At 42.3% G+C, this 70,047-nt stretch overlaps 7 protein-coding genes across 10 annotated transcripts; 3 read left to right on the forward strand and 4 right to left on the reverse strand.

Moving 5' to 3' along the window:
• Positions 1 to 7,346: 7,346 nt before the first annotated feature.
• Positions 7,347 to 11,263, reverse strand: elovl8a (ELOVL fatty acid elongase 8a). The gene is made up of 8 exons (XM_028976849.1): positions 11,127 to 11,263; positions 10,971 to 11,037; positions 10,500 to 10,687; positions 10,145 to 10,225; positions 9,794 to 9,850; positions 9,602 to 9,716; positions 9,071 to 9,198; positions 7,347 to 8,148 (listed from the first exon to the last, which is right to left on the reverse strand). Exons 1-8 carry the CDS (start codon positions 11,136 to 11,138, stop codon positions 7,981 to 7,983), a joined length of 816 nt encoding a protein of 271 aa, XP_028832682.1. The 5' UTR covers positions 11,139 to 11,263; the 3' UTR covers positions 7,347 to 7,980.
• A 752-nt stretch (positions 11,264 to 12,015) lies between these two features.
• selenop2 (selenoprotein P2) lies at positions 12,016 to 14,084 on the reverse strand. The gene is made up of 4 exons (XM_028978038.1): positions 13,351 to 14,084; positions 12,894 to 13,106; positions 12,699 to 12,810; positions 12,016 to 12,609 (listed from the first exon to the last, which is right to left on the reverse strand). The coding sequence occupies exons 1-4, from the start codon at positions 13,572 to 13,574 to the stop codon at positions 12,328 to 12,330; spliced, it is 831 nt and encodes a 276-aa protein (XP_028833871.1). The 5' UTR covers positions 13,575 to 14,084; the 3' UTR covers positions 12,016 to 12,327.
• Positions 14,085 to 14,286: 202 nt separating this feature from the next.
• LOC114788376 (THAP domain-containing protein 1) lies at positions 14,287 to 16,318 on the reverse strand. The gene is made up of 4 exons (XM_028976889.1): positions 15,877 to 16,318; positions 15,564 to 15,717; positions 15,153 to 15,325; positions 14,287 to 15,049 (listed from the first exon to the last, which is right to left on the reverse strand). The coding sequence occupies exons 1-4, from the start codon at positions 16,024 to 16,026 to the stop codon at positions 14,678 to 14,680; spliced, it is 849 nt and encodes a 282-aa protein (XP_028832722.1). The 5' UTR covers positions 16,027 to 16,318; the 3' UTR covers positions 14,287 to 14,677.
• Positions 15,682 to 19,337, forward strand: toe1 (target of EGR1, exonuclease). 3 transcript variants are annotated; one of them, XM_028976887.1, is made up of 8 exons: positions 15,682 to 15,731; positions 16,697 to 16,815; positions 16,915 to 16,955; positions 17,125 to 17,221; positions 17,312 to 17,470; positions 17,559 to 17,818; positions 17,947 to 18,109; positions 18,631 to 19,337. In XM_028976887.1, coding segments are annotated over exons 1-8 (1,458 nt in total). In that variant the 5' UTR covers positions 15,682 to 15,730; the 3' UTR covers positions 19,249 to 19,337. The 3 variants fall into 3 exon arrangements, with proteins under 3 accessions (XP_028832720.1, XP_028832719.1, XP_028832721.1); XM_028976886.1 differs by having other exon boundaries at positions 15,721 to 15,819; XM_028976888.1 differs by lacking the exon at positions 15,682 to 15,731 and having other exon boundaries at positions 16,322 to 16,815.
• Positions 19,338 to 19,493: 156 nt separating this feature from the next.
• On the reverse strand, positions 19,494 to 40,638 carry tesk2 (testis associated actin remodelling kinase 2). The gene is made up of 11 exons (XM_028976885.1): positions 40,102 to 40,638; positions 37,533 to 37,828; positions 33,891 to 34,012; positions 31,508 to 31,556; positions 28,172 to 28,318; positions 27,050 to 27,132; positions 26,609 to 26,693; positions 26,434 to 26,517; positions 26,213 to 26,299; positions 25,903 to 26,041; positions 19,494 to 22,158 (listed from the first exon to the last, which is right to left on the reverse strand). The coding sequence occupies exons 2-11, from the start codon at positions 37,794 to 37,796 to the stop codon at positions 21,209 to 21,211; spliced, it is 2,010 nt and encodes a 669-aa protein (XP_028832718.1). The 5' UTR covers positions 37,797 to 37,828; positions 40,102 to 40,638; the 3' UTR covers positions 19,494 to 21,208.
• An 832-nt stretch (positions 40,639 to 41,470) lies between these two features.
• tmx3a (thioredoxin related transmembrane protein 3a) lies at positions 41,471 to 46,727 on the forward strand. 2 transcript variants are annotated; one of them, XM_028976857.1, is made up of 16 exons: positions 41,471 to 41,566; positions 41,659 to 41,716; positions 41,788 to 41,827; positions 41,908 to 42,031; positions 42,580 to 42,625; positions 42,784 to 42,864; positions 42,990 to 43,089; positions 43,200 to 43,277; positions 43,364 to 43,430; positions 44,265 to 44,363; positions 44,598 to 44,655; positions 44,740 to 44,793; positions 44,942 to 44,998; positions 45,421 to 45,550; positions 45,835 to 45,903; positions 46,225 to 46,727. In XM_028976857.1, the coding sequence occupies exons 1-16, from the start codon at positions 41,473 to 41,475 to the stop codon at positions 46,438 to 46,440; spliced, it is 1,371 nt and encodes a 456-aa protein (XP_028832690.1). In that variant the 5' UTR covers positions 41,471 to 41,472; the 3' UTR covers positions 46,441 to 46,727. The 2 variants fall into 2 exon arrangements, with proteins under 2 accessions (XP_028832690.1, XP_028832691.1); XM_028976858.1 differs by having other exon boundaries at positions 46,207 to 46,330.
• A 637-nt stretch (positions 46,728 to 47,364) lies between these two features.
• dsela (dermatan sulfate epimerase like a) lies at positions 47,365 to 52,576 on the forward strand. Its single transcript, XM_028977155.1, has one exon. It carries the CDS (start codon positions 47,872 to 47,874, stop codon positions 51,508 to 51,510), a length of 3,639 nt encoding a protein of 1,212 aa, XP_028832988.1. The 5' UTR covers positions 47,365 to 47,871; the 3' UTR covers positions 51,511 to 52,576.
• Positions 52,577 to 70,047: the final 17,471 nt, after the last annotated feature.

A 70,047-nucleotide genomic window follows, 5' to 3' on the forward strand; every position in this document is an offset into this window, starting at 1 on the left:
GTGACAGAAAATACATTGTATCTCAGATGCAGAGCTGTCAGGGTACCCATGCTGTCCTGTGTCCACCACCAAAAGCTCCTACAATGGATCAGAAATGGCAATGGAAAAAAGTGTCCTGTCAGATGAATAACATTTTCTTTTTGTGTCATTTGCAATGGTCAGGTGCATTTGTGTCACCTACCAGGGGAAGATGTATGACCAGGAAGAAATATTTGAGGGTCAAATATATGAGAAGGCCAGCTGGTGGTGGCGGTGTGTGTTGTTGACCAAACAATAGCCCTTAAAGGAAATAGTATTCAGTCTTATGTGATCTGACACTCTGCAAACATTTTTTTTCCAAGAATGGTTTAATAAATTTGAGGTCTCAATCCAATTGAGCATCTGTGGGACGTGTAGGAAAAAAACATGTCTGATCCATACGCCACAGGCTTTTCACAGGACTATAGTCTACTATAGTCTATAGTCTACCTATCTGGCACCAAGTAGACTATAGCGTTTTCTATAGTCTACTTGGTGCCAGATAACATGGCCTTCTGAAGTCTATTGGAGTCTATTGGAGTGCATGCTTCAGTTGGCAAAATGGTGACCTACTGTTAGGTGGCTAATGGAAATAAAATTACATGAGCAACATTTTATAAGACAAGATAATACTTAAAAATAGCCCATATTCAGTATAGGAGTACTATCAATCTCTGCTCTGTTTTCTCTTCAAGTCTGAGTCATTGAGGTCAGACTCTATACAGACTGTTCTGGGGTTATCAATAGTCAGATGACTTAAACATAGTGAAAAACACTGGGCTGACACGTCTGAGGCAGAAAGTCAGAGAGATTTTCAAGACATTTTCAGACACTGAGTCACTGAGGGTCTGTACATTATGCCCACACCTTCAGGCTTGGTCACCAGTTCAAGCTTTGGTAACTCCTGCATAACACAAAGAGCAAAGATATAAAGAGCCATTTGTATTCAGTGACGCTATGAGAGTCATGTCAACATTGTTGCATAAAAACATGTCAGCTCAAACCCTAAATTATTCTACCCATTTCATTTAAGATTCCAAAACCTCATCATAACTAAGGCCCCGACCCCAGTGGCAGCATAATAAGAACACCAACTAAACATGTACAATATTGCATATTGTCTTAAACTGTCTTAAAAAAACATGAAACATAATTCCAACATCATGCACATGACCCTGCAGGACCACGTCCTATAGTAAATAAATTCAACATAAACCGGCAGCCCGATACACGCGGAGCGCGTATAAAAATTTCTCCCTGTACTTGTACAAGCACAGTTAATCTATCTTGAAGTATACAATAATGTTTTATTATTACAGAATTGAAATTGCTGGCTACTGAATAGATACATTTTACTTAATGTATTTTCTTACAAAATGTTTTTTTGTCATTCATTCTACAGGGATGATGATGAGAAGGAGGACTATGGGCCTCCAAATCCATCTACATTAAAAAAATTATTTCCTTCAAAAGATCTTCTGGATAAGAGCATATGACAAATGCTGTAAATGATAAAGCAAAGGCCAACTGCACAGTCACAAACACAGCCAGGGCCATCATCATCCACCCCACCTACCAGAAATGTGTGGAAGGCTGCTCAAGCAGAAGACCTTCAGAACATTTACATTTAAGGCATTATCCAGAGTGACTTACAATGTGAGTTGTACAGTCTACATCTGGCCTACGCCCACAGACGAAGGCAGGGCCATCAATACCTACTCCTCCTTTCTGCCAAGCACTGACAGCATACTGCAGGATTCTGGCATCCATAGGGTGAAAACACCCATACACAGCAGAAAGTACCGCTGTGCCTCACTACCAAAAATATCTGATTCAAGGAATGGCATGATGCACAATAATGTACTGTAGATATAGTTAATTTATTTCATTGATTGTTGGAATTGTATACAATTTTTTTTGTATACATGTATACATGTTATACATGTATAATTGTATACATGTTTTTATTTTTATACAGCTGTTCTTTTTCATTTGAGTTTTTCATAATTTCATTTTTCATAGGGCTGTCACAATTAACATGTATTAACGTATATTGTTAACGTGTATTGATCAATCATCAGGATTAATCTTATAAAAAAATTATGCAATTAATCCATCTGTATCATAAAATCTCTGAAATGTCTCTTAGTCAGTTACCTTCGCACATGCGCTAAGGTACAGTAGATCTGGTTGTGACAGGCAGAAGCTCAATATGGAAGATAATAAACAGCACATTGGTCCTCTCAATGGGAAATTTGAGTAAAAAAACAAGACGGAACAATCATATTCACCAACATAAAGGATTATGCACATGGTGCAGAGAGGAATTTCCGTTTTATCGAAGCACCATCTAAAAATATGAACGTAAAGCATGCGGTAGTCAGGGTGCTGCTAACCCTTTTAATGCGTCGCCCAGTTTGCGACAAATCACTGTCACATGGCGTCGGGGTCCCAGTAAGACTACCTTGGACAAACTGACTGTCACAACTGCCAAGTGTATTGCTGCAAATTGCAGATCTGTTAATACCATCGTTGATAAATGTTAAGAGAGAGTTTTTGTTAACATCTGTTTGCTCATACAAAATTAAATTAATTAAAAATGAATTTTAATCTAAATTACCCATGGCGACACTGTGATTAATCTGATAAAAAATTGTAAATGCTTGACATCAATATTATATATGCTTGACTATTATATATTATTTAAGTGTGTGTGTGTGTATATATATATATATATATACACACACACACATACACACACACATCTAGTCACACATCTAGTCAACACATCTACTAGTGATTAGTATATTATACTATTATATATATATATATATATATATATATATATATATATATATATATATATATATATATATATATGTATGTATGTATGTATGTATGTATGTATGTATGTATGTATGTATGTTTTCCAAACAGTCCCAAAGCATCTGTAATTAGTTGTAAAGTAAAAAAAGTTGTAAAAAAGAAAAAAAAAAGGAAGGAAAAGGAAAAAATGAAAAAAATAAATTATTCTTTGTTTTCTGAGAAATCTCCAATGGCAGAAATGGTATCCAAAACATCACAAACTTGCCCAAATGCATAGGTTAGAGTTTCCATTTGGAAATTTCTTTACTAATGCTCCCTGTTTACCTTTACAGGGAGTGCAGAATTATTAGGCAAGTTGTTTTTTTGAGGAATAATTTTATTATTGAACAACAACCATGTTCTCAATGAACCCAAAAAACTCATTAATATCAAAGCTGAATGTTTTTGGAAGTAGTTTTTAGTTTGTTTTTATTTTTAGCTATTTTAGGGTGATATCTGTGTGTGCAGGTGACTATTACTGTGCATAATTATTAGGCAACTTAACAAAAAACAAATATATACCCATCTCAATTATTTATTTTTACCAGTGAAACCAATATAACATCTCCACATTCACAAATATACATTTCTGACATTCAAAAACAAAACAAAAACAAATCAGCGACCAATATAGCCACCTTTCTTTGCAAGGACATTCAAAAGACTACCATCCATGGATTCTGTCAGTGTTTTGATCTGTTCAACATTGCGTGCATCAGCAACCACAGCCTCCCAGACACTGTTCAGAGAGGTGTACTGTTTTCCCTCCTTGTAAATCTCACATTTGATGATGGACCACAGGTTCTCAATGGGGTTCAGATCAGGTGAACAAGGAGGCCATGTCATTAGTTTTTCTTCTTTTATACCATTTCTTGCCAGTCACGCTGTGGAGTACTTGGATGCGTGTGACGCGTGTGTCCTGCATGAAAATCATGTTTTTCTTGAAGGATGCAGACTTCTTCCTGTACCACTGCTTGAAGAAGGTGTCTTCCAGAAACTGGCAGTAGGACTGGGAGTTGAGCTTGACTCCATCCTCAACCCGAAAAGGCCCCATAAGCTCATCTTTGATGATACCAGCCCAAACCAGTACTCCACCTCCACCTTGCTGGCGTCTGAGTCGGACTGGAGCTCTCTGCCCTTTACCAATCCAGCCACGGGCCCATCCATCTGGCCCATCAAGACTCACTCTCATTTCATCACTCCATAAAACCTTAGAAAAATCAGTCTTGGCAGTTGCACGCTTGACTTTTCTCAGTTCATGGGCAGTTATTTTGCGCCTTGGTTTTTCCACACGCTTCTTGCGACCCTGTTGACTATTTTGAATGAAACGCTTGATTGTTTGATGATCACGCTTCAGAAGCTTTGCAATTTTAAGAGTGCTGCATCCCTCTGAAAGATATCTCACTATTTTTGACTTTTCTGAGCCTGTCAAGTCCGTCTTTTGACCTATTTTGCCTAAGGAAAGGAAGTTGCCTAATAATTATGCACACCTGATATAGGGTGTGGATGTCATTAGACCACACCCCTTCTCATTACAGAGATGCACATCACCTAATATGCTTAATTGGTAGTAGGCTTTCGAGCCTATACAGCTTGGAGTAAGACAACATTCATTAAGAGGATAGTGTGGACAAAATACTCATTTGCCTAATAATTCTGCACTCCCTGTATAGCAATATGTTTTGATGCTGGTTTATTATTAGGGTTATGTCCAGTGTATGTACCATGAATGTGCTATATGTGTTTTATGTACCACTGGACTCCAGAGTTTCCACTGTGGCTCATAAATACACTATAGATGATAATAATGTTAATCTGAATTTAATGGTCATAGACCAGGAAGCAGGTTTTACTTGACACTTACCCCCAACCCCCTGACCGATGTTTCTTCAGACTGATGCTAGTGCAGTGTGTCGAGATGCTAACCCGCCAGTTAACCCTCATTGTGTAGGAACAGCCGTTCATTTGAAGCACCATCGCCAGCGCCAAGCTCACACCTCTCCTGGCCGACTCTGTGATTATTGTCAGCCCTTGCAGAGGAGGGTACGGACCCTCTGAGTGATTACAAATTACAGTGTGCTTCTGCTCTTAGGCTGAGAGGGCGAAGTGGGGAAGTAGGGTGTGATGTGGGGGTGGAACACTGGGAGTCTGAGCCAACAATGTGTGGAGAAGGATTCCATTTCTCTTCATCAGGGGAGTATGTCATGTCACCTTTAGTCACCACGTCTGAGAGCTGGTGACAAGCTCGCATATTCATATTCTGTTTGTTCTTCTGTATACAGATGAAATAATTATGCAATTTCTGCTGCATACAAATGGAAACTGTAGGTATTTGTGCATGTGAGACCAAACAATCCTTATTTCTGCTTCTCTCCAACTTGATAGCAACGTCAATTCTCCATTCAATCTCCTCTCTTCTTATCAAACAGGAACAGCAGAAGCAGGCACTGATACTTAAAGTGACAGTGGCATTAAAGGATGGCCTTCATCTGACGGAAAGTGACATTTAAATGACTCGCCCTAAAACTGTCATCTGTTTACCTTAAAAATAATCCAAAGACGATGAAGGGGCTACTCAGATAAAGCACCAATTGTAAATCTCTTCTCAGGGGGAACATTTAAACAGGTAAAAAATGGCCCGGCAAGTTCTGTCAAATGGCTGTCAGACTGACAAAGCAGCCCTGGGCCTCTCATTAGAATGGAACGCAGCAGAGTGTTTCCAGGCATTCAGCTTTTCTCAACCAAACATCAAGCCATTCAAATTGACCCAAGGATTTCTATATGCACCCATAAACAAAGATAAATGCCCTTTGAATCCTGAGACGGGGATTAAACTTTTTTTCTGGTCACTATGAGACACACGTATTTCTTGGCTGACCCCTCTATATCTATTGCTAATGGTTTTCAATGTCTTCCCAGTCCTCCTATCAAAAACGAGTGAACAAAAAGACCACAAAGTGCCAGGTTCAAACCCCGCTCACTACCATTGCAAGCAAGACACTAAACCTTGAGTGTCTCCAGAGGGACTGTCCCTGTAACTACTGATTGTAAGTCGCTCTGGATAAGGGCATCTGATTAAAAAATTATTATGTCATTGGTTCCTAGGGAGACTTCATGGAGATTCTCCAAAGAAATTTAGTTTAGTGAGATTTAGTTTAATATCAAACACAATGTAGGGTGGTATGTAGCCTAGTGGGTAACACACTCGCCTATGAACCAGAAGACCCGGGTTCAAATCCCACTTACTACCATTGTCTTCCTGAGCAAGACACTTAACCCTAAGTTGCTCCGGGGGGGGGGGACTGTCCCTACTGACTGTAAGTCAGTAAGACTGTAAGACGCTCTGGATAAGGGCGTCTGATAAATGCTGTAAATGTAAATGTAAACAATGTAGACTGGTGTAGATATAAGTCTGGTGAGTAATTTGGTTTCATTCATGACCTATCTATGCTGAACTTGAGATATTGGGCATCTCGTAACTGTGCAGCAGGCAACATAAGTATATTTCTTCACTTTTGCCCTCATTATTATCCAGGAGATTTTCATTTCTGATGGGTTGTCATGATCTGATACATGCTGCAGAGGCCAGGAGAGATATTTCTGTCTGACTGCTCTCAAACTGCAGCCACGACTCACAGACTGGCACAAAAGACTGGTGATCAACAGGCAGTACAGGAGCTCAAGCCAAGTGTCAAAATTAAAAGAAGTTTTCCTGGCATTGATGATAGCATGACACAGTTTCAGAGACAGCGGAGAAAAGGGGCCAACCTTGGGATCTTCGACATGTAAAATGCCAGTCTGGTTTTGGCAGTCTGATAAGTACTTGGCAAGCTCGGACCGGTACATTTCCAAGCCATCTGTGCACCTCTGAGCAGCTTTCAATGAATCTGAAAACAGCAGCGCTTCCCAAGCCGGCTTCCTCCGCATCTGAGCCAAAATATTTTCATTGCGTCCTTAACGTAATTAGACCCAGGTGATCATTACCGCACTAATGATGTGCCGAGGCTGAAATATTCTGGCCGCGATGATACACACCATTACACCCTTTGTCAAAAAAGCAAAGCTACTGCTCGTCCGTGCCACAGAAGGGCTCTGCTGTAATGCAGTGCATCTGAAGGCACAGGCTGGGGAGGACCTATCGCATGACGGGGCAGGGTGGGGGCGGGTCGCGCACTTGGCCACGCCCCGGCTGAAATCTGATTGGCGCACTGTGCTCCAGCGGATTCCTGTGACAGATGAAGTGTCAGGGCGGCAGATGAGATAAATAAGGAGGGAGAGGGGTGGAGAAGCCGGGTGGGTTTATTTCAATTTGGCCCGATCGGCGGAGCGCATCCACCACTCCATCCCTAATGACCAGCGGGGGATGGGCTGGGGATGCTGCCTGTGTGTGTCTGGGAGATAGAGTGCTGCAGATGAGGGGGTGTGTACTTCCACATGTTATTAAAGGATGCAAAAGCAAGAAACACTAGAAATGATGCTGGTGTTTTATTTCTGGAAAGTAAAGAATGAAAAACAGATTTACAATAAGACAGATCTGTTGTATTATTATCTGAAATACCACTTATTAACATAACAATGAGGGGGGGAAAATTAACAAAATAGATTTGACCAAAGTGCTGACCTTAACCATAGGTTGACTGCTGACATCCTTTATGTTTGGCTGACATAGAGATTATTAGAAACATAATGGCAGCTCCTGTAGGTGCTTCTGCACAGTAATTGCATAGAAACCTTTCCTTCTGTTTCTCTGGTTGCAGTACCTCCACCTTTCAGACAACTGGCTGTGGTAATGTTCCTCTCCACTTGTCAACCATTGTGTGTGAGAAATAATGGGCCTGCAGTCTTTTAGCCGCCACCAACACCTAATTCAGAGTCTCGGTGATGAGTTGTTTCATTCCATCAATCATGTTAATGATGGCCGGAGCACAGTAACATAGATGCTACATTACAGAATTTAGTACAATTATAATCAATAACATTTTTGTATCTATACAACTTCTGCGTAAATGAATGAGACCCATCAATTCAAGCCCTTATCTACATTCTATGCAGTTTTCATATGGCTAATATCTAGATGTCCTTTAGTAGCTGTGTCGATCATATCTTCTTTGCTGCCTTTGCAATATAGTTTAGGTAGTAGAATCTGCTGAAGAGTGCGATGAGACTGAGGGCATAGGCAAACACCACCGCATTCATTGAGTCAGGGAAGTCGCACTCAGTGAAGAGGTTGTTACCGGTGTGGAGAACCACAATGAAAAACTGCAGCTGTTGGTGACAGAGACATCATTGTTAATTAGGGCCCAAAAAAGATGCTTTCATAAGTTTAAAATAGGTGGAACCAATGGGGATGATTGACAGGTCTCACAGACCCAATATTTTTACAAATCTGAACAATGTTAACCCTATTCTGTCAGTTCTTTACGAACACAAGATCCCATCTCCTCTTGACAAACATGATCTCTGTTAAAGCCATCAAAGTCTACTACCATACCAAACATGCAGCTAGGTTATTGGCACTTTAATTCAAGCATTATAATTATAAAAACTTTTAATGTGACATTCACAAGCATCCCCACATACTCAAATACAGCGCATTCATATTTTTCCTTAAAATGAAGAACACATTGTTAAACCCATGTTCACCTTTAAGCTATACAAAATTTATGCCACTTTAGCCTTACTGAGATTTGCCTAACAACAACAGGCCAGTTGTTGTTAGTTTCTACTGTCAGGTGTACATAGACGGGCACGCTGTTTCACTTGAGATCTGTAGTTGAGGCATAAGGGATATTTACCTGAACCGTCTAAAGCCCTCTGAAGCTTCTATGAAGCATTTATGTGCCTAGACATGCTGGGTCAGAGACTGCTGATAACGGATCAGCGTGGATTCAAACCCCTGGCCACACAAACTGAATTGCTTTACCATTGCATTACTCAGCAAATGCGGACTATCTATGGCATTTTAAAGCTATGGTATGGTAAAAATAACAAGAATAATGAGTCAACAATTCAGGCTCAGAATTTTAAACAGTGCAGTGCAGACGGCCAGATCAAATCGTCTTTTTTATTAGTGTTTCTATTAATGTGCTCTAAATCCAGTGTTCAGTCATGTACTCATGTCTAAAATACCATACATATTGTCCTACGAAAAGGGAGTAGACTTAAAAGTACAGTTTGGCAGACCCACCAGTTGTAAGGAAGTGAGGTAGCGCTTCCACGTAAGGTATCGCTGCATGTGAGGGCCCAGTGCAGCCAAACCATAATACAGGTACATCACCACATGGACCAGAGAATTAATGAGGCCTATCAGGAACGCTGAGGGGGAACACATAGCACATGAAAGGACGCGCTGGGCTAAATGTCTCCTTGAGATAAAGAGGTATGTTTCCAACTACTGATGAAATATGGAACCGCAGCAACACTAGCATTGGGTGTAGTGGGGTCTGAGGGACAAGATAAATACTCTTTTAACAACGGTACAGCGGTTTGCACAATCTCCATGGGTTCCTCTGGTGAACTATTTCCTCCGAAATTACAAAAACAAACACTGAAAGCGAACATGCCAAACTAGCCCTGATGTGCATTGTGTATATACATCCTCTAACACACCTACCTATTATAAATATAATATATATATATAATATATAATAGGTGACTGACATATATAAAATGCTAAAATAACAAAAACTTTAATGATGTATCCTCAAAAACAACTTACACTGTCCCCCTGGCACATATTTGACCCCTGCCCACCAGTTAAAGATCATAGTCGCATGATGGTAGACATGCAGAAAAGTCAGCTGGTTGTTTTTTTTCCTTAATATGAAGAAGACCTGTGGAATGAGAAAAGGTCAGGAATGGAAATCGCTGAAGCCGTGTTCACCTCTACGCTGGACAAACTTGGTCTTACCGTATCAAACAGCTCTATGACTTTGGAAAAGTAGAACCACCAACATACTTTAGCCATCTGTTCCCCATAACAAGAGAAAAACATGAAGATACAACCAATGTAATATCTCGCAACTCACGTTTAATGCAATAGAATTCTATTCTATTAATTCTAATAGAATAAAATTTAGTAAATTCTGAATCGAATGTTGCTCATTATAAATTTTGTAATATAATTGGCATACTGACATATCAGCAAGCTGTTGCAATGACTTTGCATTTCATCTACTGATCTCCATTTTTAATAATATGTATCTCATTTGGTAGAGCAGATTAACCAGCCATTTTAAATATGGACACAAACTGCTTTTACCCGTATTCCTAGAGGACTGTGGCTGTAATCCACTGGTTGACAAAGCAAACTGTAATTTGCCAACCAAGATGTCACAGTGAACTGAATGGAAAAAAGGAAAAAATAAAGGAAAATGTCAGACAAATAATCCATGTGGCCAAGCTAAAGGTCATCATGAGGTAAAAAAGCATCCACAGGTATAAGAGAAAATGACACCACTCATCAAAAAAAGTTTCTATATATGCCTTTTAGTTTAAAAACCATTGTAAACATGATATCCATGAAAGCCACTCACTGCCCAGGAGTAGCTGCTCAATGAGCCTCAATCATAGACTGCATAATTGCAGCAATTGTAATCTCACTGCACACAGAGTACCTCGTGGAACATGTAAGCGGAGAGGGACACCATGGAAAAGTTGTAAAGGATCAGGACGCCTTTGATGTTGACAGGCTGCCTGTGTGCCATCAGTCTGGGACCAAGCCAAACCATTATGAGGTAACACAGGAAAATGCAGGTGATGGGAGCAGGGGAGTACACAAGCAGCCACTCATTGGTCCTTTCATCTGGGACACACATGCACATGTAAATTCTGTGTTATCAGCACGTCATAAACCTTAATTGTTCTTAATGTACTGTACAGGTAAAAAGAAATACAATGAAGGACAATACAATGAATGACAATTATTATTGTTCACTTTAAATGAATGGAATCCATTATATACTTCCATTTCATGGACAAAATTGCTTAAAATGACATTATATAACTCAAGTACATCTTGCTTGTACAATGTTATTATTATTAGTAGTATTATAAGTCTAAGTATTGCTAGAATGGATCAACATTACCTCCATTTTCTAAAATCCACTTATAGAAGAGTTGAATGCTCTGCCACACGGAAGTCATTTTATAGTCCTGTATATTAAAATCAAGACATTAATTGATTAAACATCAGCCGTTCTGATTGAGATTAAAACCCATAAAAAAGGCCCTAAATGACTCACCATGACAGCCATAGCTTGGAAATATCGCCATCTATCGACCCCTGCCTCACTGAAATGAAATGAAGTGATGCTTTGCAGATTAGTTACATTTAATCATTTGTTTTGCTCGCGGAGCGACCGCGGTCACCAGTCGGGCTCTGAAGGTAAGCGGTTTGCGCATGCGCAACGCGATTAACCAAATCTCCTAAAGCTACTTTTATTCTGCTGCTATTTTTGGACCATGCCAATTTACTCTATTTACGTTCAAATTCACGTGACAAAAGTAAAAATAAATAAATAAACAACAAACAAACAAACATATATATATATATATATATATATATATATATATATATATATATATATATATATATATATATATATATATAAAACAGTATTACAGTCTGTATAATACAGCATTTTGTCTCAACTGCTGAAAAAAGAAACAGAAAACAACAGGATCCTAAAGGTTTTTTCAGTACAATATTCTCAAAATTGTATTACTGTTTATTACATTTTAAGACTGTTTCAGTACAAATGAAGGGCTGATATTTAAGATATATCAGGGTATTTTAATGAGCAATTTGTTCATTTAATCACTCTTGAAGCAGGTATGACAGGAGGAGGAGTTGGACATGGTCAGAGCTGTGTGGATCATCTGTCTCCTCACTTCATAGCATCCATATGCAAATACCCGGCCAGGTTTCCAGTGCACACTTCATTACATGCAGTGAAAAGACACAAAATGATCTCACAACAACCCACAATGCACCTCCCCCATGTCTACACAGGTCCATAAATTGAAACAATGATCAATACAAAGCCTATATCGGTTTAAGGAAAACAATCAGAATAGAAAAAAGGACAAGAAGGGTCTGAGTAAAACATATTAGACATGCAATGGGGCAATAAGCTGCTAAACTAGTGTTCCATCTTCAGTTGTGGTAGACCCAATTCTCCCATAGGGGCTCACACTGCAGTACATTCCCATGAAGCAGTATCTATAGGTTTAAACTGATCATTGTTCACAATATTGATATACAACAGACAACTTATAAGGTAATCTACCTAATCGTGGGATTTTCCACAATTTAGTAACATGTCCTCTCTTTTAAGGACGTAGATGTTCATGTTGGATGCGTCATGCAGAGTGGACCCAGTGGGGTTTTTAGTTAGAGGTATTTTGGGGATACATTTATAACAGTTGGATGATAGACTTTGTTCATTTCTGAGTATGCCGATGTATGTCAGTCTTCACTTTGCTCACACTTTGGTGAACATGCACGTCATGAGGCATATGATGTGTGTGTGTGGCATCTCCAGCTTCTTCCTTTTTGTTGTGAGGTTGTGCATCCGTGCTGATTTTAGATGCCGTTGCATTTTTCATGCTGGATTCTGCAGTGGATTCAGTGCTGTTGGTCACGTTTCCACCAAGAGCTTCCTGCAGGGTGGCATTATGCTGACCGTATTTAAAATGCAATGGGATGGTGTTGTTGGCATACAACTGAAGGAAAAAGAATACATGGGTTATGATCAAATTCTACTGTTTTTAGCAAAAATGGCTAAGGTTACAAAAATAATGTCAATACGTACTGAACAATTCCCACAGATATCCTTAAAATATGTAGCCAGTATAGCAGCCTCCACGTAAGGAAAGTGAAGGTAACTATATGGCAGGACAATGTGGAATGTCAGTCGCCCGCATCTGCATGTGTAATACAATGTGGGAAAAAGGATCAGTGGTTACCCAGTCACCCATGCAAATTAACATTAACGGTTGCGCTGTACCGGTCATAAACCAGAAAATCATCTTTGTCTCCCTCCAGTGCCTCCCAGACGTCCTCCTGCATTGGGGACTGCTGGTAGACTGGGATTGCGGCTGCTGTTCTCCTCTTCAGCTCCCAGTACATGGCTCTGGACAGCGCCTCCTGCTCGTTCACGATGAGGAAGGACACATCGGTCACCCTCCGTCGTGCGAGCTTGTCACGCAAGCTTCCCAGCCTGATGAACATAAATACTTCATTACTCAGATTTACTGTGTTCATCCCTTAATTATTCCTGCATGTCTATAAATTACTATGCATAAGACAAAAACTGCCATAGTACAATCATGGATACATAATGACTATAATACTGTTTATATACAGCATGTAAGAGAGTAGTAGAATAAAATAAAGTGTTCTTTCCTGGGACCACAAGCACATTTGAGAATACATTTTGGATATACTGCTATAATGGAATTTACCGAGAAGCCTGCGTGAGACAGAACTGTCAGCTGGCTTTGAGCAGAGCCACAACCACCACATTTCCCTGCTGCTCCTTCATTGGCACAGAGCCGTTGATGGTCCAGTGCGGAGGAACTTTGCAGATCCTGGTCGTTGCATTACTGTCCCTCTCCACGAACAGTGCCGAAGCCCACAGGACCGCGGGGAGAGTGGAGAGATACAGAGTCTGGAGACCCTGCATCATCCCACAGCCTCACCTACACAGGGAGCTGCGAAAAAAAAGAATTATGGCCGTTCTCCTGATGCCCTCAACCATGTAACTCACTGAGACTGAAAATGATGAGCAAAATTAGTCACTGGTACCCATAATAAGACTCTAAACCACAAGACCGAGCAGAAACACAAACCTGCTTATCTTTGGGCCTCCTCAGTATTCGCAAAAGTGATAAACTTTCAGAAAAGTTGATTTAAGTTACCCATCAAGTCAGGACCTTCCCCCAGAGCAAATATAAAGACCCAATAGGAGAGTCGTGTCTGTGTTCCACTAGGTCCAAAATGTTTGTGGGAGTGGAGTTATCTAACCTTCAACCCTCACCAGTATTATCTTTCAGTTTGTTTCGTAATTGGGTGGTCACATGAAGATAATCAAAAATACACACAAAAAACAAATTATACTTTTGAACATGATGTGCATGTAATCCGGCTCATGATAGGGTGTCTCAGCCACCGAAAAGAGAAGAGCCTATGTACGCTTTCCCAGACGTTCGCTTTTAAACTAGTAGTCATTTTGTGTTCTTAGGTAGTGCTAAAAAAAACAAAAAAAAAACCACACACCACGGACTCCCTCCCCCCCCGCCCATATGATAAAGTATAAAGGTCAACTGGTGTAATCAAGACAAGAAGCCCACTTTTTTGTATTTGCTAAAACTATTTTGGGGGAAAGAAAACGGTGCAGCAGACCTGGAGACCTTTAATTTTTCCACCATATGAGTGTTTTACACAGCAAAGTAGAAAACTCCCATAAACCTCTAGTGAACTGGATGTTATCGTGAGAATTAGTCGCTTCATTTAAAAAAAATAAACCACAAGGAACATGAGCTCAATTTTGCACAGTACTGTAGAGCAGTTAATGTTCATCAGCAAACCACATTCTTCACTGAGCAATCCGGACGGGCAAGAGATAGGATATAAATAATTTGTTCTAAGGCACAAACCACAGTCACCAACGTGAGACCAACGTGTTAAAATAGCCCGACCAAACCCTTCCTTTAGGTGCCATTTAGAGTCTTTAAGCATCAGTCATTTAAGAGTACTTTTTAAGAATGTTTCATTAAAGAAAATCCCTTTTCATGCCATTACTCCAATAAGTTCCTCATCATGGGCTCCATTTCCCTCTGGACTGTCACACGATGTAATAATGCCCAGGCCCAGTTCTGCCAGCTCATCCTGCATGCTGGCTGTCATCATCTTCGGCTCCAGTCGATTGCACAGAGTTCTGTATGACGGCAGAGGGTACCCCAGGTCACGCAGGAACTCGTAACCCTTGACCCCCACAGCACAGCGGATCTTGCGCGCAGTGAGCACAGTGTCCTGGGACCATACGGCCCGCCGCGAGCGCTTGGCCAAAGTCAATGCACGGATTTGGTCCTCAAACAGGAACATCTGCAGTCCCTTCTCAATTTTATTGAGCTTGTGAAGACGCTTCTTCATGTCCTCCGCCTGCACCAAACAAATAAGAGATGTTTCTTTTTTTACCCCGTTACAGCCACAACACTTCAGGCATACCAAAAGAATGGCGAAATGTGCGCGACCGAGCACTGGCCTCTCTCTGCAGTCGCGCAGTGTGCTGCTGCTGCTGCTCCAGCTGGGCTTTGTAGTGCTGACAGAGGGAGCAAGGCCGCTCTTCCTCGGCTCTCTGCAGTCCTGCCTCATCCTCCACACCCGCTTTGGGCTGCCGTCGAGCATAGCCATGGTCCCCCACATTTGAGTCCTTCTCTACAAGAGAGAAAAGGCCATAAATACTGTATTTAAAGCCATGTGATGTTTCTATATCTAATGCACAATATAAAAAAGAAAAAAATAAGAAAAAAAGGTCATAGCAACAATTCCAACAACGATTTGGGATTAAGATTGTAAAGATATAATTGTTTTAGTATATTGCTTTATATTTAATACAGTTGAATTCATGAACATATACACTCGATATATAATTTTTTGTTCAGTGAAACCGTACCTGGTTCTGGTTTAATTGGTAAAACGACCTGAGGTGTGATGGGAGAAGGTGGGTCTGGCACGTTGAAAAGCGTGGGGATCGCGTTCGGTTTTAGTTTCTTTCCCCCTGCTGGTGATCTGGCGATTTCTTCGAACTGACTCTCTTCGAAATGGTCCTGTCAGGAGTAAAGTAATGATCAGCGTTTCTAGAGAAAGCCTAATATTTCTAACATTCCATGACGGAGGCCAAGCAATCAGCCTACTGATAAAACGTAGAGGTTTGATACGATAAATAATGATTTGATAATGGTATTAGCCTTCAGATGCAGACTTGCCTGACACAACCTGGAACAAGGAGTCGGCACAAAGTCACGGCGACAATTAATAACCCATTTTCTGCTGCGCACTGGGTCTTTTGGGAAGCGAAAAAGTTGTTTCCCAATTGTAGTGGAGTTGGAGCAGTTCGGAGCTGAACATCCGCCCATTTTTTAAAAAACCCTATTGAATAGCTCGATTAGCAATATGCTAGTAAACAAATTGCGTTAGCTGACACGTAGCGAGCCAGCTAGCTAATGCTAACAGCATAAGAGCGTATTGCCAGTGACCTCTTTGCAAATCTTTACAAAAAGTTACATTTGCTCAGAGACCTGTAATTATGTATGCTAGACCACACCACTAAAATGATTTTAAAGTGGTCTAAATCATTATTTAAACTGATAGCCTATATCTAACAAATGCAATCTTGACTTAGTTTGAGCCAAAATGGCACCGTCGGCGTTGAAGGCCGACCTTGATGACGTAATCACTTGTAGTGGACTGGGAATGTGCCTGTTTGTAATAGTATAAAAAAAAAAACGACACTGTTCCAACTAGCAATTCATTCAGAGGACCTCAAGCGCATTTTACGTTTCAGAGTTTTTGAAGGATTAAACAAATTGTTAATGTACGTCATAATTTAACAAAATTAAAATCCACACATTGCAGAGAACCGAGTTAACTGTTGACATGTGGGGTCCGCTCCACGATGTTCACGTAGAAGCATGGCGCACAAGCAAAGCTTTTAGCACCGAATGCATTACATCTTTTCCTTTTAATCTCAGATCGTTTATAAGTCAAGCGTATCGCTTTTAAAATAGATTTGAATTGAACTTTTAGTGAACATGACGTCGTCCATGGTTATCCCGGTTGTCGATGTGCACATCAACAATTTCAAAGAACTGTGGGGAGCAATCGTGCTCGCCATGAAAACATCTTCCTTTATTGCCCTGGACACGGTGAGAATTGTTATTACTCTGCTCCCGTTACTGTTCTTCTTCAAATCTAAAAAAAATATAATACTGATTCTGAGTGCACGTTTGTTTCTCTCTTTTTAGGAACTTAGCGGATTAGGGTCGAGAAAAGCTCTCCTGGCCGAGTAAGTAGAATGACAGTTGATTAAAGTAAAGTATTTAACTTTCTTCTTTAACCATAAAAGTGATACAAGTCATAATGTGCCACTGTTGTGCCTTTATAGAACCGCTTGACCTAAATATATATTGCACAACCACCCTGTCAGAGATTTTATCAGTTTTCCTTCCTTTCAGATCCATAGAAGATAGATATAAAGCGATTTGTCATGCAGCTCGCTCACGCTCCATCCTCTCTTTAGGCATAGCTTGTTACAAGAAACTGGAGAATAAAGTAAGGTTAGCTTGTCGTTCATGCATTATGTGGAATCCAAAACAGTTGCACAACCCCAAGAGCTAAAGGTGCAATGTGAACTCTCTGCAGGTTGAACAGACATACTTAGTGCAGGTCTATAACCTGACCCTGTTGTGCTCAGAAGAGTATGTTATTGAACCACAGTCTGTGCAGTTCCTGGTACAGCATGGATTTGACTTCAACAAGCAGTATGCAAAAGGTGTCCCGTACTACAAAGGGAACGACAAGGTGAGTGTGGAGCAATGGCCCGTTTTCGGTTCGCTCTGTATTCAGTAAGGCCGTTGAATGATTCTACTTGGTTTTTTTTCTTTTCCAGGGAGGTGATGCACATGGTGTAAACATGCGCACCCTCTTCGTGGAACTCCTGAGGTCCCGCAAGCCTCTGGTGGTTCATAATGGACTCATTGACATGGTCTTCCTGTACCAGTGCTTCTACGCCCACCTGCCTGAGCGCCTGGGCACCTTTACCACAGACTTGTCCCAGATGTTCCCTGCTGGGATCTATGACACCAAGTACGCTACAGAATACGAACTTCGCTTCACGGCATCTTATCTGGAATATGCGTATAAGAAATGGTACGTTTTGTTACTTAGTGGTCTCTGTCCTGAGTGTACATGAGTAAGTCATGTTACTATGAACGGTAGGATTTGAAAGGATAACTGATAACTGAGAAATTTTAACCAATGGATGTTGTTTTCCTCAGTAAACTGGAAAACTGTCGATCCATCAAAGCCGGGAACAGTGGCCCTCATTTGTTCATGGAATTCTGTGAATACACTGGCAACACGCAGAACTATGTGGATTTCAGGACCTGCACTGATGGACAAAATGATGGAGACACCCTGGACATCTGCATCCAGTTCTCAGTGAGTCTTTCACCAGTTAGACAGGTCTGTTGGTGCCACTAGTGTCCTGTACCAGGATGGACAGTTTCCTAACCCTGCAACTCTAGCTTATTTCAGTTGTGGCAAGTTTTCTTCTACTAAATGAAAATGATAGGGAATATAACTACTGATCAAATTTTCTTTTCAGGTTAAATGCTGTTAAATTTAAAGGTGAATGTATGTAGAACAACAACATTTAAAATGTTTCTGACAGCAAGGCCCCCATGGGCTCTTGATGTGGTATAAGGAGTAGGGTGCTCACTGGCATGCAGTAAGATTCTCCATATAGATTCAGACGTGCCAATTCCCTCCCATCATGACTCAGTTCATGTTCAAGTTTTTTTTTCTTTTTCAAGTTTCTTTTTGTTCAAAGGTAGTAAAATTTAGTAAAAGGTAGTAATATTTTCAGCATTTCTGACATATTAGTTTTTTTTTTTTTTTTTTTTTTTGCTGAGCAGTGTATCACATTGGAACAGATCAGATCATTTGTGTCTTGATTTCAGGCTTATGGATGGTGCCCAAATGGCACTCACTGTGCCATGTCGCATGACACAGACCTCATAATCCTGCAGGATGAGAAGAATAAGGAGGACAAGCGGAACAAGAGGAAGCGTAAACGAAAGCAAAAGGCATCTCAGGAGTCAGCGAAAGAGGACAGAGCAAGCAGCCCTCAGAGCAAGCAGCCTAACATGGAGAATACTGTAGAGGCTGTGGAAGGAGCTCAGGATGGTGATGCCCAGGTTGAGGATCATTCAGAAGCAGCAAAAGCTTCTCACGATGGAGCGAATAGTGCCTTGTCAGGCCATCATGGAAAAACAGTACCGAACACTGCCAAGATGGACTCCGTAGTCAGAAAAGTTGAGGCGGGTTCTCACAGAGCAGGCTTTGATGCCTTCATGACAGGGTTCATTTTCTCCTACGCCAGCTGTCTGTTGCCCAGGGAGAAAGAGTCAGTCTTGGATACCTGGCTTCCAGGCTGCCTGAACAAACTTTATCTCAGTGGCAAATCCGTACCTCTATATGTGGCCAAAAGCACCTTCTCAAAGTCTTCCAAAGCACACATGCACAAAATGGACACAGTGTGGGGGAAAAGTCCTGATGGGTCAGTTGTTAAAGTGTAGGAAATCCCCTGAACCAACTGAGGGCGAATGTGCTACTTTTGATCATTAATAAAAGAAACCAGGTTGGGTCACTGGTGCACATTTTGAAAGGTGTTGAAAGGGAAATTTGTAAAATGACATCCCCAGCTACAAGGGCCCACAAAAGTGCATTTGTCCTTCAAGTGAAGTAATATAGTTACGGGAAGTAGTAGTTCTGAGCTTTAACTCCTCATCGTATAAATGTGTTGTATAAAAGCTCGGTTACCTAAGTTACATAGAAAGTAAATTTATTTTTAACAAATGGGAATACACACAAGCTTTTTTATACTGATGTACATAAAAATAAAGCCAGGTAACTGGAAAGGTTTGTCCCGATCTGTCTTTGGTTAAAATGTACATCTCATATGCAGTTATAAACCAACACATTCACAAAACAGTCAGGACGGGAAAAGGTATGAACAAATGCACAAAAAAAAAAAAAAGAAATTTTTACATCAACCATCAATCTATTTACCAAAATGAATTAATAACATGATCAGAACAAGTAAAGTAAGACATTAAAATATCTTTTCATATAAATATCAAAATAGATCCTTTCTGTAAAACTAGCTTGACTCAGTTACACTTATTGCATAGAAATGTAGTGACAAAAATAGAGCAGAAAACAAAAGGTTCCACCATTTAAATTTCCAAGTGCAATTTACAGTTTAAGTAGTTACAAACTAGGACGTAGCTGAAATATTCTAAAGGAGTCTGTACCAAAGTGAGAGAGATCCATGCCAAGAAGTGCCCCATCCAGTCCTATTACAGCTGCTTTACTGGGTGAACGGTGCTCTAGATACCCTTTCATCTCAAAAGCTGCCAGAACCCCTCCCCAACTCACCCACAAAAAAGCTGCAGTGTGGTTTCAATCAAATGGTTACGTTACATTCTTGCCATCACACCAATATGCCATTTTGTGATCTGAAAATAATCATGCGTGATCGCTGCATTTTATTAATGCCACTAAGCGCAGCCTTAGCACAATGGGTGTATGGTAATGCCACAGACAGTGCAATAATGTACCTAGAAAGCACTTGCATTCATTTCCAGCAATGCACAAGATGTGTGCTCTTGGGGCACTGGTGAATGCACACACCTTTCTTGCAATGCTCTTAACATTAAAAGTCATAGAAGTGTCCACCATACCAGCAAGTGGTACTACATTCACTGGGTATTTAACTACTTGGATGTCTGCTTCAGCACTTTTATTGTTATAAATACATTGATATAAAATATTGGACATTTTCTTTTTTTTTTAATATATAACAGCACAAAACAGCTTGCTTAATTAGCTCATTTAGCTCTTTGTGCTAAATGACATCCAATTACCATGTTAACATTACCAGGTCATTATGTAAGTATTGTTCTGGAATGTTTATCACTGGGTAATGTTGTGGCATCTTTAATAACTATTAAAACCTGAAGAACCTACAAAAATTGCTAAAGGTCCTGAGATATTACTTTTCCCCACTCCTCTTTTTAACTTTAATTTTTGACAAAAGGGAAACAAATGATGATAAGCCCTTATCAAGAAAGTAAACTACAGGCAGTGTGAGACAATACAAAGCTCAAGATCAATAAATCAATCATCAATAGTGCTTAAAGGGGATGCTAGGTTCTGGACATTTAAACAACAGTGTTCAAACTGGTGTTTCTATGAATACAGACCCCTCAGAACCCGGCCCTTATCTACTTCACATAAAGGTGACTGAAATCTCCTTTCAGACCTTTCATTCCCTCAGTCCAAAACAATGAGCATGTACACGTGCTATCACTTCCCCCAGAATGAAGAATAAGCACTCTTTCTGCCCAGACGATCAAATATTTAACATTGCCTGAAAAAATCAGCCTTTTCTGTTTGTAAGTATGGACACATCGGTCCCATGTGGGATGAAGATGGGTCCATTTCCAAGGCTCCATGTGCTCAGGTATCAGTGTCTCAGATGTCACACCGAGAAATTACATCCGGCGAACCTGACCGTTTGCAGGGAGTGAGAACAATTGGGCATAGTTCTTGAGGCTCCATTGTGAAACTGACCATGAGAGGAGGTGCTGAAGGCAAAAGTGGAGGTCCAGTTGTTTCATCTTGGTCCTCGGTTTCCATCTCCTCATAGGTCCCTGCCTTGTCCACCCCATTACCATTGGGCAACCTCTCTTGGTCATTGTTGTAGTCATCATCATCATAATCATCATCCTCCACCTCTGGGCTGGGCCTGCTGCTACTGGAGCAGTCCATAATCTCACCCTCTCCTTCCCAACTCTCCGGGCCCTCATCACGCCCCAGCCGTGGCCGAAATGGAGGGATTTCAATCACAGCATATTTTTTAGCCCACCCACTTAGGGGTTTGGGCTTTGCCTCCCAGCCTGGTCCCACCTCAGGCCTGCCATGGACAGTGGTACCAGGAGTGGACCAGAAGGCCTCTGAAACAGGAAACTGGGGAGACACTGGCAGAGAGCGGCATTGCCGGCCTGGCAACTGCCAGGGCTCAGGCCAGGTAGAGGTGACACCGGGGACACCTATAGTGCCAACACTGGTTGGCAGGTGCTGCAGTGGACCTGCAGTTCCCTGGGGTGAGTGCAGGTCAAACATTAGCGAGAAGACCGACTTGCTAGGGACATCATAGAACTTGATCTTGCCGCCCTTCAGGTCCTCGCGAGCATTGAAAGGGTTCACCTTCGGTGCCCCACTCCGTAATGATGCCCGGGGACTAGGGTTGTAGTAGGGGTCCTGGACATTCACCTTACGCCCATGCTTGCGTGAGAAAATGTCAGATTGGCTGCGTGACAGCCAGATGTTGCGACGTGGACGGGGAGATTTGGGCGGAATCTTGTCATCCTGGAGACCTAAAGGGTTCAACCTCTTGATTCCTTGGAGTTTATCACCAGGACCTGAATAGAAAAAGCAGACATGCAGGTGAGGTGACTGTTTAACGGCTCCTGCTAGATCAGCAGCATTTGACACAGTCAAGCACAAGACTGTCCTGTCCATCCTTAGGATTATCAGCTCAGCATGGACTGCTTCCACGCCTGTACCTCAAAAGCTCTTGACTTTTGTCCCTCAGGGTTCAGTACTTGGCCCTCTCTTGTTCTCCCTTTACACCAAATCTCTTGGTGAGGTCATATTTTTGCATGGGTTATCCTATCACTGCTATGCAGATGACACCAAACTCTATCATTTCCAACATCCGATGTAAAGGTGTCCACCAAAATCTCTGCTTGCCTCTTTGACATGTCATCCTGGATAGCAGAACATAATCTGAAACTCAACCACAGTAAAACTAAATTACTATTCATCCCTGCTGATTACTCCCCACAACAGAATCTCCCTGGAGAATCGCTAATCTCTTTCTCTGCCATTGCACGCAACTAATCTCACATTTCCAATCTCTTGTACTCATGTAGATGCCTTCTCTGCAACATTAGGAGGACTAGTACATTTTTAAATCAACTCAAGTTTCTAAGATACTTGTCCAATCTCTGGTCATCTCCAAATTGGACGTCTGTAACGTCTGGCTGGTCTTCCTCACAGTGCTACTCAACCTCTCCAGCTGATCAGGAATGCTGCAGCATGATTTGTTTTCAACCTTTCCAAATTCTCCCTTACCACTCCACTGCTGTGTTCCCACCACTGGCTTCCTGTCGCTGCTTGCATAAGATTCAAAATTCTGATGCTTGTCTACAAAGCCAATGAAGGGTCATCACCCTCCTACCTCAGATCTCTCGCTCGGCACCTCCAACTCTCCGATTCTCAAGCACTGCTTGACTGGTACCACCTCTCAAGGTACTAGGAAAGCATTCATCTAGACTTCTCTGTTATTTCGACTTCTCTGTTGTGGGTCCTAGGTTGTGGAATGAACTTCCACTAGATGGCTGAACAGCTGAGTCATTAAAGATCTTCAAACACAAAATATTTGGACTAAAAGAGCTCTTACGTACACTTTCTATATATATATATATATATATATATTGGATTCTGAGTTATGTGAATGATGTCTACAGATTAGGTCCTAGTGAACCAAACAATGGATTTCAATGATGGATTTTTGAAAGCACTTATGTAAGTTGCTCTGGATAAGTGCATCTGCCAAATGCTGTAAATGTAATTGTAAGTGTTTACAAGAAGTTCAATTTATGTACAGCAGGGGGCGACACAGGAATGCTTACAAGTTCCTCTTCTAGTAAGTGAACACTTTGTATACTGAAAATAAACAAAACACACTTCTTCCCTGCAATTAATCTTGCAACAAATATACCAGACCTTCTTGCATTATTGAATATAAAAAACAAACCCCACCAAAAGGCAGTGGTGGCCTAGCGGTTAAGGAAGCGACCCCGTAATCAGAAGGTTGCCGGTTCGAATCCCGAGCCGCCAAGGTGCCACTGAGCAAAGCACCGTCCCCACACACTGCTCCCCGGGCGCTGGTCATGGCTGCCCACTGCTCACTCAGGGTGATGGGTTAAATGCAGAGGACAAATTTCACTGTGTGCACCGTGTGCTGTGCTGCTGTGTATCACATGTGACAATCACTTCACTTTCACTTTATCACTTTAAAAACCTACTACTTTCATGCACATTACTTCAGGCTGCATCTTTACATCTGATGTGGAACAACCACTTCAATTGTCAATCCATGACATACATTTGAAGAAATAAAACTGATACAGGGACGCTATGTAACTTATGATCATAGATGCCTAAAGCCTAAAAAAAAAACAAGTCCTCAGATGGCAAATGTACCCAGGTAGAAATAGAACAGACTCTTAGAACTGAGCCCAATGATTTATGCATGATGGCTTTAATTCCCACATTTGTTGGCATGTCACTGTGATCACCTGTTCCTGAGCTCTTTTCTCTCTTTTTTGTTTCAAGTGAGATTGTTAAATAGCAAGAGTAATTGAAGCCTGCAATGGGAGCCAAGGCTCATTAGGGAAAATTGCCAGGTCCATTTAGACCTGATGGATATGCAACATGGGGCTATATTACGCCTCAGTGCAGCTGCTGGCAAACACAGCCCTGCTTGTTTTATGGTTTCCTCATTCCGAGAAATAGCCAAGCTTAAATGATTTCATGGAAGCCTGGTGTTTGGTGGCACAATGGAAGCTGCAACATTACAGTGGGTATAGAAAAAATTTAGATCCCCTTAAATTTTTCACTCTTTGTTCTATTGCAGCCGCACTCATTGCTAAAATCATTTAAGTCGTTTTTTTTCCCTTTTTATCCAATATTAAGTATCCAGACCCTTTGCTCAGCATTTAGTAGAAACACCCTTTTTATCTAATATAGCCATGAGTTGGCTTTTTTTGCAATAGGTTTTTCACACCTGGACTAGGGAATCCTCATTCCTCCTTGGAGATCCTCTCTAGTTCTGGCAAGTTGGATGGTAAACATTGGTGGACAGACTGGTCTCTCCAGAGATGATCAATTGGGTTTAAGTCAGAGCTCTGGCCGGTCCATTCAGAAACAGTCAAGGAGTTGTTTTGAATCCACCTGTACTGCTTAGAATTAAGGCCAAAAATTTCCATCTTGGTCACATCAGACCAAAGAATCTTATTTCTGACCATCTTGGAGTCCTTCAGTTTTTTTTTAAGCAAACTCCATGTGGGCTTTCATGTGTCTTGCACTGAGGAGAGGCTTCCATTGGGACACTCTGCCATAAAGCCCCGACTAGTGGAGTGATTGTTGACTTTCTACAACTTTCTTCCATCTCCCGGGTGCATCTCTGGAGCTCAGCCACAGTGATCTTTGGGTTCTTCTTTACCTCTCACCAAGGCTCTTCTCTCCCAAAAGCTCAGTTTGGCCGGACGACCAGCTCTAGGAAGGGTTCTGGTCATCCCAAACGTCTTCCATTTAAGGATTATGGAGGCCATTGGCTCTTAGGAACCTATAGTGCAGCAGAATTTTTTGTAACCTTGGCCAGATCTGTGCCTTGCCATAATTCTGTCTCAGAGCTCTTCAGGCAGTTCCTTTGACCTCATGATCCTCATTTGCTCTGGACATGCATTGTGAGCTGTAAGGTCTTATATAGACAGGGGTAGAGACCTTCAAGAATTTATTCTGTACACTCACAAGATTTTCGTAAAAAATTTTGAGTGATTTATTGTAGATAAATGAAAATGAAATCATACGAAATCAAACTTTTTGAGTTAATAGACTAACAGACCCAGGTAATATGATTGAGAGACAACCTAATCCTGCATGTATGCACTAATTGAACGCAAACTGGCCTGTGAAATCCTCACTTTACTCTCTGGGTGTTGAATCATCTGCCTTTAGATAACACCATAACTGCAAGGAATAGCATGCATCTCCTTTGCAAAGTAAGTAAAGTGCACAGCATATACAGAAACTCCACTTCACCGCTATAAACAATTTTCTGCTGGCTAAATTGCTAAAAATACTAATAAATGGAAATCACCACCTATCATAAGACAGTTGGACACATATCAGTCAACAGATCAAGTAACCTGCCATGTTGGTGTAATAAGTCAGAGACAGTCCCAGGATACAGGCCAGTGGAGTACCAGCTGCCATAAAGTTTATACTCCAGTCAGACCTTAATTAGCCTCACTGCAATTAGCCCCACTCTTAATGGTCTAATTAATGTAGGTTTGACAGAACATAGTCAGACATACCTTTTGGGATGGTCTTCTTCTCCATATCTGAGTTGAGATGGAGCCGGTCCCTTTCTGCCTCCTCAACTTTTAGCTGGCACAGGATGTCTTCTAGTCTCTTCACAATTTCTGGGAATGACGGCCTAAGCTTAGGGTCCATCTGGAACATTGTAGTTGAGAAGACATAGTCAAACAGCAGGTCAAACAAGGGAGTTAAAAATCCGGAAGATCAAGATAACAGGCCAGTGTGAGAATGAGATGTGTGTCATTGAGAAATGTAAAGTGTGTGAGAAATGAGAAGTGTGGTCAAGATAAAGGTCTTTGCACTTACATTGCAACAGTTGAAGGCAAGTTGGAGAAAGTGTGGAGGGCAGTCCCCTACCATATGCTGGAAGGCATGGTAATCCAGCCCAAAATTCTGTGAGGGGGGGGGGGGGGGGGGGGGGGCAGTATGAAATAAATAAGTTATAAAAATGTGTAAAACTTGCAACTTAATATATAAAACCCTGAATAGACAGTTTAAATTGCACTGAACAACACAAACAGACTTACTTCCGTGCGTGGCAGATAATCAGGGTCAGCTTGTATGCGTGCTATGATCTCACAGAGAATTATACCATAGGAAAATACATCAGCCTGTAGGTGGAGATGTGGAGCTGTAAGCATTGTACATTTTACAGTACACCCTAAAAGTAAGACCCTTCATGGATTGAAGCCTGGATTGTACCTTCTCATTGTAAGGCTCATCCCTTAGGACCTCTGGGGCCATCCAAAATGGAGATCCCACCACGGCCAACTTCTCCCCTTCAGTGCTACACACACACATAAAAATTTCAAATGAAAGGTTCAAACCATGTATCGTGCACTTTACTTTGGAGACCAGGGATGAACAACTAGAGAATTTACAGTTTCAGCTAAAAGAAAAGCTTTCTTTAGCACCTCTTAATAGTATTATTGCATTTGTTTGTAGTTAAGGTCGGTATGTTCTAGGCCAAAAAAAACAAAAATAGCCACCCCACCCCTTTTCACAAGTGCTTGCCCCTGACGAAACTTGATATACACTGTGTAATGTAGACAATTATACGCTGCTGTCAAGGGGTGAAAGTTAATAGTAAAGGCCAGAGCGCACACAGACAGAAGAGCAGTGCCACCTTTAGGCATCACTCACACGTCATGAGGGATCTTCTCAGCCAAGCCGAAGTCTCCCACTACAGCAGTGTAGCCATTCTCATCTGATTTTATCAGGCAGTTCTGAAAACAAGAGCAAATCACATTAAGAAACTTGCCCACAATGACTAAAAAGCACTACAAATTTATCCAAGCAACTGAAGTGAGGGGGGACTATTCCACGTTTCAAAAACAGGATATCTCATAGAGATTAAATGAAGTTCAGAATCTACCATGTAGGTTCACCTTATGTAGTTCATGTGTTGTCAGAAACTTACAATGCTAAATAGTGGTGCTGTATGTGAGGTGTAGATCTATTGGGGCAGTGGTGGCCTAGCGGTTAAGGAAGCGGCCCTGTAATCAGAAGGTTGCCGGTTCGAATCCCGATCCGCCAAGGTGCCACTGAGGTGCCACTGAGCAAAGCACCGTCCCCACACACTGCTCCCCGGGCGCCTGTCATGGCTGCCCACTGCTCACTCAGGGTGATGGGTTAAATGCAGAGGGCAAATTTCACTGTGTGCATCGTGTGCTGTGCTGCTGTGTATCACATGTGACAATCACTTCACTTTTTTTTTTTTTTAATATCTTACTGAATATACAACAAACTCCTTTTATATATCTTTTAATAGTCCCGTGTGTTGTAATCTTTGTGTTCTGCAACACTCTGACATCCAGGAGGTGATATCTACATGCATTCAGAGGATTAGGGGGCTAGATAAAGGTGGAGGGATTTGGGTGGAAAAAGTCAGGATAACGATTGAATGAAGTTTTTCTGGCTGCTTTCATCTCAGAAATAGTTTCTAAAGAAATTCTAGCTAGTTTTGTGAAGGCATTTAGGAGTACCTCAAGCTGATAAAAAAGCCAGACAATCTGTATTTTTAGATGACTAACACTTTAAGCTAAATTCCATAAAACACCAGGGCAGATTTCTAAACCGCTTGAAATTCACTAGAACCTGTTGATTGAAACCACTCCTTTATATTGTACTTTATACCTACAATAATGATTTTAAGTGCTTTCCTCCCTCCATTACCACCTTCTTAGGCTAATGCCTGTTAGACATAGAGGCGTCAGGTCAGGCCTGGACATGTTAAAATCTTGAAGTGGATTGGTTCCTGCTGACCTTGGAGGTGAGGTCCCTGTGGAAGATGCCCTTAGAGTGCAGGTAGGCCAGGCCCATGGCGATTTCACTGGCCAGCTTCACCCGGGTGGCCCAGCTCAGGTACTTATTACTGTCCAGCAGCTGCTCCAAGTTGCCACCATTGATGTACTGAAAAGTGCCAGAGAGCCCATGTCAACGGCGGCTAAGTTTAAACGCTAAACATTACGAGCGGTGGCTACTTTTAGCACCGCACTTTCCAAAGCACACTGACAAAAGCCTAATAAATCAGGTTAATAGCACATCAAAGCATTCAAAGCAGAATTACAATATATATACTCATAGATATATATAAGGGTAACATAGGTAGACAACACATTTCATGCAATACAGCTAGAACTGTTATAAAACAATAAGAAACTGAGTCACACAACATTAACACATTTCCTGATGGTCACACAGTGATGTGTGCCTGTTTCCTGTGCATGCAGACTAAACATGGCAACCACTTTGAACAATAGGTGCTGATGGTGACGTACAGAAATAGGCTACGGAAGACAATAGAAACACACATTTGTGTTTGCGTATGGCCATGTGAGCTGGTATATCAGCAGGGAGCCTTCTGTCCAACTGTAACAAGCTAATCTTCCACCCACAGATGATAAAGTGTCGCGCTGGTTTTAATCTAAATCTGGCCAAATAAAGTCAGGCTGCTCCTGCTGCCACCAGGAGGAAACATGGCCATCCGTGATACAATGAGGCTTTTGTAGGGAATTAGTGGAGATGACACTCATCTAATTAGAACAGTGATCTCTCACTGGTGAAGGGTGAGCCCTGGCCTAGTTTGACTGGACTGTGATGGATCGGGGGGCTGGCACATGATGAATTTGGACGTGGCTTGTAAGCAGAATGATGCGTCATTGCCACAGTGGAGGGTAAATTACCGTGACATCATGAGCTGAAGTCATGGGGGTGTGGGAGGGGGGTTGAAGGCAACAGTGCTCTGACAGGCCTGGTTTACAGCATGCAGCGTATATGAGCACTTTTACCCAGAAAATCTTTAAATAAAATAATACAAACTGGTCAGCTGTTTGTGGTTTGGATTGGGGTTCTGCCTCAGTGCTGTTAGTTGGAGGTGAAACTGAGGTAAAATTACAGTAAATTAAAACCAAACGTAACAGTTACAGCACTGAATTCATTTGCATTCAGTTTTACACTAGACAGTTGCTCATGTTGCTTGTATTTCTTGCAGGAACTGTATTAGTTTGTCCTATTTTTTATTTTTTTTTTTAACATATTAGCACATGGTCTCTGACAAAAGAAGCTTTTTACAGAGCATTTTTAACAGTAATCCTCAGCCTCACAAATTAATACAAAATAAAGTCTGAATTTAGGTAAATTGTACATGTTAAAATCATCAGTGATTTTAAAAATGACAGCAGTTCGATGCAATGCAAACAGATAATGCTTTTAGTACCTTTCTTTGTTTTCATGAATAATTACAGCGTTTAATGAGATCAATAAGGCTAAAAAGTAAAGATTTGTGCTTTTAGGTTAAGAACAGAAGTGTGATATAATGCTTATTTTTAACTTGGGAAAGACAGGTGCTGTTTGTGTGTGTGCAGTTCCTCAGACAGCCAGATGGGTTAAGATGTCACACTCTTAAATACAGTCTGACGCTGAGCGTGCTTTGCCCACGGCTATTTTTTGCACAGTTTATTTTAAAGTGCTGAGAAGTTTACTCACAGGCACATACATCGAGGCCTTATGTGCATGCCTGAGTGTGTCTATATGCTCAGTGTTGTACGACTCTGACCCAGAAAACAACAATGCCGTACTGACAAAACGATACTTTCTAAACGCATGAACTCATACCGGCCGGGGATGATCATGTGTGTCACTGTGTAAGAGTGTGTGTGTGTTAGTAGGGAGAGGGCCCAGTATTTGGGGATTACTATGTCTTTGCCTGCAAATTCCTCTACAGACACCCCCCACCATCCCGTGTCTGCCAGGCCATCAATCCTCCAGTCAAAAAGGGTAAAGCTCAGACAAATCCAATTTCTTGTCTGGGAGAATCGGGATGAGAGTGGTGATGTTTGCTCATGCAACGACCAGCCAAAGGTGGAAAAGTGAGCCTCCCTGCACAAGGTGGTTAGGTCACCGGTGTCTCTTATCCCTGAGGTGACACTGTAACCTCACTTCGAAGACCTAATTTAATTGCTACCCTGTGGAGGGTACCCGAAGGTACAGACTCACTGGGGGATGAGATGCATCTTGGAATAATAATAAATCTAATCCCTAGGGATTACCGAAGATTATAATTACACTAATGCCTCTTTCCGTTAATGGCTATTGGAGAAGTGGAGCAGAGGTCATTCAATCAACTGCAAGCCTCAGCCTAAATTTAATTTCCTGAATACAATCCAAACTGTCAAAAAGAGGAAGGAAAGAACACAGAGAGTCATCGTTAAAAAGTGTAAACCAAGACAGATTTATCACCAACCATGAAACCGACACCCACAGACTGCTCTGTTCTTACAAGCAAGACTTCAGTCTCATTTTCAATAACTGCTCACTGCTCAATGCCTTGCGGCTAACCCACAATCAATGATAATGGCTGCCACACGGTTATCAATCAGGATAATAATATCTTCCCTCGCGCTCGCTCCATGCCACATGCACCGGGGAACGCACATTTCAAACTAAATCCTTCCCCTTGGAGCATATGTATCTTTAAGCATCTAAACTGAATAAAAACACACAGTGGCAATCTGCCATGACTTTTGTTACTGCAGGTGAATTTAGTGTGTAATAAAAGTATGTAAAAGGGCGGAGACAAAATTGGATTTGGCATCTTTGAGAATCCCTTAAGTTAAATGCAGCAGTCGTAAAATTTGCCCAGATTACAGGCAAATAAAAAAATATCTCCTCACTCCTCACGAAGAAGCCTTTGCCAGCAAACACAGTACCAGGGCTTGTGTGGACATGCCTGGGTACATTCTTTTGTTATTTAACCGTGAGCCCTGTGGAGTGTTTAAAAAAAAAAAAAAAAAAACAGACGAGAGGAAGACCGAAATATGAAGATGTACATTTGGTTCCTGTCACACACTTGTGCATTCAGGCCGCGGTCAAAGCCACGGTGTAGGACAGACTGAAGCTATTGCCTGCAGTGAGGTAGATCAGTTTTCATGACTTTAGGTAAGAAAAAAAATTATTCACATGCTGAGTATCTGAAACACTCAGTTGGGATTTCGGTACCACTCAAGAAAGTCTGTTTGATCTTGGGCCCTGAAGGCACAAAAGCATCTGTAAATGTTGCAGAGGGTACAAGACCAAACCTGAAGCAGATGTGGCACTTACCTCAGTGAGGGCGTGAAGCTGACCTTCCTGGACACAAACGCCCATGAATCTAGAGAAAAACCGAAAGATGTCAGTTATTTAATTTTTTCAATATAAAAAGTTTGAAGGATCTAAGACATTTAGAACCACGATCTTAAATTCGATCCCAAAGTCAGGCGCAGCAAAAAGAAATAAATAAATACATAAATAACACAGCTGCTCCTCCAGTGGACGGCCTTGCTCGGACGCCACAGACAGAAGCTGCACTGTTGCCTTCAATCTACTCAAACAAGCCGTCAGACACAGAAGATGCTCCTAATGTCGCGAGAGTCTGGTTGGAAGGTTTTACAGGAACTGGGTTCTACAGTTCAGACCACTTATCCCCAAAGAAAACATGGACACCTTCTCAATACTACCTAAAACCTGACGAGACAAATGCTAATATATGATATAATAAATATTTGACAATGATAATAGGTCACATCTATCAAAACCATTGTGAGCGAAACCAAAACACAAATTCAACCCCAATCCATACCATTGGTGAATAAGCCATGACCAGTATATTAAAACCCAATTTGACAATATGGAAATTAACCAACTAATAATGCAAGTGGTGGCAGTGGTGGCCTAGTGGTTAAGGAAGCGGCCTCGTAATCAGAAGGTTGCTGGTTCGAATCCCGATCTGCCAAGGTACCACTGAGGGGCCACTGAGCAAAGCACCGTCCCCACACACTGCTCCCCGGGCGCTGGTCATGGCTGCCCACTGCTCACTCAGGGTGATGGGTTAAATGCAGAGGACAAATTTCACTGTGTGCACTGTGTGCTGTGTATCACGTGTGACAATCACTTCACTTTCATTTCACTTGGACCTCATTCTGGTTAATGACTGGCTAACGGCCTATAAAAGGACTGAAAAGGAAACGGAGGAATCCATTCATTCATCCATCCATCCATCCATCCATCCATCCATCCATCCATCCATCCATCCATCCATCCATCCATGTACTTAGTATTACTGTATTGTGTCTCACCACTGTGTGTTTCTGTGTGTGTGGCCAGACAGCATAAACTTGGGTGCTTGTTGTCTTTTTCTATGACAAACGGGCATATTAATGCTGTTCATCTCACACCAGCAGAGGCACCACGCGAGCCGTTTCTGCACACTGCAGTGTTTTGTTTGGGGCTTCGGTCCGGGGACCAATAAACTGCAGGCCCCGTTTTTTTGGCCCTTCCTCATTGAGGTTCCTTAAACAAAGACCTCCTCAGAATTCTGCTGTCAGCGCTGGGGCCCTGCACGCCCCCATGGAATGACATGGCACAATGCAGTGATTGTAAAAGACACACTCACCAACTCTCCCTGTGTGTGTTTCTCTCCCTGCAGCGCTGGGAAAACTTAATTACAATTATAAAATGACTAAAGGGAACCACTCCATGCAACCACAAGTCCAGCAGCATGAAAAATGGTTGAGATTACACTGATTCGGTTAAATTTATATTGACCCAAAAAAAACAAAACTTTGCACTTTGAAGAGTTGCCATGAATAAATATGACATATAAATAGAGTAGAGAGCCCATGGCTATTTTTAGCTGCAACAAACAGGAGCTCCACGAACAAACTTCAAGGTATGGACTTCAAAGGCATGAGGATGGGCTGTGCTCTGAAAGGCACAGACATCAATGAAACAGAAACTCAGGACGCGCTCTTAGCCCATGCATTGTTAATGGGCCGCTGACCTGCTTTTTCGGCAGTGCCGCCGCCGAACCAGACAAAAGCGGGAGCAGTGACAAGAACCCAGCCTGAGAGCCACCGTCTCAGGTCTTTATACTGCCGATGAAAAGGATGGCAAATTGCAACCGATAGCGCGACGTGGATTACAAACAAATGCGGTGTGCTGCTCGTAAAACAATGACATCACATGCAGCATTTTAACTACTGCAGATCTGAGATGGGCGTGAGATCTCAGTCATTCCACTCCTACTACTGGACCAGAACTGGGCTGGAAGCAATGACTGTATGATTGTTTTCCAGTTCTGGAGTACAGAAGAATACAGTGATACTTGGCAGATCTGTACAAAAGTGCTTATCAAAAAACTGTCACTTGTTTGTGCTACTGAGCAAACACAACAGAATAAAGCAATGACCCAAATAACATGCTACAATAAAAAATTACTTTTAAATCAAATGCATTTGATTGGTCAATAGAAATTCTGGGAGTGCTTTGTTTTTGGATGGACCAAGGGTGGTAGTAGCCTAGTGGGTAACACACTCGTCTGTGAACCAGAGCAAGACACTTAACCCTGTGTTGCTCCAGGGGGGACTGTCCCTGTAACTATAAAAATGATACAGAGACCAGTCATATTGTGTGTGTGTGTGTGTGTGTGTGTGTGTCAGAGGCTCACCTGAGGATGTTGGGATGTGAGAGACGGTTCATCAGCTGCACTTCCCTCAACATGTTGGCCCGGTTGCTGCTCAGCTTGTTCATCTTCAGAGCCATCACCTGGTCGGAGGCCCTGTGCCGAACCTGCAACACAGACACGCGGCTCTTCAGACTTCAGCACATCGTGCTTACCAGGAAGAACCATGCTTTTAATCAATAAATGAAAAAGGCCACTGCAATAAAAACAACAGTAGCCAACCTGCAACAAGCAGAACGGTTGCAGTAAATAGTGAAGAATTAAAATTATTACAGATACTACAGACAGGACTGGACAGAATGCTGTATAGATAACTATATCTGAAGCACAATACATAGACGACTTTTTATTCGAGTCAAAACTGTAATTATTTTCACATTGTCATTTAAATAAAAAAAATCTAATGAATTGCATAATGAAAGGATTAGTCAAATGGTAATTAGTGACCAATTTGTTTTTAATGACACTGAATCTTGTGTAGTTCTATCGGTATTTTTACCAGCCCTTGGCAGAAGGACCAAGTTAATTTAGGACCCTGGGGACAAACAGGGCAATATTGCCAGGTGACACTGCTGGCAACACAGTGCAACAGAGTGGAAACCTGACACTAAGATATGGCTGCCTCATTTGCATATGGCAGAAGCCACTTGATGACCTTTCCCGGCAATGTAAAGCCTCAAAAAGCTGATCAGGGCATCACCATCAGAGCCTTCAGTGAGGTTCTTTACCACACAGGAAAAAAAAAAAAAAAAAAAAATCATCAGTCGATACAAGTTTGTGGTCATGGTCATAAATACACCCTGTTCATAAATACACCCTTCAAAAAAAAAAATAAAAAAATAAAAACACCCTTCAAGGCAGTGCGGTAATGAAACGTTTCGATTTAGAAAGAACATTTTCAGATACATCCTCGCTGTCAGCCAGAGAGGACAGTTTTGGCAGTGTAAGAAAATGAACAAATGATAGTCGTTTACTCTTACAGACGTCCTCTAGGCCAAATGTCAAAACCTGAGAATTAAATTAAAAGCCATTTAGAATGATTTGAAAAAAGTGCCTGCTAGAGAAATGAAGGAAAGTACCAGACGAAAGAAGCTGGAGGAAATAGGAAACACTCCTCCGATCTCGAGTTCATGTGCGGTCACAACAGAGGCAGGCAGCCCATTGGGACGGGAGGTGCAGATGGTCTCCACCTCCTACAGAGCACACAGCCCGTCCCGCTCTGACATTATTCCCAGCGCAGGGCTACACCCATCGGCAAGCGCTCTGCTTCAACTGAACACCACCACGATGCTAAATGTCACATCCAAGCAGGAACAATATCCAGACGCCCGCTACTAGATTTATTAACAAATGCAGACAATTTGGGAGCGTGCCAAGCCTCGCTATTAAAATAGGGATTTTAGTGAATTTATAGAGCACAGTTGGGCATTTTTCTGTTCCTGCATTATTACCCAACACTGGACTTTATTGAGGTATTAAGAATTCAAAACTGATTAAATCAAACAGCTATTGTTTTCAGTCACGCAACTAAAATCCTTACAGAGGAGTAAAGTAGACGGTGGTTGAAACATTTTTTTTTCAGTAAATATTTATTTTTTATGCTCTTAATTATCATCTTATCAGGGTACATGAACAGAATCAGCATGAATCAAAACTGGTTGGTGTTTCTTCTAACTCTTGTTTAAAACAATTGTTGCAAAAAAAAATTTGAAATTTTACCTGAAGATGAAGGGACATGCGTCTGATATAGATCAAACTGCTTATTGGAACAAGACTAGGGACGTGCTAGGAAGCCTCTACTATGTGTTATTATAACCATAGTCTGGGTTTATAGAAAAGTTTACACAAATTAATCAGAAATCATCAGGAAAATGAACTGGCTGTAAAGAAATGAGAAATAAAATTCACAATAAGTGAAACAATTTAATAAAACTTTCATTAAAATTATGCCAGCCACATGCTAAACAATTACTCTAAGAACCACCTTGCTCACCATATTCAGATATAATGTCTATTCATTGTATTTACTGAATTTGTCCTAATGGCATTAATTAACCAGTCACTTCAGGCAGGAGTCGATGCCACACCAGCCTTTCCTGGCCTCCTGAACCCCACTCCAGTCGTGCTGACCATACGCGCCCCATCCCCCACACGCTGGCGTGGCATTCGGCTCAGTGAAATTACCCCACACTGAGCCTGCAGCCACCCAGCTCTGGCAGGCCAACAGGCTCAGACGAGCTTTATGGTGGGCGCTTGCAAGAGGAAGTTACAACCTATTGTAAATCAAACACCAGGGCTGCTGAATTTCAAAAATATTTTGAGGTGACCATATTCAAGGGGGCTGAGAAGATGTCCAATGCCAAAGACTGCCAATCGCATGCAGGAATTATTATTATTATAATGTTTTGGAGCTATTCAGGCTCATTTCAGTCAATGGCATCTAAGCGTTGTTCTAAAACAGACAAAAACAAGTCAAATGGCTCCTACAGACAGGACCAGCAAAACAGCAGAAGTTGAAGATATGAAAGTACGGCTGGTTCCCTACATAGCCGGACCTCAGAATGTCCATCTATAACCTTGCTTTGGGGCCGGATTTCCTTCTCCACATCAGCCGCTTCACAGTTGCCAGTCAGGGCGAATGAGGCCAGTGCTGACAGCAGAGCCCTGAGACTGAACGCGCATATCAGGCCATCGTGGAGAGAAGCATCGATTTGCGGTAACAGGCCAGTCTGGGTGAATGCACATTCTCTCAGGGCCTGTCTGACCTCCGAAACGTTGTGAGGGGGGTAATTTAACAGGATGGGTGAAAGTCCGAAGCCCCAGCGGTTAAAAATGAAGAAGCGCAGGCCCTCCAGGAGCTTTTGCCTCGTTCACAGAGGGATGAGCATCATTAATATTGACACGGCAAAACATGGCCATGGCTCGCTCTGTTTACAGTTCCTCGGCGAGCTCGGCTTGCACTTACGCAGTATCCCCGGTCTGTGCGCCGCTGGCCTCTGGCTTGACATGTCGCTGTCTAATTACATGTTTCCCAGTAGTCGTGGTGATATGCATCTCTTTGCCGCCGAGGAGTTTCCATTTTCACCACGGCGCATTTTTAGGAAACAATTACAGGCTACAGCATTACCACATCTCGCGGACTTTAATCTGGCCTGGTGAAAAGTATAGAGCAGTCTGAAGCTGCAGGTCCTGGAAAAAAAGTCACAGGGAACTTTTGTGATTACAAATAGCCAGTTACATCATCAGGCCGATACCGGTTACTGCATATCGGACACTTGTCGTTCAGACTGCCACAAAAAAATGCAATTTACAAAAAAAAAAAAAAAAAAAAAAAGGTTTACTATGGTTACAACAATTTTCGGGGTCATCGAGGCCTTTGGAACCACACCACCATCCACCAAACAATTCCAGCTCGCAGCAATTCAGTACAGTCACGAATGGGCAGATTCCCATATCTGGCACCCAAAGCGAAGCAAGTGCGATCCAACGTGTGACTTCTGTATGTGAACTAGGAAGGACGGTGCCAAATTCAGGGTATTCTTGGCCTTTATTGTTGTGTGTGGGATTTCACGTGAATTATTCACAATGACATTCAGCACAGAACAAAAGGCGTCTGAGTGCAACTACCTTGTAGACCTCAGAGAAGAAACCGGAGCCAATCCACTCGCAGATGAAGTCATCAAGGCGTGTCAGGCAGGAGAAGGCACTGATGAGGGCACGGTAGGAGGAGGGGCACACCCTGTCCAGGTGGGCGGGGCCTGTCTCACCCCCGCCATCCAGCTCCTCCGGCCGCTCGTGCCGAGTGGGGAAGCCGGCAATGGAGTTTCGCTTGCTCCGCTCCATCACTACTGCAGGTTTCGCTATGTGGTGGACGACTCCACAATCAGCCATTCACATCTTCGGCAGACGGGAGTTGGTCACACCTGAGAAAGAGAGACACACACAAATATCATGAGGACATATCAGCTTAAATAAGTTGTTCAGGAAAGTGTTATTTAATAAGTGATTTTGTGTAGCGCATCATTTGCTATTTGTGTCTATGCGTCGTGTGCGGTCGTAGAAATGACAGACTTTTTCGTAGATTTTATTTCCCAATCAGATAACAATTCAGAAATCTCTCATTTATTGAGTCAAGTAGCTACTGCAACTGTTTGCCAAATTCTGCAGCTTATAAAAGTTCCAGACACATGCAATTAGCGCACAGACACTTGGCAAGAAGTGTCATGCTTAACAAAGAGAACAAGACTTTGATGTGGTTTATAAACGAATCTCCCAGAATGCTCTGCTCTGGCCACACAGATCACCTATTAACCCCACCGTATACGCAGACTCATGAGTTCACTTTAGCCATTTCGTACGTGCTGCCGAACTGAAAACGTTTTATACAAAAAAAAAAAGGATGTTTGCCGAGTCACTATCAGGAAGTGACCCTCCACACACTGGTATGTTACAGTAACCCAGCTAGCAGACATAAACAGCAGGGCTGATCCCACCTCGGACCATCCAGCAGGCTCCTGAAAGCCGGGGCACTGGCAATATCCTTAAAAGGACCTTTTCCCTCCTCCTCGGAGACTTCTTTGCCATTTTTGCTTGTGCATTACAATTACACAGCTGTCCCTGCCAAGAATGCGTAAAGACTATTTCAGTGCTCCTCAGGACGACTTGCAAGTGGGAGGCACTAGTTAGTGCTGAGGTCATCATGGCCTCTTAACATAATGGACGATCATTTGGGGAACATGCGTGATAATAAAATGGCCACATTTCCCCTCATTCACCATGAAGCTATAAAGACGGACGCTGAGTGTGTCGCCTGGTGCGCTGTACAGAGTTTTGTGCGTCTCAAGTAAAAGTCTAAACAGTGACTTCCCACACTTGGTGACTGGACACCCCACCCCGTGCAGAGGCAGCTGCGAGAAGCCACAGGAGCGGTCGGCTCGGCTCGGCTGCCATCCCGGTGTTTATAATGCATTTCAGATTAATCTTTCACTGCGAGGAGAAAATGTAGGGGCCACTTTTAAAAAAAAAAAAAAAAAAAGAAAAAGATGGAAAGTGCTGAGTGTGGGGAAAAGGAAAAAAAAAAAAAAAGATCCAGGTGGATTAAACAGATGCTCCACTGGTGACATAATGGTGCTCCAATAAACACTCAACTGGGTGGGACGGTGGCCCAGTATAAAGAAAAATACAGATATAGACAGTTCCAACACACACACACACACAAAGCACAAATATAGTTATTTACATTTTGTTTATCATCATGAAAGTATGGTATTTGTCCAGAAACCATAAACATGTTCCAAACGCACAGATCCGTTCTTGATAAAGTTAAAAGCCACATCAATTAAACCTCAATCCCAATTAAAGGTCTGTATACCCTAAAAGCAAGTTGTGTGTGTATTTATAATTTTGAATAACCTATTTATGATTGTTTTCCTATGTGGCCTACAGTAACTAACCACAACTCTTCCTAAGAATGCCGGCCCCACCTTTGCTTTCTTAAGGTATGCAAGCGTGACCGGCTGCACAAAAATATTATCAGGACCTTCATGTTGGTATTCATTTGGCATTTTTTGTTTTGGTTTTGCACTGCTTCTACATGGGCATGACTGTAATACAACTAGTAATAATACTGGCAAGCCAGTCCTACGAATGCAAAAACCAAAACAATGCTGGTGACACGACCGTGTTGGTGGTGCTGTCGGGGTGGCACCCCTGGGAGTCACCTCTCACCGCCAGGCCGACCAGACCAGACAGGAACAGGTCTGCAAAGTGGAGTTTGGCATCTGATACTGAGGATATTGGGCCCTCGGTTTTCAGGCTTGCACCACAGGGCGATGGCCACGATCTGACCTGGTTATCAGTTTCACACCACGAACAACAACATTCCAGGCATTTCTGAGGGCTGAAATATTAAGGCACGGAGGATGTCAACACAACGTGGACTGACTAAAACCTTTACACTGGAATTTCTCTCAACCTACGAAGAACTAATTAATTAAAAACTGTAGACAAAAGCCTGTCGTGACGAAAAAAAAAAAAGCATGTGGGCTGAAGGCTACAGTTACAGTAAACACGGCGCGACCAGCAGCGCTGTCAAACACACAAGGAAGTGGCGACAAATGCGACACACGTCCAGCCCGGAGCGGACGCGGTCTTTCTCGGGGGCGACGCATCGCTTTATTCCAAAGGTGTCTCTTACCTGGGAGCGCGGCCCGACTGCAGGGTGGACGGGCCTCATTCATTCCCGCTGCACCTCATCGGACATAAGAGCGGGACGCGCCGGCCATGGCTCGTTGTGGGGGCGCAGCCTCCCCGCTGGCGCCGCGGCGATATTTATGCAGCCGCGTCGCTCTCCGGGGCGAACCTTCAGCGCGGTGGAATCCGGGGCGGGCGAGCGGAAAACTACGATTTACTGCCGACCGCGGCGCCCCGTGAAGGGCGAACAAAAGAAACCGGAGCGAACGCGACTGTCAAAAAAAAAGTGTTTACTGCAACTTGGACGGCCAACGGGGGGGCGGAAAACGCGGCGCGAACTAGCGGCGCGTCGCGCAACTCGGTCCGCCCGCGGAGCGCGCAGTAAACGTGTTGTTCCCCATATTCCCAGGCGTCCGATTAAAGTGCCAGACAAGTCCCCGGCCACGTCTCTTTCTCCCCCCAGTTCAGCGGCGTCAAGCGCGACTACGTGCGGCTCCGCAGCCCCACGACTTCATAACAAATGCTTCTCCCCCACTTCCTAACGAAGCGGCTCTGACTGGCAGCCTGACCCGCCAATGAGCGATGAGATCACGCTGTGACTGACAGAGAAGGTGTCCAATAAACCACTTTACACAAAAAGATGGGCCGGACTTTTGTGTGACGGATGTGTAAATAGACCTATCAAAACTGACCATTGGCCAATTACGTGTTTATAAATGTTTATCTTAATTCAAGATGTTTGCTACTTTTTCAGTAAATATGAGAAAGATGGAATGGACAGAACAGTAATGCAGCATACACAATGCAATATAAAACCCAGTCAGTGAAACAACTTAAAAATAAAGTATTCAAACAATTAAAAATGATGAATTAATATAAAATTATTTGGCAGTGACCAGGGGCTGTGACAATTGAAACAATATAACAGCCAAAAACAAATGAATAGGTTCTAAATTCTAATACATTTAGTTCACTGTTTATACGGCTATAAATTCTTAAACAAATATATCAAATGAACACACAAAGATAGTTCAAAATATGTTCTTTTTTGTTTTTGCTGTTCCTATTGCTGTTTCCTGTTCCTATGGTTCTCACCAGTCGATATATTCCATCCATCTCCCAGCTCCCGAACGCGCTACGGTACATTCATGGTTGTACTGTGGCGCCCTCTGGCGGAAGAGTGAATATCCTGCATTGCAATACCTAAAACCGCACACGCTTACATTTAGTCAATCCTTGTTTATTTCTTTAGAGAAGTCAGTGTAAAGTTTGTTGGACCTTTACCAATAGGCCAATTAACACGAGCAAGAAAACACAACCACGTTGCCCGCACCAACAGTTCAGAGTACCTGGACGTGATTACGTCACGACGCCGATGAACGCACCGGCGGTGCTGAGACTCCTCTCCGCGTCCACATTCTGTGCGGGAACGAGGATGGCGACGCTGCGGAGCGCTCTCGTTTGTACAGGTATTTGCAACTTTAGTTTGTGTTTGTGCTAGGCCAGTGGGGGATTTGCTGTGCCTATGTTTTACCTGCTCTTCGTTTGTTTGTTGGTTTAGCCGCGGTGCTGTTGTGCTTTGCCCCGGTGTCAGCACAAGTAGAAGAACTTGACAGCGAGTAAGTACTCCGCACAGCGATGAGCGTGGATTTCAGGGATCGGCCTCTCATTCTTCTTCACCTCTCTCCAGTTTTAAAGATCTGATAAAAGATGAACTGTGGCTCGTTGAAGTAAGTGAGATCCTGCGGCGTGCGTGGCGCGTCCAGCACACTGTCGCTTTTATACGTTCTTCTGTGTTCTTCTGTTCCAGTTCTACGCACCCTGGTGTGAGTACTGTCTGACTTTCGAGCCCATTTGGTATGAAGTGGGTGCAGAGCTGAAGAGTTTGGGTTCTCCAGTGAATGTGGGCAAGATCGATGGCTCGGTGCACAAAAGTAAGTCATCTGACAACACAACACGTCTTTATAGGTCTGAGCATGTGTAGTATTGACTTTATCGTTGAGTCCGCTCTGATTACGTCCGGTACGTGGTGTAAGTTTAGTGGGCCAATAGGACCAGTCAGCGAGTGGTTAGATTTGAATGCGAGGCAGGCTTAGCTGTCCTCTAATAGGATTACAAAATGTTGCAAATCCTCATACTCGTGTCTCTCACAGTAGTCAATTTGACCAAGGGCTGAAATGCTCCAAAACAGATGGTCAGCGCAGTTATCTATCGTTCTACGTCAGAAAATCCTTTTAGGCCTGGCAGTGTCTGCACAGAGCCATTCCCAGTGTCTGGCTTCACTTCAGGGATCAGCGCAGCTATTGTCTTCTGTGTGCAAATCCGCTCCTGGATGCTATTTTAGGCATTCTAGTTAGCAGCCTTCAGGGCAAAGCTCTGTCAAATTCGTTATTTTAATATGCACGCTGTAATATACTGGTTTTGGCTGATTGAGTGAAAGCGTTTTTAGCCCCTCCTTTTTGCTCATTATGCTTGTTTTTAGGTGTTGTTTCAGAGTTTGGTATTCATGGATATCCCACGATAAAACTGTGAGTTTCTACGTTATTGTTATTGTGTATTTATTTCTGTACTTGCGACTGTATGAATAAATGCGGAATAAATTGTATCCAATATTATGTAAGGCCATAATCTGCGCTTTGTGTTGTGTTTTTGAATATTTTCATTTCCCAATTCCCCCCGCCATTAGGTTTAAGGCGGGGGTGCCCTTCAACTACAATGGGCCCAGAACAAAGGATGATATTGTTGAATTTGTCAACCGAGTATCTGGGTAAGGCTTCAAGATTCGTTTGCTCGTCTATTTTATCATTTCTTAGTACACACAATCTGTCATGTGCATGAGGCCTGTGCACTATTCTTTGACAATCATTAAAGATGATTCCCTCATTCCTAAAGACCGGCAGTCAGGACATTACCCAGCCAACAGCTCTTTCAACATGTCATGAGTCGAAATGATATTCTGTTTGTCTACATCGGCAAAGCCTCTCCTCTTAAGGTAAAGTGTTTATATGTTCCAGGTTATACAGGAGCAAGGACGTAAAAAACATTGCATGAATAATGCAACAGTCAGCTGTCCAATAAACAGTTTGTCCTCTAATTTCCCAGGAAAATTATATGAAAATGGCATCTGAGATGATTGTACACATTTCCTTTTTTGCCGCTTCTGAGGACATTTTGCCCAAAGTAATCATTCACACTTGCTTAACATATTTTACTCTGTAAATGTATCCACAAAATCACCATTAACTAGACAATCTCTGTGATTTCAGGCAGTCGTCCTTCACGAAATTCCCTCTGTTGTTGTGTTCAAAGATGGAACTTTCTTCACATATAACGGTGAGACAGGAATACTGAACCTGAGGAATTAACTACTTTATTTTACACACTATATATATTAAGATAATAGCACTGAAGAATCTAGGTTCTTACTATTATACATCATTTGGGGCAGTGGTGGCCTAACAGTTAAGGAAGCGGCCCCGTAATCAGAAGGTTGAGGGTTCGAATCCCGAGCCACCAAGGTACCACTGAGGTGCAACTGAGCAAAGCACCGTCCCCACTCACTGCACCCCGGGTGTCTGTCATGGCTGCCCACTGCTCACTAAGGGTGGTGGTTAAAAGCTGAGGATACATTTTGTTGTGTCACCGTGTGCTGTGCTGCAGTGTTTCACAATCACTTCACTTTCATGACCTGTTTCAAAAATGATCTTGTTGCTGGCTTGATTTAGAAGCATTGTCTGCAAAAACTGTACATTTCTATGTGTAAAAGTCGCTCCATGGTGTATATTATGCTGAACCTCACTGGAAACACATGCTGTGTTCAGTGCTTGTGCGTGGCTACGTTCATTTCTCCATTCGACTTTCTCCTGGTTGTTTCTTGCTGTCTCAGCACCAGGCTGTCCCCTGTCACAGCCTCTGCTGTCCTGCTGCAGGTGTGGAGCCGTAATAGGATAGATGCGAGTGAAAACACAGCACACACACATAAAGCATCTCCCTAAGACTTACATTAGACTCCTGGGGGCAAAGAGAGGCAGGGGTGTTCTGAGTCTGAGGGTGTTCCAGATGATATCATTCACTTAATAATGGCATGAATATTTAATTGCTGATTGTTCAACAATGCTTGCAAAAACATGACATGATCTTTTCTCTTGATTTTATAACTTTTTACAGAAACACAGGATGGCGAGCTTTCTGCCTGGGTCAATAGGGAACGCTTCTTGAGCTTCATTAAGCTCGACAAATTTACACTTTATTCAATGGGGGATACAGGTACTGAAATATAATGTTGTGGTGTGTTCATCCAAGTGTTCAAAAATCAAACCCATCCTTCTGTCAAACCTGAAAAATCTGCAGTCACCACAAGGTGGCAGACCAAGAATTTAGTACAACACCAGTGCCCATCCTGCAGCCCAGTGGCTTCTGTTAGAATGCATATGAACTAATATTCAAACCTTTTGATGATTACAGGATCACATTTACTCGCCCTTTTCTGTCCTGATCTAGGGAAACTTGTGGCAATGGCTGTTGAAGATGACAAAAATCCAACAAAAGAAGGCATTCAGTAAGATCATTTCATTTTCACATGTTGTTGTTCTCAAACTGTTTCAGTTGTCTGAAATAGTAAAAATCATCTTTCTTGCTGTAGGTACAAGGCCATGCTTGAGAAAGTGGCAACAGAACACAAAAAAATCTACAGCAAGTGAGTGAATGTAATGGATTATTTTGCATTAATATACACATATTATGCACTGAATGCCTGATTTCACAGTTGTGCATAATGAATTTTTGCCCATTCATGCAATCCAATGCTTTTAACTGGAAACTATCCATTTTTCGTTTGGCTTCAGAGATTTCCAGTTTGGCCACATGAACGAAAACGGCTACCTCAACGGCTTCATCATGGGGTCAGCAGCTTGTTTTCTAAATGCAAACTTTCCCCAAAGGCTATGGCTGGTTTTTAAAAACATGTACTTCAAGCCATAATTACAGCAGTGTGACTGTCTGGGGTAGGATGGGTAGGGTGTTTCAGCACAAAATGTCAAGTGTCAAAATAAAATGCTGCTATTACAGGCAATAAAATACAGTTTGTATCGCAAACCATTGCAAATGAGGTGGGTTTGTTTACTTCCCAGCACCGAATGCTGTCAGGACTCTATAATGACTTAGATGAATGTGTAGTGCAGTGATTTTTTATGCCCTGCTGTCTTTTTAAATGCCTAGCAATTATTAGTGCGGTTTCCCATGCTAAGGCTTTCTTTATTCACTGTGTAATTGGCGCATCTTTTGTCCTTGGACATTGTTAGTGTGTTTTGTTTCTGTTTGTCAGTGAACTGGAGCTCCCTCACATCGTCGTATTGAATCTGTCCAATGATGGGTACTATCTACCAAACAAAACGCTGAAGAGCACCGATGATCTGCTGGAGTTCCTCAACGGTGTTCTGAATGGAAGCAATCAGGTCTGGGCTTGGACCCCTGATTGTCATTTTCTCTGCATCCACTTCCTCTTTAACTTTGGTTCTATTTGAGCTTTACTTTCAGTATTGTATTATGAAACTGATCATTCATGTGGACCGGTAAAATATCAAAGGTTTAGGGTGGTGGATTTTGACAAAGGTTTAGAACATTGCATGTTTTCCATTAAGCCCTCAGAAAGATGTATATTGTAAAACTTTCACTGAAAATACGTTGCTGCACAGAGATTCTTTGTGTATTGTAACACTGTTGTGTTTGCGCTACTCAGTTACTTGGAGGGAACGGATTTATTCAGCGGCTGCAGAGATTTGTGTACGACGCAAAGACAACTGTGACAGTAAGTCTTGTACCTTGTCAGTCTGGAGGAGAACATGTGGTTCAAAACGGGTGCATTGTGTATTTTTTCAGAGCATGCACTCATGAGAAATACCTGACCCAACTATTACACCACATAATGCAAGCACGTCCAGATACCCCCTTTACCCTGAACCCAAGCAAGACTATAGAACTGAGTGTGTGTGTGTGTGTGTGTGTGTGTGTGTTATATATATATATATATATGTGTGTGTGTGTATATATATATATATATATATATATATATATATATATAAAAATTTTTTTTTTCACTTTTGCTTCTTTGGTCCTCTCCATGTTCTAGAAAGCTCCACTTGCATCGTGTTTCCTGATCAGTGTGCCCCTGGTAATCATTGGCATGGTGATATATGCCTGCTGCACTGCTGTGCCAGGGAACAGCGAAGATGACCACGTGTCACTCCTGGGGCAGGGGTTCACCTCACCCAATAAGGACGACACCCCCGGTGTGACATTACCTGCACAGCAAGAAAAAAATCTGGAAGCTAAAAAAGAGGATTAACAAAATCCTCCTAGTCTGCTGTTTTACATATTGTACTTTTTAGGCTTTTTTTATAACAATTATTTATAATGCGTTGTACTGATATGTGAATGTGTGAAATGTGAATCAGTTGCAAAATATCACTGGTGTCTATTCTGATGTAATAGCTTAATTTACTACACGCAAATCACATTTTACATCCAAAGACATAGCCATGTACTGTGCAGTAGTACCAGTGTGAGAGTGGGTCTGAAGGGTCCGAATGTAAATCTGCTTCAGGTGGATTTTCAATAAATGTTCTCAAATCAGCTTTCGTCCCAAACGATGTTAGACATCTCTGACCTTTTTATAACACCTACGACTTTATATCACAACGACTTTGATTGCACACTGTTGTAATCAATATTTGACGTGCTCCGCTGTAAAAGCAGTGGACACATGAAGGCATGAAATGAACTGAGAGATTAGATATGTACGTGTGAATGGTGATGGAGGGGCGCAGGGGTCCCCCACTTCAAACACAGCCGATCTGTAATTATACAGACGTTTTATGAGCTTCAGAGTGCATTATTATTATTATTATTATTATTATATTATTATGCCCCCCCACCCCCACCCCCCTCTGAACAGAATTTCTAATCAGACCACATGCAAACATTTAAATGACTATTTTGAAATGGCCATTCTTTTTTAAATACAGTGCATCATGACTGAAAGAATGCCAGTGGCCCGTGATTGGTGAAATTTCCAAACTTTATCTTTTAAAATAGGTTTTATGACACAGGTGCGATGAGGGAAAAATTTACAAAGCTATATGCCAACATAATACCAAAGAAGCGACTGACAATGCGGTTTCCACGTCGTTTCTACGTATTCGTTTTCCCAACTTCCTCCCAACTTTTCCTCCTCATCACGGAAGTAAAAAAAAAAAAAAAAAAAGAAGAAGAAAGATTGGTCTAATACCGCAGTGGATTGCGCGTTGCAGCGCGAATCGCGTCTGTTTTCGCTGCAACAACGTTTGTTCGTAAAAGTCGTTTTCAGCGTGAGGGACTGAGTTTTTTTATCGTTATGAGCGCTGCTGCTGCTGAAGAGAACGATCCCCGCCAGGCAGGAAACAGAATGGGGAAGAAGCGAGGCGACCGTCGTGTTTATTACGCGGAACGCGGCACAGGCCGGGCTGGTGGACATCTTTCTTCACCCCATTATTATCTTGGAACAAGGCGCGATTCGCGGTGAAAGCGCATGGATCATTCTGTTATGGGACTGCAACTAGAGAAAGAAAAAAAAAACTCCAACAGAACAGACAAGTACAGACAAGAAGATGAACTGACAGCAGACACTGAAAACTCTCAGCAAACAAGAGAACTTTAAGAGCAGAGCGAAGTTCCTCTTTTTTCACCGAGACGTAGAAGTTGGGGAGGGGAGCGCGGCTCCACATCTGGAAGTGGGATCATGGCTGTGGAGCGCATCGGCCAGTCTGTGCTCTTTTTCTTCTTGACAAGCAGGCTTGCCATCTCGGGCATAGTGGGCGTCTCAGACAAGAAGACTCTTCTCATCGACAGCGAAACAGCGGAACTTTCCGGCGCTAACGCCACTGCCGAGCCGTGGAAGCTGATGTCAGAGAACCTTCACCCAAGTCTGTTTTTTGACCGGGCCGACGTCCGCGTGCTGAGAAAGAAGTGCACCACAACGCACGGTCACATCTTCAAAGCGATTAAAAACGCAGTGGCCGCCATGGTCTCCAGAGCCTCGCTGTATCTGCCGCCAGAGAAGCATGAAGAGTTTGGCAGTAAGTGGAACGAGGTGTACGGCAACAACCTGCCCCCGCTGGCGCTCTACTGCCTGCTGAATCCGGACGACGGGGCGGCGGCTCGTTTCCTGCTGACGTTCATGGACCGAATGGCGGAGTACCCTGACTGGATGGTGACGGCCGCGCCCAACGATGAGGTCCCCATGGCTCACTCGCTCACCGGCTTCGCCACGGCCTACGATTTTATCTACGCCCGCCTGGACAGCAAGCGGCGGGTGCGGTACTTGAAGAAGATCCGTGCCGCCACAGAGGAGCTGTACCGCCTTTCCAAGCACAGAGGCTGGGGAAAGCAGTTTCTCCAGAACCACCAGACCACAAACATCTTAGCCATCCTCACTGGAGCAATTGTGGCAGGAGAGCACGTTGACCCAGAGACAATGGTGTGGAAGCAGGTGGCTGTCAACTACATGGAAAAAACCATGTTCCTTTTGAACCACGTGGTTGATGGGTCGCTGGACGAAGGGGTTGCGTACGGGAGCTACACGGCGAAGTCGATCACGCAGTATGTTTTTCTTGCGCGCCGCCACTTCAGCATTGACAACACCCAGAACAACTGGCTACGGGCGCACTTCTCGTTCTATTACGCCACACTTCTGCCAGGGTTCCGGAGGACAGTGGGCATTGCCGACTCCAACTATAACTGGTTCTACGGGCCTGAGAGTCAGCTGGTGTTTCTGGATGCTTTCGTGCTTCAGGACGGCACAGGAAACTGGCTCGCCCAGCAGGTTAGAAAACACAGGCCCAAAGACGGACCCATGATGCAATCTGCAGCCCAGCGCTGGGCCACCCTGCACACTGAATTCATCTGGTATGACAGCCACTATGCCCCAAATCGCCCAGCAGCCTTCGGCCAAGCGGGCATGCACATATTTTCTAACTGGGGCGTGGTAACCTATGGGGCAGGTCTGCCCCTTGGCCAGGGCAACACTTTTGTCTCTTTTAAATCTGGCAAGCTGGGAGGCCGGGCAGTGTACGACATTGTGCATGCAAAGCCTTATTCGTGGATTGAAGGCTGGACTAATTTCAATCCAGGGCACGAGCACCCTGATCAGAATTCATTCACTTTTGCCCCCAATGGACAGGTGTTTGTGTCAGAGGCTTTATATGGACCCAAGTACAGTTACCTGAACAATGTTCTGGTGTTTTCTCCTTCCCCAACCAGCCACTGCAATCAGCCATGGGAGGGGCAGCTGGGGGAGTGTGGCAAATGGCTCCGCTGGGGAGAGAAAGAAGTTGGGGACTCTGCTGGAGAGGTCATAGCTGCCTCGTCCCACCAGGACACCCTCTTTGTCAGCGGGGAGTCAGTGTCTGCCTACTCTTCAGCTCTGAAACTGAAGAGCGTGTACCGGGCTCTGGTGCTGCTCAGCTCTCAGACCCTGCTTGTGCTGGACCATGTGGAGAAACAGGAGGATTCGCCTTTGAGTGCATTTAGTGCTTTCTTTCACAACCTGGACATTGACTTCAAGTATGTTCCGCACAGATTGTTGGACAAGTACAACGGGGCACTAATGGATGTGTGGGATGCACATTACAAAATGTTTTGGATAGACAGTCATGGAGTCAGTCCCATTGCAAGGATACAGGAGGTTGAGCAGGCTGCAGAGTTTAAGAAGCGATGGACGCAGTTCATTAATGTCACTTTCCCCTTTAAAAGCACCGTCGCCAGAGTAGCTTACGTCATGCACGGACCTTATGACCAAGTCTCTGACTTCAGATTCACTGATACGAGCAAGAATGGGGTCAAAATGTCTGTCAGAATCAACGACACAGAAACAATTGTGTCAATTGCAACCAACTACCAAGACATAGGTGCCCGATTCAGTTACCTTGGCTTTGGGGGATTTGCTAAAGCACAGTGTGGCCAACAAATAACTCAGTTTGGTCTGGGAATACAAGCTGTGCCAAATGAAAATGGCACTGATTCCTCCTCTGAGTATGGATTCATCATTAACACTGTTCTAGGGCTAGTCCTGTGTTTATGTATAGCCTATCAGGCAATAAAAAAAAACATGACCATATCCTTTAACAAACTCATACGGTACACTCTTTCCGCGGTGGTTCTCCTCTGGCTGGTTGAGCTTCTGGTCGTCTCCAGTGGCTGTGACCAGTTCATTTGCGGGATAAGGTGGACGAGCTACACAGATGACCTGGCCAAGTTAGATGCAAAAGCAACCATCTCTGCCCAGCTCTCCAGCTCCCTACCATCAGTGGTCATCACATCTCTGCCAGGCTCAGGTGCAGAGATTCTCCAGTACCTTTTTGACAATAGTTCTGATTTTGTGTACTTCAGAGTTCCGACAGCACACCTCGATGTGCCGGAGACAGAGCTTCAGTTCGGCCCTCTTGTGGATGCTTGCGAATGGTCAAGAGTAGATGCCCAGACTGGCCGCTATAAAGCCATCCATGGCTGGTTGCAGTCAGCAGTGGACAATGTCAAGCTTCACCTGCAGAATGTCCAGCTTCACTACACCGGAGAGGAGGCAGTAGGCGGCAATTTGAGCAACAAGAGAAGAAGGCGGAAACAGGGGGGGAAGCTAATGTCAGAAAAGAGAAGCGGCAATAATGGCAACATAAAAGATTTGCTGTTAATCAAGGAGCTTAAGCAGCATCTAGTGAAATACCAGAATGCCCGACCTGTCATCTACATGGCCAGTGGTGGCTGGTCTCTAAAGCTGCCCTTCATTCAAGAGGTAATTGGCCCTTCTTTTCGCGCAATACAAGTAGTCCGAGACCCGCGAGCATGGATATACATGATGTTGTATAGCAGCAAACCAAGCCTCTATGTTCGCAAGAATGTTAAGAGGCACTTGTCCTCCCTCATTTGGCAGAAGAACGGCGAAGGTGCTGCTGGTGGACTGAGGTGCTCAGAGTTCAGCCCCGAGTTCCAGATAATTGTGAAATTGCTCTCCCAGGCAGAGCCAGACCCATTGCTGCTCCTCGCCCACTTGTGGCTGGCCCACACATCTGCTGGGCTCCGGGTCAGCCACCACCTGCCCACAGACAGCTACATCAGGGTCAAGTTTGAGGACATTGTGCATTTCCCAGAGAAGACAGCTGGACAGATACACTTGTTTCTCCGGGTGCCTGTAGCACCTGCTGCTCTAAACCAGCTCACATTCACAACTTCCACAAATCTGTACAGCCTGACATACGAAGGAGACATATCACCGGCCAGCATCAGCAAATGGAAGGAGAGCATGACCTACAACGACATCAAAACCATTGAGGACCTTTGTTGGCCTGCAATGGAGAGTGTGGGCTATGAAAGGATTACAAGCTAGTTCTTTTTCATTATTCATGAAGAGGCAGCAAATGAGGTGCACATGATTAGATTTACTGTAATGATTGTATTGTTTCATGGTTATACTTTGTGCACATTATTGATCACTTACATTATTGGGGTGGGGAGAGTGCAATGTTCTCCCATAGTTATGGATATCTTGGGAACACATATAGTAATACCACATTTTACCTAGGAAAATTACTTGCTAAATAGAGTAATGGCAGAAATGAAGCACAAAGGGAAAAGAGCTGCACACTTTTTGAGGAGCAATCGTTGTGCCATCTAACTTATCTTAGCCACAATGCCAGTTTTATCCCAGTGCATATTGATTGCATACCACTATTAATTTTGCACTGTAGGTATTGGAATATCTTTTTCGGATCTGGATCACATTCTAAGTACTATGTTATTTAAGAGGTATTCCTAGGTCCTCAAGTCTTCAACTATTGGATTTCCTGATGTTCTACATCTCAGTGATTTAAAGTAGATTGGAAAGATTTGACCCACTGATCCTTGTGAAAGTCCAGCAGGCTTTGAGAGCACTGGGATGAACTACTTTCACACCGGAGATGAACATTCTGTAAGAAGCCGCCTTTGCCAGCTGGCACTTATTCCTGATGAGGAAGGCAATTCCTGAGTGACTGGCTTTCAAAGTCATTATTGGTTGTTTATACACTACAGTGTAGTGACAATTTTATGTTGCGGTGTACTTGGCAACCTCATCACAGTTGGGCGTATCTTTAGCATAGTGAAAAAGTACGATATATATTTAGAAATATATATAAGCTTACACCAGCAGTAAACCTTTCCCAGATCATTCCCAGGTTCTTCTTTCTCTGCTTCGTATAATCACTGTTTAATCTGAGAACGAGGTTGGCAATCTGACAGAAACACATTTGGAGCCATTACAGAGTCTTGAAACTCCAAGATCTCTGCAAACAAACTGGATTCACACTCCCTAGCAACAGAAAGTGCAGACCTTCTTATTTACCAGGGGATACTTTCTCCCCTTCCATCTTTATTCCATTTTCCAATTATGAATAATAAAGATCCTTACTTCTGCACTATTCTAATTTGGAATCATCCGTTTCATTCTACTGAACAGGTTCTGTCTCAACAAGACCAATAGAATAATAATATAGTGAATAAAGCGGATTTGATGGATCTCTGGGCTTTTCTACGCCTTTTTTTACATTTCTCACCAATGCGGCAGGAGGTGGACATTGCAGTAATTGCTTCAGAGGTAAATAATAATTTAGACAGTGATGGATACAACATGGCCGTTATGTAGTCATGCAAGACCATGGCTTTTAATTAAAGAGAGCGGGAGTAATTAAAGGTAAGATATGTGCTCTGACTGCAATAGGGAATGTCAGGAGGGGAGGTGGGGGGAAACGGGTCTATGTTGCCACAGCAACATCATTGTGCTTAGGAGTAATGATGGTGTGGTGCCTTCCTACAGGACTCAGTGGGCAGTTGCTCTGATGGAGTAGCCTCTTGGGGCCACGCCGGCGATAATTTAAGCTAGACGGGACTTGCGGTGGAGGAGAGGATGTGTTTGGGTGATTTCACACATCTCCAGAGAAATGCTCACTGGAGTCTGTTTACACAGCAGAGTGGGGCTTCTTAAATACTGGAGCTGTGACTGGTGTCTGTTTGGGAAAGTGTGGCAGTGTAACACTGTGCAAAGTGGGTCAGCCTGGAGACAGGATGTGCTGAAATGGGAAGGGAGAATAGAAAGATGATTTATAACTTCCTCCACTGGGCAGTAAACCACGTGATTTATAAGACATGGTCGAACCTGGTATAGCATGGCAGTGGTTTATTAACCTAAATATATAATTAATAATGTGTGTGTGTGTGTATATATTAATAAATAAAGTGTGATGGGATGAGTAAAATTACCTGACAAGTTAAATCGCATCCTTATGTAGGATGCCTTATGGCTCATTGTTAACTTTAAATTTGAACTTGGATGGATATATTTACAGATTTACAGATTGTCAATAGATCTGAAACTTAAAGTGATATAACTGCTGTAAAGAGGTGCAACTTACTGCATCAACATGCCACCACAGTAGAATACAAATTTATTCTGGCCAGCAGATGGCTCTCCAGGACAGAAGGATGACATTAATGCCTCTATACCCTTTGGGTCCTCCACAGGACCCGCTCCCGTTGTATACGGGACTTTACCGCAGATGTCAGGAAGTCAAGCGCAGTTAATCCAATCACTGAAGCACTCGTTATGGAAATTGCTTCATAATACATTCAAAAAGACTGACAGCAGTAAAATGCATCTCCCTTCCCAGAACCTTAAAGAGTGACATTAGAATGCGGTGTTGCTCATTTACTTGATTCAGTGACACGAGTGGCAGCGAGGAGAGGAGGACACGCACTGAAGCCCACTCCTGATGTCTTTGTTACAATGCCAAATAACAGCGAGATGGCAGCCTCAGCATGTTGAAGACAGGTCAATTAACAGCATGTGACACTCAGTTCCACTCTTTTTAGGTTCTGTGATTGCTGAGACAGATTGCAGGAATGGTAGGAGCAACAGATGGATGGTTGGATGGAATCGTAATAAAACCAAGAGAGCATTGAATTTCAAGGGTTGATTCATTATGACATTACACCCATTCTGTGGCTGGACTGGTGGACACTAGAGAGTATATGATAAACTTTGTTCATCCAGAGGAATGTCTTGGGGTCGTAGGGTGGTAGTAGCCTAGTGGGTAACACACTCGCCTATGAACCAGAAGACCCGGGTTCAAATCCCACTTACTACCATTGTGTCCCTGAGCAAGACACTTAACCCTGAGTTCCGTCTGATAAGGGCGTCTGATAAATGCTGTAAATGTAAATGTCTTGGGCATTCTGCTAAACCCCAGGTATGCCCCTGCAAGTTCTTGCTTCTGGTTTTGGTCTCTGATTTAAAGTCCAAAATGGACAAACAGTGCTTCTTGAAGTCTATAGGACTTCTTATGTGGTTTTTGGGCTGGACATGTCCTCAGCTAATTTAATCAATTTTAATAATTAAAGTCAATTGATAGAAATATTTTATGGGATCAGATCATGTCCACATACCGTTTCTGTAATGAAATGCATTTAGACGCTGTGACGGAAAACTTTTACAAGGTCACATTCCATTCTATTGATTGCATCAATTTATTTGCTGCTCACACAGTTGTACCTGTGTACTGAACTCTCTCCCGCTGTTCTTAACTGCTATTTATTTGAAGAAGTCTAGATACAATCTAAATGCTAATCAATTCTAGCATTTGGTCTTTCAGAGCTGAACCAGTTCTGCAGTTTTTTTTTTTATCCTTCTGTCTTCTTCGTGAAGGCAAAAATGATGGCTCAGCTAACCTCAAACTAAATAAACGTGCCTTGACCCTGTTGCTAGCCACTGAATTACAGTGAATTTTAGAGTCAGAAAATACAGAACACAAAACAACCTTTTTCACGTAATGATTGTAATTTTTTATATTGCGTTGTATTTGCGTTGAAAGACAACTTTGGCATTCAAGCCTTTGATTCTTTACAACCGCTTCAGAGGGCCAATATCTTATATAACCTATATTTATTCACCGCTGCATCATACATTATGTAGGGGGATCGGTCTCCTTCCATCGGTCTGAAACAGTTTTCTATCCACATCTAAAACCCACATTATACGTTATGAGCAGAACTGTACACCCGCCCTGCATTAGAAAGCAATTCTTTCTGTGAAAACACAATCTGTACAGACAGTCCAAACACTGGACTATGCCAAAACACACATCGTAAAATTATACAGATAAAAAATGTCTAAATTTTCCTGACTTCCCTGCCACAGTCCTACCCTGTGCATTATAGAATCTATTGGGAAATATAATGTATTTTACTATTTATTTAGCTCCTGGAAATGCTTGCCATATCTTGACTTTAATGTTGTGAGTGAAATAGTTTGATTATAACAATTTATTATTCATAGCTTGATGGAAAGTAGGTTCAAAGCAGGCCACTTACTAAAAGTAACTTTATGATGAAATCTCTGGCTATACATTGTGCATTTAAATACAAGACCACAGAGAGCATTCTGCCTAGTTTTAATGTGATCAGAAGCAGTGTCCCCTGGGAACTGTAGTCCAATCTAGACTGCAGCGAAACAGGGGCAAATTGAATGTAACCTCAATTTAAAACTTTTTTCCCCAAATGAAAAGTAGAAAGCACACCACACTGTAATTAAGGAGACAATCACCTCCTGTGTGTCGTCTCCCCATTCCCATGCCTTTAATATTTGATAAGAAATCTTCCAAAACCTCCACTTTACTCAGAACAAGGCTTCTCTCAAGGAGACCTTTCATCACTTCTGGCTGACCCCCCTCAGGCACGGTCTAATTCCAACCAGTTTCCACACATCAACTGCAATCACATACCCTGAGGTTGACACCCGTGCCTCCACCCCCTCCTGCCAGACAGAGCTTCTCACGGGAAATGGCCAGAATTAAAACGCAATGGCAGTGATTAGTGTGATGGGCGTTAATAACAATTTGGACAGTTTTCATCTGATGTCACCCACCCCTAATCTGTTTTATTTACACCATGTAAATGTACATTTTTTAACCTGCAAGAAAAGACAAGAGCGGCCTAGAGAAGTCTCTGTCTCACACTCATCACACACTCACACAATTTCAAACTTGAGTTTTCATTTTTGAATACCATGTGAGATAATTATAAATCTTTAATTCAGGAGGATTTGTATATGACCCTGATGTTCTCACATTTCAGGAGAAATGCTGGGCACAAAGCAATGTAAATTGCAAATGAAAAAAAACATTTGTAAATAAAATTCAGTAAAGAAAATTCTAAATCAAACCGGTTTGATTTAGAACGGGGAGAACTCATCAAACCTGACACCTGACACAGCAAACTGCATACAGCTGGTAATGTTTGTTTGGAGATTTCCTGGCTGGGGCACTCCAGAAAACACCCGAACATAAACCGCTCAGATGCCCCACTGGGCTGAAGCAGTGCACATGGCGCAAAGGGCACCACCATAAACCTTCATAATAAACAGAGGCAACAGTATGTCAGCCTCATAGAGTAAAGAGACCAGCAGCCGCTCCCGACGATGAACACCACAGGGGCTTGCCTACCCGAGATATCTCAATGGTAAATATTGCGGGAACAGAGATTAATTGTAACCCATGTTTTTATCTCACTGTAATACTACATCCGATTTAGGCCGAAACGCAATAAAAATTATGAGGTGTGGGTCTGGTTGTTATAGTTTACCACCCCCTGAATATTCAGACACAACACACCTCACTCAGGTGTTAACATGCTAATGCCTTGCTCCCTCCCTCTTTCATTTGAGTTTCTCAGGGCATGAGGGAGGCTGTTTGTCAAACTACCTGTCTCCATGGAGAGTGGATCCTCGGCTCAGCCGCTGTCTTGGAAAATTTGCCTTGAGCCAGGAGTCCTGGAGCAGCCATTATAAGACCAGAGCAGGCATTACGAGGGTTTCGGCACAGCACGCTGCTGTCTGCCTGCTGGGAGCTTTTCACACTCTGCTCCTCAGCTGGCCCAAGAACATAAAGGCCAGGAACATATACCTCCCCCTGAGTTCACCATACTCTTCCTCATGTACCTGACTCAAAAAAACACGGACTGTTCACAGACTGCAGTGCACCCTGCACTTTACACTTCTCTGTCTCGGTGATGCACTATGGACCACAAGTTTTTTTTTTCCAGGGGCAGTGGTGGCCTAGCGGTTAAGGAAGCAGCCCCATAATCAGAAGGTTGCCGGTTCGAATCCTGATCTGCCAAGGTACCACTGAGGTGCCACTGAGCAAAGCACCGTCCCCACACACTGCTCCCCGGGCGCCTGTCATGGCTGCCCACTGCTCACTCAGGGTGATGAGTTAAATGCAGAGGACAAATTTCACTCTGTGCACCGTGTGCTGTGCTGCTGTGTATCACATGTGACAATCACTTCACTAGAAAAAAACCAAAAACAAATCATGAAAATGGAAGTGGTGTAAAGGTTTGAGGATGTCCCTGCACAGTTGGACCAGTGAGTAATGTAAGTACTGAACAAATTCTGTCTTTTGTGGAGAATACTGGAGCTTGCACTCAAGTGATGGAGGTAAAAATGTTACATATTGTGTATAACACCAGCAATTTCTGATTTGAATTTAATTTTTAGCCTGTTTTAAACTCAGCACCACTGACAGCTCCCCTGTTGCTACATAGTGGTAAAGTGGAGAACAATACACTGAATACTGCAAAAAGTTAACACTGATATGCCTTGTTTCGTGTTTACTTGCAATCTCCCATGTTTTGACTGGCTGAGAACCCCTCTAAAGGTTTCCACACTTACACCACACCAATTACACCACAAACATCCAGTGCCTGGCCGATGACTGACTGAAAATGAAATATAAGGTTTTGCAACATATTGCAAGTTTGTTTTTTATGTCATAATTGGATGCAATGTGCATCTTTAACAACTGGAATGTTGTTGTAATACCAAGGAGGTTTGAGAAGGGAGAGACTCAGACTCTCTACATTAGGTGAAAAAAAGGTGATGTTAAATAATTGAAAATGACAAGGAGCAATGGCCAAAACATATGAGGTTCAACATTAATGCAGGACTGCTATAAATGAACTGTATAAAAGAACATAGTATCTGGAAACATAGTTTCTGGATTGTAAATGTTCTGAGGTATCTAGTGTTTTAATAATTTCAGATTTGATCATCGATATAAACAAATGAAAACTGCATATAATGTTTTTATATTTTTGAATTAAATACCAAAAACTATATTTTTATATTCAGAATTTGTACACCCTATAATTTATTTTCCTCTTTGCATTTCTAATGATGCCTAAACCATTCCAGTGTGTTTATAGGACATATAGGACTGTTGCTGCCAGTGCACCATGGGAAAATGCCCAAAAGCCCATTCAATCAGCTGAAGATAAATGTTTTGGCAGCGGAGAAAAACCAAAGGCATTATTTTCGTAATTGCCATTAGGGTCAATTGTGTTATTCAGACTTATTTTGAACAAGCCCCTAATTCAGTATTCTGAATAAGCTACAGAAATAATTGGGCAGTGGTGGCCAAGTGGTAAAGGAAGCGGACCCATAATCAGAAGGTTGCCGGTTCGAATCCTGATCCGCCAAGGTCATGGCTGCCCACTGCTTACTAAGGGTGATGGGTTAAAAGCAAAGAAAAAAAGTTTCTTCCGGGGTAAAAAAAAAAAAATTAAAACTAAAAAAAAATACTACTTATCCGACTTCTCCGGATGATGCTTATGAAACTAAAAAAATTGTGTGCCTGTAAAGAAATACTCTGTTTCACACACTGTACAGCAGAAGCTGTAAGAGACAGTAATAAATGATTAGTTATGATGGAGAGATGCTTTACTAGAGAGATTCACAGTCTTAATTTTTAAATCTAGACAATTTTTTAATCTAGTATAATGTAATATGTACTGCACAATACTCAATACATTAAGCTTCTTACCATTCCTTATACTTTATATAAATGTATTTAGTTCAAGTTTGGTAATAACCATTTTCATTTCACAACTATAAAAAATCAGAATTCCTAAAGCCTATTAAATACAAAGTGGGGGGAACTTTTTATTTAGGGGTTTTGAGAGAATGTAGTAGCTTTTCTCCCCAAAACAAGTATTGCAATTTAATTACAATTTGAGGTAAGTAAATAATAATTGCTAATATGTGCCCATTTTGAACAACAACCCCAAGCCTTTATTGCAGAGGAGCGCTTACTGACTGCAAAGAAAAAAACAACAATTCATAAAAATAAAAAACGGACACGCCACAAAAAGACTGTTGATGTAGAGTTAGAGATGCTGATTGTGTGAAAATATCCTTGTCAGGATTTGATCTTGAAGGGCATAGAGTTTCATGTTCACCCTGTGTTCCTTTGATTCTCAATTTTTCTGACCGGTGTAAGCATGTTTAAAGCTGCCCTGTTTTGTGTCTGTTCTCCGTCAGGCATTGTTAGTGCTGTTTACCCTGTCGTGTGCTTCATGTCTTAAAACTCCTGTCTTGTGTGTAGTGCGTATGCATCCTACTTCCTCACCATGCCTGGCCATCATGACAATTCTGCAGTGATCGTCTTGGTGTATCTACTTTGTGATCCTCACCCTGCTTTGACTGAAGTCATGCTGAATAGCCTCACACATGCACTGCTTATTTATCTGTCGGCTCTCGTGATAAAGAAAAGTGAATGTTAAAAAAAGCCTAATTGAGCATGAGGCACTGAACCTTTCTCATGCCCAGATGTAGAAATAAAAGCAGTGGAGTCAAGCCAAACAGTGCAATGCATCCTGGGTTATTTTTATGTCAGCTTGGGGTGCTTAAATGTCCTGTGGCATTTTCCATCACTTCTATGGCATTTTGATTAGGAAAAGGGAAGCCGTTCAGCTCAGTAATGAGAGCTTCCGAATGCTGAGGAGACGTTTACTCCGAGCTTCGCACTCCCCCTGAGGGACGTTCATGGTCTAGTGAGAGAATGCGATTATTCAGAGCACACATCTATGTCACTGGGCATGAGCACAGTTTCATTATAGGCAAGAATAAAGCTTTTTAATAATATGCTCAATTTCGTCTCCCATCTAGCACCATTAAAAATCTAGAGTCCCAGTGCACTCCATATGATGCTGCTGATGGACCTCAGCTCAAGGTGATCTTCCTTCAAATAAGATTTCACAGTGAAACAGGTCAAATGTGTCAATTAGGCACAGTTGTCACCAATGCAGATTAGCTTACAGCAAGAATGAGGCTGGTGTACGTTTCACAGGCATGGTTTTAAAAATGCACACAGTGTCTGAAAGTTTAATAGTCCCGTTTCAAATGATTCTAATCATGATGGCCAGACTGGATAGTTCCAAAAACAGCCTAAAGGATTATTGAATACTTAGATCTCCTTCTCAAGATCCTATGAGGTTTCATATAACACCAGACCCTCCTGGGCAAGGCTGCCAATCAGTGCTTTCAATCAACTGGTACTTTCAATCAAATAGAATTAAATCCTCTTCTCATTGCACTGCAGTCCCACAAATGTATTTATTATTTTTAATATGCCATTTTTGCCATGATATCCTTCCTCCCATCCACTCAGTCCGTAACTGCAAATAAATACACTTTCAATAAATTCAGACATGCTAAATGAAGTCAAGAGCTCCTCAAGAGGAGATAATTGCCCTCAATAGTAAATTGATACCTACAGCAAACCCATTAAAATTTAATAACTATTTACATGCAATTTGCCAGGGTTGGAGCATTTCTTAATGCTTTTTCATGAAAAATAAATCCAGTTATTCAAAGAGTCTTTACTGTTTCCTAGGCATAGAAAGCAGTTTAAATATCTGGCAACCTCAAAGCATTCATGCATTGGTATATGTAAATATTATGCAAGATCAACACATTTTGTGCTGCACTTTATTTCCTATAGACCTGTTTTTTAATTATGAGAAAATTTGATTGATGTATAAGTATGGCGCTAAAGACAGGCTTAATTAATTACATCAGTGTCAGACTTGTCACTGAGCTGATAACTTAATGCAAGAAAAATGCTGCTGCATTCCTATTCAGCATTTAGCTCAGTGACAGTTTGGATGTTTATCTCACACTAAAGATATTTTATTGATATACTGCCCAGATGGACTGCCTGGTGCACAGAGGAAATCACCTCAATCTGGCGAATAGATGGGCGAACACTGGGGACACCTTTCAATGGTTTTATTCATTTGGAGAGAGACAAAGTTGGATCTCCACAGCAGCACACAGCAAACCAGCAACAGGACGGAATATGTGCAGAATGCTTAATACTGTATGAACAAACATGTCTGTAGATTATGTAATATTCCTAAATCTTAAAATGGAAAGATTTTATAATTAACTGAGTTATAAGACATACATATATATACATACATATAAGACATTGACATTCAAAATGGTTAAATTAAATAGATAAAATGGACAATTCTATCATTATAAACACAGCTTATGGCTTCCTATAGGTGCCTGACTTGCTCCTCCTTCAGCTGGAGCACAGATGGCTCACAGGCACTCGCAGAAGGAGTAAGGTGAATGGAGTAGATAATCAAAAAGCACTTAATTTATATTTTCTAGAGCCTATAATGAAACTGTGATAGTGAAATAATGATTTGTTTCTCATAAAGGAAATAAAAAACACAAGTGAAGGCCAGTGGCAAAAATGGATTTCAAAAAGGAAAAAACATTCCAGAGATGTGGCCTGGCCCTTAAATGAGTTCTAAAGGACAACCTAGAAACAAAACTGTAGAGTGTAAAATAATGCACTGAATCTGTGTTTATGCCAGAAATGTGTAAAATGTGAATGCTTTGTTGGTTCACGTCGGATATGTGCTCTAGGCTGAAAGACCGCTGTAATGCTCCTTTCAGTCTGCCAAAACGGCATACCCACAGCTCCATACTGTACAGCTGGAACAAAGCAAAAAATGCTGCTGCATGCAAGGGAATGAATTACAATGTAAAAGCAGAGGCAGGGACAAAAAAAGCCCCTCCAGAGTTAGGAGAAATAATGCACATGTAGTGCAGTGGGAAGCTGTACACTTATTTCCATCAGGTGGCTTGTAAACCAATAGCTCCGGGGATGCAAAAGGAGGATGACAAATATTGTTCATAATGGCTGAAAAGTAATGAAGCGTGATAGGCCAGTGAGAGCACGAGAGACCCAGCGGCAATCCCTCTCCTTCACTTGCTACGGCTCTTGCTCTCCTGCCTTCTCAAGGCATATTTTGGCATGTTATGTTTAGCAGAGCACGGGACTCAGTTAAAGTGTCTTTGTCACTGTTATGAATGCTTTGGGAAGTGACACGCTGATCAGAAATTAGTACACTGGTAGCTATCTTGGAGATATGTATATATATATATACACACACACACACACACACACACATACACACACATGTCTTTTGTGATTGCACGATGGGGGGTCTGTGTGAAACAGCATTTAAAGACACTCTATACTATGTACTGACTATAAGCCTCTCTTACATCTTGAATGAACCTGATAAGCTCTTGGCCACTTTTATGAATGGACATACCCAGAATTAAACAGAAAATATCTCCGCAAAAGCATAGTTTACTCCAAAGAGTAGGAATTGGGGCTGGCTCTACACTGGGGAAAGAGTGGGCAATGCCCCCTTGAACAAACCTCCTTCCCCGTTAAATCAAACATTTATAAGTTGAGAAAGAAAATAATAGATTACTCGTGAACAAAATATGGACAAGATTTATTACAGTAGCTGAAAATATACTAGAAAAGGCACAAACTAGATGACATGCTTCCCCTCTTATCCAGGCTTTCCCTCCATATTGCCACTCACCCTCCCTCCAGCTAAACATCCAATCGCCTTTAATATGCAAATTAGCCGGTGTCAAATTTCTCAGTAGGCAGCGAACAGCAAGTTGAGCAGGAGGCATTGAGGAAGTGAGGGACTAGTCCATTGTTCTTCTCACAGTTTCAGTCTCATAGAAAAGTGTTTCTTTCTTGATCCCACAAGGACCACTGTCAGCCTGTCTGCTAGAGCTCAATTTCAGGAATTTCAGTTAGTTTGGGTCAAGCTCAGGTGGTAAATGAGCGGTCAGCAAACTTCCAGTCTATAGTACCTATCCTTTCCATGCTGCTAGTAAATTTGTTTCAGTGATTGGTAAAAGTGTTTTGCTTGTTATAAATTTGTTTTATTAAATGTTAATTTTTTTAAGAAATGTTAAATTATCTGCAAATCTTGGCCACCCTTGTCAGGTGATGCATTTCAATTATTGCAGGAGAGATGCAAAAATGTATGGTGTGGAAGTGAAACGAAGGCTAGGTGATTATGTATTAAACCTACTAATTTCATTGCACATTGAACACATCGATGGACAGGATGCACATTGATGGACAGGATGGTGTTGAGGCCCTCCATGGCCGACAGACCAGTAACGAAATCCTGGGCGACTGGAGATGTTGATGGCTGGATTGTGTCGTCTTGTAGGGCCTCTGGCATGAAGTCCATGGCCTAGTGTTCGGATTTGGACAGTGAGTAGAGGTGACCCTGTGGTGTGTGGTGCCATGTCCCATGGTCCATGCAGAGGGAGCTGATATTATGCCTTGATATTACTGATGGATAGTACTGATGGTGGTGAAGATGCTGAAGAAGATGCTTGTTGAAGTTGAAGTTGAGCTTTATTGTCATTTAGACATTACATAATGAAACGAAATATTGTTTCTCCAGAACCAAGTTACATTCTGACATAAAGTGTGCATGTGTGACACAGACAAACCAGAATACATCAAATAGGGGGCACAAGCAGTGCAAGATTAACATCTAACAAAAACCTCTAGACAACAGTGAGACACACAGCTCTAAACTAGTGAAATGAATAATAAATGTATACAAGCACAAATAATGCTGTGCAAAACGGAACGGTGCATTAATATATAATTTTACAGATAGATAAGTCCCTGAGTGTTTAGGTGTCTGATGGCCTGTGGTATGAAGCTGTTGCAGAGTCTGGCAGTGAGGGCCTGAATGCTTCGGTGCCTTTTTTCTGAGGGTAGGAGGGTGAAGAGTGAGTGGTGTGTAGAGTCCTTCACAATGCTGGTGGCTTTCCTGAAGCAGTGTATGTTGTTCATTATGAAGGAAAGATTCGCTGTAAGGTCTACATTGTAGTTCCTAAACCAGACAGTGATGCAGCTGGTCAGAATGCTCTCAATAGTTTCTCTATAGAAGCTGGTAAGGATGGGTGGTGGGATACAGGCTTTCCTCAGCCTCTGCAGGAAGTAAAGATGCTGCTGAACTTTCTTGGCTGTTGAGCTGGTGTTTAGAGTCCAGGAGAGGTTCTTCTCTAGATGAATACTGAGGAACTTTGTGTTCTTGACAAACTAGATCCATTGGTGTTCAGTGCGGTGGTGCTGGAGATGCTGTTCCCGATCCAGACAGACTGAGGTCACTCAGTCAGTAAGTTCAAGATCCAGTTGCAGAGCGAGGTATTCAGGCCCAGCAGGCTTAGCTTCTTGATCAGGCGCTGAGGAGCGGTAGTAGCCTAGTTGTATTCCTAATTGAGACTCTTAACCCTGAGTTGCTCCAGGAGGACTGTCCCCTTGATTACTCATTGTAAGTCACTCTGGATAAGGGCTTCTGATAAAATGTAAATGGTGTTGAATACTGAACTGTCTATGAACAGCATTCTTATATGTCATTATTGTCCAGGTGGGTGCAGGGTGATGGCATCGTGCATGAAGTAGTTCAGATGATGAATTGGATGAATTACAGTGGGTACAGGGTGGAGGGCAGCAGGATCTTCATATGTTTCATGACCAGCCTCTCAAAAAACAAACATTGTAAGAAAATACATGAAGTAAAATGGATTTATTCAGTAGCCAGCAATTTTAATATTGTAATTTGAAGTAAAAAAATCCTGTATACTTTACTCAGTAATTCAACAAAGAACATCAAGATACATTGACTGTACAGGGAGAAAACGTCATAAAGTAGAAAAAAAAAACATCACTGAAACTTGTATGAATAATCGTTCTTTATAATAATACATTTTAAACAAAGAGGAAGGGGTCTAAAAATCTGGATCACTATTGTCTGCATCAACTTCTTCTGCGAACAGGAGATCCTCTTCATCAGATTGAACAGGACAAAATGTGTAAAAACTCGCTTTTTGCTGTAGTTTGGTCTTCTTTTACAATCTACAGAAGCAGCTACATCTGTTGCGTATTTTGGTCTTTTGTGTGCATTTTACCTGTAACACTGTACAATATGCACAGGAATATTTACCGATTTGAATAGGCGTTGAAGGTTCACGCCTTGTTTACATGCGTGGCATTGGAATTGTGTTTTGATTTTTGTGTGAATTTACATAAAATTATCCATGTTAAGATGATATGTATGAATTGGTACATGTGTATTAATATTGTCTGCACTGTGCTGGCTCGAAGGTCGAGGACCTTATCTTTGATTAGGTTGCATTTAATTTTCTTTTTAGGATCTTTGCACATTCCTCTTTATTCACTCGACATCATTTTAAGTCTTATAGTTTAATATTATCATTACCTCTAATGTCCCATTAGAATATGAAACTGAATTATATAATATTCAAACAATTCAACATTCAAATGTACAGTGAAAACCAGTCATTAGCTCCTTCCAACTCAACCTGCATTTAAACACTTCTGAAACTGCCCTATATATCTAGGGTTGTGTCTAGATACAAGGCTATACAAAATCCCAACCTCTGTGATAGAGAACCTGCTCCCCATTGTAGATATAAATGGGACATTTTTGCTTGATATACAATAACAATGGACTCTAATTGCAGTTCATTAAAAATAATCACACTTATTCAATCTCCAAGTGTACATCTCCCCAAATCATATATAATGCATCTTTAAATTATGCAATCATATGACAATACAGTGAGACCAAATTTCCACCAGACATGGAACCAGACACAGGGTGGTGTAACCATGCATGTCTGGACATGCTAAATATAAATGGACAGAGTGTTGACAGTTTGGAAATTGTATTCATTTTTCAGAGCTGAAGGCTTGTCATGCCTAACCCAGGGCTAATCAGGTGTTCTCCCACTGGTAGCAGGTTTATTCCTTCATGTATTGTTCCCACAAGGTAACTATAAACAGCAGTGAACACACACATACACACACACACACACACACACATGCACAAACACTAGTAAATGTTCAGAAATATCTATTCCCACATTCTGTTCCAACTGCTTTTTTTGTAGTACATTTTTGAACAGGAACCCTGCTGCTTACAACACAGCCCTCAAGGACTTTACCAGATGTTTAGCAAAATGCCTTGATCATTTTCGCTAATTCTATGCAATTGGAATATCAAGTCAGCAAAAGAGCGGTCTTGATGATGCTGTGATGGTTCATGTTTTTTATACAATCTGTTCACTTTCTGTTAGGAAGGCTAAAATCATCAAATGTTTCTGAGACAACAAACACTCTACACAATTATGATGAAGTTTATGGGGCAGTGGTGGCCAAGTGGGTCGGAAGCGGATCTGTAATCAGAAGGTTGCCAATGTAGAACCACTGAGCAAAGTATCATCCCCACACACTGCTCCCCAGGTACCTTCCACGGCTGCACGCTGCTCACTAAGGTGCTGGGTTAAATGCAGAGGACTTATTCTGTTGTGTGCACGATGTGCTGTATTTGCTGTGCATCATAATGACAATCACTTCCCTTTCATATGCTTTTCCGGTGCTGGCACAGGTTTCCTCCATGATTTCCAGTTTGCATGCTCAGCTGACCCTGGACAGGGCTCTTCCAGCCCCGACCCTGCTCAGGAGTAAGTGGTTATGTGCAGTGAGTGAGTGAATGATTGTTTTTTGCCTGTGATGGTCTGCCACGCTGCCATCCACCCAAATTTTCTGGGATCATGTCCTGAAACTAAAAAGGTTTCAGTGACTATGGACAGTGAGTGAGTGATCATATTAGATTAGGAACTGTTTGTACAAGACACCTCTTTCTGATTTATGCATTTGTTTTGGGATTATATAGCTCACCTCGATTTTTGTTATCATCACTCACCAACAGAAAACCATTCGACTTCTGTGTTCAGGACGTTTGACTAAGTCATATGTTAATGGGTGAGATTACACACTCCAGACTGATTTGCCAAACAATTTCGGATGGAGATGCTCAAAAGTGTAGACCACTTTACTAGACCACTCATCCTCAGTCTGTTCAGTCTACTTTTTATGTCTTCTTTTAAGCCTTCTTTAAACTTTGTCCAAGAAAAATTTGGAACTATGTCTGAATTTTTACTAAAAAGTATACTTGATTGGGGAGCTCTGTTTAAGATGTTGTCTCCTTGCTCTAAAGCTGATTTGGCTCATTGTCAGTGCAACACTGCTACACTAAATTCTATTTATTTATTTGTGCTTTTCCCATTTCTAGTTTTAGGCCATATTTCATTTTCTTGCAGTTCCTCAACAAATTTTTTTTGCCTCTGTTACCATTCTTTTCACTGTTTGTGGGAGTAAATGTGTTTAGTTAAAAATATTTATTTCTGGATGATGGATTTGTTTTTGTCTGCATGAATCTCTTTGAATTTTCAATGTGGACCAGCCAGGTGAGGCCGGTTGACAGGTGTGTGAGTCCCACTGGGTGATCAGGACTCTTTACATTTCAGTTGCTTTCTCCTGTCCGCTCATGGAAATTGAATGTTATGAAAGTACTGTTACGTTGGTTAACTTTATGTCCTATCTCTATTTTCCTGGTAATCGTGTCATTTGTTTTCTTTATTAAATCTGCTTTTCACTAAATGTCATGCTCTAGTGCCTTCTCCTTACTTTGTACTGACACACTGTAAGTCAAAGGCGCTACGGCATGACAACCATGCTCCTCTACACTCAATTTCAGTAAAGATGCTCCAGCCATCATCCATCTGGTCCCGTAACTGAAGATGTTCACATTGTTAGAAGTGCAGCACTGCACAGCGTACAATGACCACAAGAGCACACTGCCGCTCGATAACCAGGAACTTTTTCTGATTGATTAATTTCATAATGTCTCTGAGTGGACAGAGGGAACATTTTTTTCAGCAAGATATCACACTACATCAGGACTCTAGCATGGTTTTTAGCATTCAAGAGGCTTTATGAAAATCTAATTGCATTATTTGTGTCTGGTCTCTCAAAAAGTAATTAAATTATCTATGGGTCCCTGCTAGAGGAGGAGAAATGGAAGGAGTGCCATGCATTATTCATATAATACTCTTGAATCTCATTAAGTGAAACGGACTACTTCATGTTCATGATAACCTTTCTTATATTTAATTAAATATGAGCTTTGCATTATCAGAATAATGCAGGATATGTGAAAGTGCAGACAAAACTTTTCAAATGGTTGTTACAAAACATTTCATATGTTGCATACAAGAGCAGGTGAATGAAGTCTGGAACCTCTGGGAATCTCACATAAATTGCCAAAAAGCCATAAAAGCATAGTACTCACAACAGATGAAATTACATTGTCATAGAACAGATGGTGCAAATCATTAGGCGTCTTGAAATTAAGCTGTCATGGTTCTGACTGTGGGGGCGCTCTGGTGCTGTGTGCCAGTCTGGAGTTTCCATGATGTCCATGTCTTCGCCCTACTTGCCTGACTATAGTTTGTGCTCTTGTTTCAAGTACAACCCCTGTCTTGTGTAAATTGTGCATTTGTGTCCTTCCTTCTTGCCTAATAATCTCATAATCAATGCAGTGGGATGCAATCGGTGCATTGATAATCGTAATCAAATCTAATCGTGAGAGCAGTGAAAGTTCACACCTCTACAACAACAATCCCATGAATTTCTTATATTGCCCATTATCACATAAAGTATGTCTCAATGGGCTTTGACAGGCTCTACAGTTGACACCCCCTCACACTGGACCCTTCTGCACACAAGGAAAAACTCCACAAAAAAAAGATAAAAAGAAAGGAAGAAACCTTGGGAAGGAGTGATACAGAGAGGGACCCCATTCCAAGGTAGAGTGAGCCTGCAATTGTTGTCAGTGCAGGGTTGGTGATGATTTGTCCAGTTGTAGGGATGGAAAAGTCCAAAGTGCAGTATGGAACATCTGTCCATGTTTGGAGGTACTGGACAGTGCAGAGTATTTTTTTAGTCTAGTGTCACTGTGTACATTAAGTGTCCATTATAATGCTACTGATTCATTTGAGGATCCCTGAAGCTTTAGCTGTTATGGTCGTGGTGGCTGTGGTGACCCTCTGGTTCGTTTCATGCTAAGTTCTCTTCATCTGGTGGTCTCTTCACTGTTGTCTACAGGTGGTCTGTAGTTTTGGTGTCTGTAGACAAAAACCGCTTGATTCAATGCCTCGGAGAGAACAAACATATGCAGCGGCAGATGGTGTCATTGTACAATGGATACTGAAATATGTGGCTATAGTGGTATATTTGTGCAACAGTGGCCCAGTACCCTACCTAGGACAGCCTAACTAAAGTGAATTTAACATTGTCTGTGCTTCACAAGGTGACTGTGTGATAAAGTGGACTTAATAATTGACACTGTGTCTGGGACACAGTGAACAGGACAGAGTGAACAGACATGTTTTCAGTTTAGATTTAAACACTGAGGCTGTGTCTGAGTCCCAAACACTGACTAGCAAGCCGTTCCACAGCTGTGAAGCTTTAAAAGAAGAAGGATCTGCTCCCAGCTGTGATCTTCTGTACTTTAGATACCAGTAGTGACCCCACACCCTTCGAACACAGGAGGCATGGCGGGTTGTAAATAACAAAGAGTTCACTCAGGTACTGTGGAGCTAGATCATTTAGAGCTTTATAGGTAGGATTTTGTAGTCAATCATAAATCCTAAAGACCAGGTTGATATGGTCGAATTTTCTATTTCTAGTTAGAACTCTGGCTGCAGCATTCTGGACTAGCTGGAGTTCACTCATGCACCTACTAGAGCATCCAGACAATATTGCATCACAGT

The sequence above is a fragment of the Denticeps clupeoides genome, chromosome 4, assembly GCF_900700375.1.
Source record: "Denticeps clupeoides chromosome 4, fDenClu1.1, whole genome shotgun sequence".
NCBI classification, from domain to species: Eukaryota; Metazoa; Chordata; class Actinopteri; order Clupeiformes; family Denticipitidae; genus Denticeps; species Denticeps clupeoides.

What these genes read in the sequence shown, in the direction of transcription:
- toe1 (XM_028976886.1), top strand. Translation starts at nt 15,735, where the DNA reads ATGATCAGCGTTTCTAGAGAAAGCCTAATATTTCTAACATTCCATGAC. An exon ending in AGAAAAGCTCTCCTGGCCGA is followed by an intron (nt 16,956 to 17,124) that starts GTAAGTAGAATG and finishes CCTTCCTTTCAG; the next exon opens with ATCCATAGAAGATAGATATA. An exon ending in ACAAGAAACTGGAGAATAAA is followed by an intron (nt 17,222 to 17,311) that starts GTAAGGTTAGCT and finishes AACTCTCTGCAG; the next exon opens with GTTGAACAGACATACTTAGT.
- elovl8a (XM_028976849.1), bottom strand. An exon ending in GTGGATTTTAGAAAATGGAG is followed by an intron (nt 10,688 to 10,970) that starts GTAATGTTGATC and finishes TGTGTGTCCCAG; the next exon opens with ATGAAAGGACCAATGAGTGG. An exon ending in TCATAGAGCTGTTTGATACG is followed by an intron (nt 9,717 to 9,793) that starts GTAAGACCAAGT and finishes CTCATTCCACAG; the next exon opens with GTCTTCTTCATATTAAGGAA.
- tmx3a (XM_028976857.1), top strand. Translation starts at nt 41,473, where the DNA reads ATGAACGCACCGGCGGTGCTGAGACTCCTCTCCGCGTCCACATTCTGT. An exon ending in ATGAACTGTGGCTCGTTGAA is followed by an intron (nt 41,828 to 41,907) that starts GTAAGTGAGATC and finishes CTTCTGTTCCAG; the next exon opens with TTCTACGCACCCTGGTGTGA. An exon ending in GCAAAGCCTCTCCTCTTAAG is followed by an intron (nt 43,090 to 43,199) that starts GTAAAGTGTTTA and finishes CTAATTTCCCAG; the next exon opens with GAAAATTATATGAAAATGGC.
- tesk2 (XM_028976885.1), bottom strand. Translation starts at nt 37,796, where the DNA reads ATGGCTGATTGTGGAGTCGTCCACCACATAGCGAAACCTGCAGTAGTG. An exon ending in ACAGGGACCTCACCTCCAAG is followed by an intron (nt 27,133 to 28,171) that starts GTCAGCAGGAAC and finishes TCTTGTTTTCAG; the next exon opens with AACTGCCTGATAAAATCAGA. An exon ending in ATTATCTGCCACGCACGGAA is followed by an intron (nt 26,300 to 26,433) that starts GTAAGTCTGTTT and finishes CCCCCCTCACAG; the next exon opens with AATTTTGGGCTGGATTACCA.
- dsela (XM_028977155.1), top strand. Translation starts at nt 47,872, where the DNA reads ATGGCTGTGGAGCGCATCGGCCAGTCTGTGCTCTTTTTCTTCTTGACA.
- LOC114788376 (XM_028976889.1), bottom strand. Translation starts at nt 16,026, where the DNA reads ATGGGCGGATGTTCAGCTCCGAACTGCTCCAACTCCACTACAATTGGG. An exon ending in ACCAATTAAACCAGAACCAG is followed by an intron (nt 15,326 to 15,563) that starts GTACGGTTTCAC and finishes TCTCTCTTGTAG; the next exon opens with AGAAGGACTCAAATGTGGGG. An exon ending in CTGCGCGACTGCAGAGAGAG is followed by an intron (nt 15,050 to 15,152) that starts GCCAGTGCTCGG and finishes TGTTTGGTGCAG; the next exon opens with GCGGAGGACATGAAGAAGCG.